The 72,089-nt window shown below is 48.1% G+C and overlaps 2 protein-coding genes across 2 annotated transcripts; both read right to left on the bottom strand.

Annotated features, from left to right (window-relative positions):
• Window positions 1-47,258: 47,258 nt before the first annotated feature.
• On the bottom strand, window positions 47,259-62,351 carry LOC149328823 (uncharacterized). The gene is made up of 2 exons (XM_089561841.1): window positions 61,363-62,351; window positions 47,259-47,695 (listed from the first exon to the last, which is right to left on the bottom strand). The coding sequence occupies exon 1, from the start codon at window positions 61,863-61,865 to the stop codon at window positions 61,383-61,385; it is 483 nt and encodes a 160-aa protein (XP_089417967.1). The 5' UTR covers window positions 61,866-62,351; the 3' UTR covers window positions 47,259-47,695; window positions 61,363-61,382.
• A 2,487-nt stretch (window positions 62,352-64,838) lies between these two features.
• On the bottom strand, window positions 64,839-71,868 carry LOC149328822 (uncharacterized). The gene is given in 3 exon segments (XM_089560779.1): window positions 64,839-64,937; window positions 64,939-64,989; window positions 71,581-71,868. Coding segments are annotated over 3 exon segments (438 nt in total).
• Window positions 71,869-72,089: the final 221 nt, after the last annotated feature.

The raw sequence follows: 72,089 nt of genomic DNA, 5'->3' as shown, positions 1-72,089 counted from the left end.
ACGAAATTGTAAAGAAAAAGGTTGTGTTCGGTTGCTGCAGGTTCAGGAGAAAACAAGCAAGGATAAACACGGGCTGTCTTTGACAGCAGAAAACGGGCATACTGTTCCGAGCTGTTTTTAGAAAAGGAATACTTGTACAGGGGCTAAAGTAAGTGCAACGGAACACCTTGAGAATGTGGCGCAGCTTGGTTGGTTGGTTGGCTGGCCTCAAATAAAATGGCGCATACCCACTGCAGGGAGTGGCCAAGACACAGGCGGTGAACTGCTGGAAAGAGGAACGAAGGACAGCAACTCTGGCGTTCGTCTTCCTGGTTCTCTAAGCCTATGGACGTCATATAATAATCGGCATGGTAACTCCAGCGCTCGCTCACCCTTTTTTATGTAGTGTTGTCGGAGCCACAACTATAAACAGTAATGAAGTGGCGTCAAGACGTAATGAAGTGACGTCAAGGCAACCGTGCGGCTCAAGAACGTGGCGGTCGAGCGAGCATGAGATGGCATCGCCTTGCCGACACATGAATGGGTTAATCCGGGCATCGCGAAAGTTCAATTCCAGCCACTGCACCTAGGCGTGGCAAAGGTGGTAAGGTTTCAGGGCTCACTCGAGTTCATGTCTTCTAGGAGTTAGAGTAGTGTAGAAGAAATAACTTCAACAGCTTACGGAAAGTAATATGCAGCGCAAAAAACAGGGACAGCAGAAAAGACACAAACAACAGGACTGGCGCTTCCTGAAGATGAGCCACCGACTAGCCCATACCAAAATTTTGATTAACTTCAACAGCCCCGTCGTCGACAACGCAATATTGGGCCACCAGCGGGGATGCCCTACTACTCTATCGTTGTGTGTTCAGAACCTGTCCGTACGCGAGCAGCTCGCGGTTACGGTTGTCTCTGCTTGAATGCCTCCCTCTTATTTTGAGCTTTTAGGGTCCACCCTCGCAGCAATGTGCAGCCTGCTGACATGCATGGTTGCCATCTAGGATTCTTCTGCTGCCTGTAAGGTCTATACAGTGATACCACAGAGACACAGTCTATACCACACAGTCTATACTGTGGTCTATACCACAGAGACAAATTAGTCTGTCATGGTCGGTTCTTTCGAAAAAGGCGTGAAAAGCATGTAATTTTTTTTAGCGTTAATTTTTAGTTTAGAGCTAACAGTAAGCATGCTGTGTCTAAACACTATCCTAGTTTACCGAAAAATAATTCGTCGTCATTCAGGCAGACGACTCTGAACCTTGTTCATTGTCATGCAAACTGAGAAGTACCAAAATTCAGCCTTTCGTCTTCGCTAAGGATTGATTCTGGTGACTATACAAGGCCAATTTTTATCCTTCTATGGACATATTGTTACGAAGAAGACGAAGCTGGCAGTGGCGCGAGACACACTGACCGATCCCCCGCCGTGGGTATGTGCCATTAAGCCTGAGACCATCGCCATCATCATCATCAGAGAGATCGCGCTAGGCCAGCGGCCATTAAATCATCTCTTGTCCATCGTTCATCACGCCTCATTCTTCGGCTGGCCGCCACGTTACATTTGGTGTGAGGTGCTGGGGTCCCTTCATCGCCATCCTGGTCCCGGAGCTTCGGTGTCGTGCGCCTGGCTTGGACGTCGGTCGTGAGTACCTGGTCTGCCCCGCCCGGCCGTGCCCCAGTCCGCCCGACCTGAACCGACCTAGCCGCTCACCCCAGCCCCGTCCCCCGCCCGGACCACAAGACACGACGAACTGACGACGTCGCCGCGACCAGAATGCCCGACCGACCCAAGACACTGCCCACACGTGAGGACACCGCTCCCCTGCCCCTGCCGTTCGGTGCGTCCAAGGACCTCGGCCGTCAGCTCCTGGCACCCTATGGCCCGGATGCTTCGTGGAACGGGAATCATTCGCCTATCATCTCATTCACCATGGCGGCCTGCACTTCACCACCTTGCCACTTCTTTGTCTATCACCGTATCGCGCATGATTTCATCGATGTCTTCTTGTTTTTACGATCGGGATGGTCACGCGGTAGCCCGGAGTAATGTTACGAAGAAGACGAAGCTGATAGTGGCACGGGACGGAGCGCTCGCGTTAGGCCAGTGGCCATTAAATCATTTCTTGTCCGTCGTTCATCACGCCTTATTCTTCTCCTGGCCGCCACGAAACAATATTCTCTCAAAGGCAAGGTTAAATTGCCAAAGAGAGTGCAACCTGTGAACTTCCATTTCGTTGGATGGTTTAGGTTGGTTTATTGTGATTTAACGTCACAAAGGGACTCAGGATATGAGAGAAGCTGTAGTGAAGGGCTTCGGAAATTTCGATCACCTGGGGCTATTTAACGTGCACTTACATCGCACAGTCACGGGCCTCTAGAATTCCGCCTTCATCGAAATTCAGCCGGCACAGCCGGGATCGAACCCGCGTCTTTCGGGTCAGCAGCCGTGAGCCGTAACCAATGAGCCACCCCGGCGGGGCCGTTTCGTTGGCGACGCAGATATTATCGCCATTACCCCGTGAATTGAAGCAAAAGATTTTCCTTAGGACACAATAAACTGAAGCTGACGGCTATATCATCTAGCCCCTAGAAACTGACAGGAAGACACAACATAAAAACAGCCTTGTGGCTATTATATTGTCATACAGATTCTGTTTTCTATCTTTGTTCTCAACTTTCTTTGCATTGCGTGCCTTTGACAGCCGAACAGCAGTCAGCGGCAACAGAAAAACTCATTTGTTCCTTCTATGCTACATGCGCGGGTCCCGGCCGTTCACACTTTAAAACGCAGAAATACGATTCACGCGATTCTGCCAGCGCGGAAAGATTGATAAATTCCGTTCACAGGGGCCGTACCCCGCTGCGCTCCTCGCGGGCAAGGCCGTGTTTCGAACGACCTTCGCAGCCTTGCATTCATGTGTTCTATCCTTGGGCGAAGAAGTGGTGGCCTTGTGGTAGAGCATCCGCCTCGCGTTCTGGAAGTGCTGGGTTCGAACCCTAGTGCCGCCGAGTACCCACCGATTTTTCTAATGGGTACAGGGTTTCCCCTGGCCTGGTGCTCGGCTCTTCTGGGGTGAAATGCTTAGAAAAAGGGTCTTGACCACTGTTGCGTTGACAGGCCAGTGATTCATTTCGCCGTAAAACAAACCTAAATCCGCCTTGTGCGGTAGAAGCCTAACTGTTGCCCTTTTATTTTATTACTGCTGCTGATGCTGCTGCCAGCAGATCAGTGCAGGGGTCAGAGTGGAGGCGCTCAGGGAGTTTTTCCCTGCGGAAGGGCTGCTTTGTCGTCACGTATGAGGAAAGGCCGTTGGGCTTGTCTGCTGGCATTCTAACAGCGTTGGTCGAAGGGGACAAGTTTTTTGCTTTGTCCCTGCGACGATTTGCCCACAGTGACGGGATTTGAAGGCGAAGGCTACATTCCCAAGCAGTGCAACCCTAGAAAGCCGAGCACCAGGCCGGGGCATAGCTTATACCAATTTTGAGAAAACCGGTGAATTCCCGGCCGGCGGCGGGAGTCGAACCCACCACCTCCCGAAGCCGAGGCGGGTGCTCTACCACGAGGCCACGGCTGCGGGTCCCTGAACAGCGCTGTGAGGGAGGGGAAGGAAGACGGCAAGGAACCGCTTTCAGGCTTTTGGCTGCGAGTGGTAGAAAGTTGATAGTGCAGGAAATGAGAAGTTCATGTTGAACATAACATACTCGGGCACTCGAGCTCGGTAGGTCGTGATGTGAGAAGTGTCCATAAGAGGAAATGAGATAAGACGCTAAGCAATCGATCTCTTTGTCAAAGTCTCATTTCTACGTTGTTAATTGCACGATGCTCCTTGTCTAAGAGAGTATGTGCGTCTAATTTCTGCGAGTGACTTGTTTCCTCTTTATCGGTTTTAGGCTACCTTTATTCATTGCCTGCACGATCCCTTCCATATCGTACCACTTTATGTCGCTTACCTTATGCTTATTGAAAACCTCTGTCAGCTCTGGCAGCTCTCTCCTATATATGGGGTTAGAGGCGTCTATGGTTTCGCGTTTTTTAATCAGGTCTGCGCTCTCCTGCGACAGCTGTGTGTTATCGTCCTGTGCAGTTACACTTGTTAATAATGCTACTGCGCTCTCCGTAATTATATTCGCGAGAATATCACTCACTTCCTTCACGCACATTTCCTCGTGCTTCGTTAACGCTGAATATCTGTTCTCCAGTGACATCCGGATTTCAACTACTTTAAGTTTTACGGCTTGCTCCTTGGCCTGGTCCTTCCTTACCAGATTTTTCTTTCTCTTTTCGAATCAGGGCTAACTTTAGATCTGATCGCACTATGGTCACTACGACCTCACCTTTCAGAGCACCTCCACTTGCTGCAACTATGTCAGCCTGTGCGCACTATATGAACTGTATTTTATTTTTAGTCTGTATTCCGGCTGTTTTATATCGACTTCCGGCTCTGCCGTTTACGAAAGTTCATAATCCCTAAACTATTTCATTTTGCGATATCTACTAAACGCTTCCCACTCTGTTGCTAGAAGTTAAGCTGTAGTCCCCCACTGCTGTGTCGCCTTTCTGCTTCGTTGAAGTCGCCCATCAGGACTGTGAATGGCGTTTTCAGTCTACTAATTGCCAGTTCCAAGTCTTCATAGAACCTTATGACTATCTCACCTCCATGACTGCATGTAGATGCGTGGGATCTAACGTCCCAACAGAACTCAGGCTACGAGGGACGCCGCAGTGGAAGGCACCGAATATTTTCGACCAAATCGTGTTCTTTAACGTGCACTGACATTGCACAACACACGTGGCTCTAGCATTTCGCCTCCATCTAAATGCGACCGCCGCGGCCGGGATCGAACCCACGTCTTTCAGGTCACCAGCTGAGCACAATAACCAGTCAGCCATCTTAACGGCGACCAGAAACTTTGAATACTGGAAAATTGTAAGGTGCTGTTATGAAAATATTAAAGGTAATAGTCCATTCCTCTGGTGTGTACTTATATATTTCTTTTAAAGTTTGTCCATGGCTACATCGAGCAGTTAATACTGCCATAAAAAAACAATGGGCAATGCTTTTGACGATAGCAAAAAAGTTAATAGCAAAAATGCAAGCCTGTTGACGAGAGATCCGCGGGTATGTTGATTGTAGTTGCGAAATCTTCATGTACGAAAAAAAATAGCCTTTATAAACTCTTTCGTGCAAAAATGCTTTTTTTTTCCAGAATTGTTGGGTACGATCCAGCTGACGCGAGCCTCCATGTTCACCACCATGACAGCGTGAAGCGCGCAGGCCATCTCATTTACGTGCCACATAAATCTAGCGGTTTCAGTGGCTGACAAGTGTCGCTGTGAAAAACATTTCAGCCTTAACTGTAATGAAAATACAGTGCCCTTTTCCAGCACAAGCCTAGATTACGATGCCATCAAAAACACATATCTGCTTGCGTAAATGACTAGAAAACTGCCCATACTGCTACTTTAAAACCTTCTTGCTTGAAATTGTATTATGTTATTCTAAAACGATATTAAGGCACACAATGATTTTTCCTTTTTATATCAAACCGAACAGCCTTCTGATGTAAAGCAGGGTCGGAGTAATCTGTTGCGTAAAAGTCTGCTCTCTCGTTGCCTTTTATTCAACGTAACCCGGGACCCAGCAGAGTTTAAAGTTTTGTTCTTGTGCTCTGGCTGCTATTATGTTGTCAATGATGTCCCCAATTATTGGAATAATTGCATTTCAGGAGTAGGGGTTGTAATTACGCTTAGGGGGTCTGTGTATCGGATACAATTTCTAAGGCTCTCGTTTACTACCTTTTCTACGGCAACGCAGACGGAGTAACATTAGGCCGTGAAAAGAGTTGCACGCTGTGGAAGTCTTACTATTTGTTTTGTTCGTGGGGTTTAACATCCCAAAGCGACTCAGGCTATGAGAAACGCCACAGTGAAAGACTCCAGATATTTCGACCACCTGGTGTTCTTTAACGTGAACCGACATCGCACAATCCTCTAGAATTTCGCCTACGTCGAAATTCCGCTGTCGTGGCCGGAATCGAGCCCGCGTCTTTTGGGTCAGCAGTCGAGCGCCATAACCACTGAGCCACCGCGGCGGCTGAAAGTCCCACTGTTTCCTCTCTTCCCAGATTCGTCTTACTAATGCATATTGAAGCATTTTCCCCGATACAAATACATTTTTTTAATCTTATAAGTGCCTCCACGATCGGTTCTGATAGCAGGCTAGCATTTCATAACGTATTTCGTCTGGGCCGGATGCAGTGTGTTTACCGGCGGATTTGCTGAAGAGTAATTGGGTTATTGTAAGGCTCGTTCGTACTTCAGTTTGTTAGGAGTCTGTTGTTCGGCTGCGTTCTTACACTTTAAGGATTGTATATGATGCGAGGAACTGTAAGCTGTAGAGAAATGATCTCCTAGTATGTCTGCCTCTCCACCAATACTTGTGTGGGTGCCACGGGGTGTCAAAAAGGGAATTGTGAATGGGGAGACGCTGCCATTGAGTTTACGAATTTGCTCCCTGAATTTTTTCGAAGTGATTGTACTATTTATTGACGATACATAGCTCTGCCAGGAACTTTTCTCTGCACCACGACGTATGTGTCGTGCTTTTGCTCTGGCTTTTATAAAACTGAAATGATTTTCTTGACTTGGGTATCGTCGAAGAATTCTCTATATTCTATTTTGCATTTTTTTGCTTCTCTTCATTCTTGTGTTTCAGAAACCTTGTGGCTTTGTCTTACCCCTCCCGAGAACTGAGGTATCGCTAGGTGCGCTGCAGCTATGATACAGGTTGTGAGTATTTCAGTGTGTTCCTCCATGCTAAGTATATCACAAAATATTTTATCCAGGCAGGCCCCTTCTTCAAACGAGTGACGAGTCGGTTATATGTGGCTTCCAATGGCGAGCTTTGCTTCGGATGATAAAATCTGAGGTTAGTATGCTCATAATGACCGGCAAATGGCAACTTCCACAAGGTTCTCCAAGACATCAGATTTAAAATTTGCAAAAACTTATGACGAGCTAAAAGGTAAATTAAAAAGGCTAGTTTTTCTAGTACATGGGGAGCTGTACATGTGTTTTCCTGTATTAAGTAGGCAGAAATTTCTGGACAGTATGAAATTTCCTGAAATGCGACGTATAGTGTCAGTTTTTTCATTTCCCGAAAAGGAGGAATGGGCATTGAAATATCAAACCAGAAGATAAAGCTTTGATTGTTGTTTTAAAAGTGCTTCCATGTCCTCAAGTGTTACTGTTATCTGTGTTTCAAGATAAATTGAACATACAGTGATGGTTTTAAAATGATAAACAATGACGGCAACAGCTTCATATCTATTGAGCAGTTTTACTTCGCGAGCTGTTATATCAGTGTGAAAAACGATACCATCACCTCCAGAGAGCCGACGTGCTTGTTGTCAGTCACAATGAAATACTTTATACTTTGTCAGAATGTTTTTGAGCAGCGCTCTTAAAGTAGTCTGTTTCAAACAAAAAACGACTCTGGTAAGTGAATTTAAAAGTCTCTTACATCACGGTAGCTTTTCATCAGTCCTCTACAGTTCCACTGGATTAAAAATTTAATTTTCGCTGTTTTTCTTTTGTTTTTAAGGCCAAGCAGAAAGTTAAGTTTCTGAGTTTTCGGGTCCCTTTGCTCTAGCCCTTCCTTTTCTTCGACGCTCGAGTAAGCTCTGCCGCCAGAGCGGGACAGGCGTGCAAGGGGTTACATCCATCACCTCGGACGAGGAGCTCGAAGCCCGCGATGAAACCGCGCGTGTGCATGTTTCAGGTCTCCCACGATGGGAAGTAGCCTGCTTGTCTGCCGTCTCGAAGCACGGTCAACCTTCTTGGGAGATGACAAGGCAGCATTCGCTGACCTCGCCTAGGGCACGGATGACCCGACCATAGGCTCGGTGGAAGTGGTCTCGGCAGGCGTCGGAGCGCTGTGTGGTGCTCCGCCCCGGCGCACCACATCAGCGAAGTTGGGTTTTGTTGTGAAGTAGAATGTGTTGGTGAGCGCAAAACGCTTTCTTGCTTCTTTAAATGAATTGTTTCGTTGCTCCTTATGGTGATTACATCTTTCACTTTCTTCCAGGATGGACTAGACCTGGAGTATTCAGCATGATCTCGTTCACAGATTGCGAAGCGCGGGGCAGCGTCGCATTCATTACGATGGTGATCCGCAGAAGAGCATTTTGCGCAAGTTTTGCGACCGCAGCAACTTTGTGAGCCACAGCCGAACCTTTGAGAACTGAAACATCTGCGAGGGTTTTGTATGTATGGTATTACATTAACTTTCAGATATCCCTTTTCGATTGTGTCGGGCAGTGTGCTGGTGTTGAACGTGAGGGTCAAGTGTTTTCTGTCTATTTCCTTGTAGTTCTTACGAACTTTCATCGGTGAACAATTATGGCGTCTTGGTCGCTGAGCCCTTCGAACATTTCTTTTCCGGCTATGAGGACAAAAACACTTTCAGATATTCTGCCTCGGACAGGATTCAGAGATAGATGGGAAGTCACGGAGACAGGAATGTCTCTACAGACACAATGTTTGCGAGTTTCGAGTACAGGACGATGTAGCCCAGTTCGAGCAGTAAATCACAGCTGGCCGTTTTTGTTACTTTCTAACCTATGGCCAAGGCTTCAGTACAAGGAAGAGGGGGAAGATACAAAGAAGATACAAGGATCCCTCATGTAATGCCCCACAACCGGGGCCTTTGAGCTAATAAATAAATAAATAAATAGGGAAAGAGGGATAGGATTTGTGCTTGCCTATCGAGCACTTTGCTATGAACGGCGTGCTATTTGGGAAAACATTTCTGTTTTGGAATGAAATCATCTCCATCGTTCCGCCCTCTCTTGAGAGAACGATCTTGTTTGGAAAGAGGAGGCGCCATATAAAATTTAGTTTTTCGGTCACGGTGCCAGCCACCCACTATGGAGCCCAACTAGGGTACGAGGCAGGAACTTGCAGGCAAGTCTAGCAGACACCAGCAGTACACCCCATATATAACAATATATGACGCAAATCAGAGTACTTTGCCTTACAACGTCAACCCTCACCACGCCGGAGGTGCCGTCTACAGAAACCTAGAGCCAAAATGGTGCGTTGCCTCCACCGAGAGGCTTCAAAGTTCCAAACGCTCGGCATCGGCTCGACCACCAGGATCCCCTTTTCCCTGGACACGGCGATGCCACGCGTTAGTGAGCGGGGTTGCTCGGGTCCGGGGTGGCGCACTCCTCACCATCATCGCCCTTCGGAGATGTCTCCAAGGATTCTCAGGAACCCGAGGTGTCGCAACTCACCAACATCTGCATGAATCAGTAGCCCCTGCGGGGTTCAGATGCCCCTGCGGAACTAAAATTTTACTCAGACGGATCTGTGTTGTCTACTTCTTAGTCTTTTTCCTGGGCCCTTTTTCCCGCTGTTTCTCTTTCAATATGGATTTATGGATAATTCCAGCATTAACATCAAAAAGTAGAAAAGAATAGTGTGTCTTTTACCTATGTAATCAGGTATAATTCGTAACTTAACACGGCAATTATGACGTCCTGCAGCAAAACTTGAAGCAAAATTCAGCAAAATTGTACTCACACCTGGGCGCAGGTTGCATCGCTTGAAATGTGACATTGCGTCCATCATATTAAAAAAAATGAACTTTCAGGCTTTTATTCAATATAACACATCAAGTCCAACACGCAACAAACGCAACGAAGGAGAGCACAAGTTCTATATATTTTAGTGTGTTACATCACAAAGCAAGCTCGATCTACCGAAATTTTTAGGCTTACCATCATCATCATCATCATCATTTTATTTCAACATCAACATTACAGATGCTGAGGACCGTGAACAAAAAGCCTCTAGCTGGGCTTGGCGGGGTTCACGGCGCCTAAAAATCATGGCATTCACAACAAAACTAGAATACAAACACAACGCATCAGACATGGGAGGATGTGGCACAAAATCAGGACATAAGCAAAACAATTACAGCATTAGTAGAGTGTTTAATGAAGTATACAATGTACGGTGCAATACAGAAAAAGGTAGAAAGTGGAATTATTGTGGCTATGATATATTTCCAAAAAGAAACAGTATTGGGGCTATGAAACAACTCGTTTGTTTAGAATCAACGGGAGCATATTACGTAGCATCTGGTATCCATAGTTAGCGCGTGCTCGAGGTATTTCCAACAGTTCAGTACTGCGGGTATTCCGTGTTTTTCGTTTAGGTGTGAGGTTTGCTCTGCCGCCTCAACTGTCTTTATTCTGTTTAATTCCGTTAGAATAACGCTTAAGGAGCATTGTTTTATAAATGCCAGGAAGTGTGATAATGTTTAGTGCCTTGAAGTGAGGTGCATTGTGAATATCGTATGCAGCGTTTGCAACTATACGAATTGCCTTTTTTGTAGGAGGTGAAGTTTAGTAATATTTGACAAAGTAGTTGTAGCCCACACTAGGTGACTGTAGTTAATATGTGAAGTAAAAAGGGCACTGAAAATAGGGCGTTAAATGCAAACAGGAAAAAAAATCGTAATTTGCACAGGATCTCTGTAATGCGACTAATTTTAGTTGCAACTGCATCTATTTCAGCATTCCAGGACACATTTTTTTTCCAACAGAACACCGAGACATTTAACTTGCGACGCTATCTGAATATTTGCAGTGCCGAGATGGAGTATGGCCTGCGTGTCTATGTTACGGTTTTTCGGCCTGAAAAAAAAAAAAAACAGCCTTTGTCTTACTGTTGTTTATGGCAAGCGAATTAACGATACTCCAGGAATGTAGTTTATTTAGAAGTACATTTGCGCGTGAGATAAAAAGCACGGCATCAGATTCTATTAAAAGTATGCTGGTATAATCAGAGTATATGATGAATTTTGCTGTGTTGTCAATGTTTACCAGATCATTGATGTAAAAAGAAAACAGCAGAAGCCCCAAAATACTTCCCTGAGGTACTCCTGCGTGAACTGCTCGTACATCAGACAAATGATTATTGATGACAACTTGCTGGCGGCGGTATTGAAGATAGGATTTTAGCAACTGAAGAAAAACGCCACGGAAGGCATAATGTTGCAACTTTAATAACAGGGTATCGTGGTTAATGATGTCGAAGGACCTAGAATAATTGATAAATATGCCTAATGCGCACATTTCTCGCTCGAAAGCGTCTAATATTATTTCCTTTTGTGTCAAAAGTGCCGTCGCAGTAGACAGCCCTTTCATAAACCAAAATTGCGCATCTGTGATTAGTTTATGTTTTGTTGCGAATGACATTACGCGAGAATGGATTATTTTTTTCAGACCTTTTGAAAAAACTGGTAAAATTTAAATAGGCCTGTTATTTGTGAGTTCGTTTTTGTCACCGACTATATGCGAAACTGTTATGATTTTCGTTGCTCGTAAAGAGCAAGATATTTCATTTGCACAGGGTAACAGCCCTCTGCTACGTCTGGCACCGCTTCAAAACGTGTGATCAATGAGTAATTACGGGCACTTTGTTACACAAGCGATTTGACGGAAAATGCTAGTGCTATAAGTTTTCATTCGAATGCAGATAGTTTTTTCGAAACAAGGTAATTTGTACGCAATGCCAAAAGCAGAGCGCGGAGCACACCTATGCGTGTCACCAGGAAGCGCAGGAATATTTCACTTACTCAGTGCTTGATATTAGAATGCTGCACAGAAAAAGGCCTAACATTGAAGAGAATCTCGACGTATCTGTGTCATCCGCCATTTTGTCCACTATTATTCTCTTCTTTGTGCAGCTCCTACAAAACTCCTGGAGCGCTACTACTTTTATTCGTCGCATAGCTGAATGGGGTCTCAAAGAACAGATCAACACTATACGAAAACTGCTAAAAATAAGCAAGTTTATTCGTGCTTATAGCTCTGGCTAAGCCGTGTTGAACTTTTTCTTTCTCAGAGCACACTCTTTCAGTCGGGGAGCTCAGTTACGCTGGATATTGATATCGGCAATAGACATGGCGCACTGCCTAGCACCACGGCACAAAAACTCCCATTATCAAGACCGGAGACTTCCTTGCCGCTAGCATTGTGCTACACGAACACCAGCAAGCCCCTCGTTTCCGGCTGAAAAAGGAGTCGGGTCCGCAAACAACCGGAGGCACGAAGGATGAAGCAATGATTTAGTGAAACGAAAGGGGAAGACATTGAGTCACCGACTCCTGGACGGCAAGAGCCTATGAGAGCCAAGGAGGTATAATGGTGGAAACCACGCTGTTGCAGCCAAAGGCAGCAGCATCATGAAACTCTCAAACATCAGTGATGTCCCTTAGCTCATGATAAAAGAAGTCTTTAATTGTCATGGGCTATCTTGAAAATTTCCTTAAAAAAGCGCCCGAAGAGCTCTTCAGCAATCTCAACAGAGTATGTTTGTTAAGCAGTGTTTCGCATGTAAAGCCCGCAAGAAAAACACTGCTGCCTAAGAACCGCTTCGTCGAGCAGGAAAAGCTAAGAAGCATGATGCAGTGACGATTGCCGGCGCTGATGCTCTTATTGCGATTGACGCTACGATTACTGCTTCAGGCTAGTACTTGAGTAAAGCTTGCAGGCATAGAAAACAAATTACACAAAGTGATGTCTCCTACCCTCCTAAAATTTATACCATTGAGCACCATAGCGTAGTGCACCACAATATAATGCAATGTCATTCAACCCGCCAAATTCCGTACATGACGCAAACCTGGATAGCGGTTGAATATTACTTTACTACTCGTAGATTTGAGCACATGAGACAAGACTTGATGAGAGCAAAATGCCATCATTTGCCTGAAGTCACGCAATAGAATGCTGCTTCACTCTCATCCCACAAGGCATTCATTAAGCCGTTCTCCATTTAAAATAAATACCTGGGTAATTCTTGGGCAGGTTTTAATTACCATTGCTATTGAGCTGAGCTGCGATATCATGTCCAACATTCTTTGAGAAATATTTTAAAGGGCGGTGAGGAGAGCTCTATTAATATTTTTTTTTACAGAAAATCCGATAGTTCGGCATTTCAAGGCTTTGTTGCCACTTGGCCGACAGCGAAAGATGCATTTATTTCTAATAAATTTGGATTCGAAGTTGAAAAGTTTTTCCCGCCGCACTCTTCTGATTCAAACTTGGGATTCTCTTATGACGACACAGGACTAAGTGACGTGAAACATGACGTGCACGTGACGTAACGCAGACTCCGTGATTTCTGGCGGCCAGCAGTGCGGCCTCGTAGCAGCCGGAAAGAAAGCTACCGCCAGCCGCACGTTGAAGGCATCTATCGGCTATTGCGGCCGTCGCTACCGTCGCTTCGTTTACGTTTGCACCGACTTTTTGCCAGCGTTACAATGGAACCCGTTCTCGAAGTCGTCAACGAAGTTCTAGCAAATAGACACCTTTAGCATACCGTGTACCTTGTTACAGTTAGCGGAATACCGGGAGCCCGCCTACCGCTGATGAGCAGGCGCTGATTGGTTCTGATGCTGCAGGCGCGCGCGTAGCTGCCGGGTACGTGGCGCCATCTGGCGATGTCAAAAAGATTTGCGCATGGATTGGCTGCGCCTCAGTGATTCGTGACTTTTTGTGTTCTAGGGTTGCTAGCCAATGGTTCTAGCAACACTGTTTTGTCCTATGACGTCACCGCGCTTGTACTTGCGAGTCTAGCCTGCGGCGGCGATACCTGTATTTTGATTCTTGCTCTTTTCTACGTTACAAGAGCTTTGTTTTCAGTATGACTGGTATTTTTGTAATCAGGAGCTGGTATTCTGTTGTTACAAGCCAACTTCAATTTCTCCTCAGTGTCCCTTTAAATATTCGAAAACTGTAAGGCACTGGCACCGAAATTTGAAGGTAATGTGCTACATTCTTCAAATGTGTATCAAAATCTTTCCTTTATACTGCTTCTGTAGCTCGCATGAAGCCAACTTCAATTTCTCCTCAGTGTCCCTCTAAATATTCGAAAACTGTAAGGCACTGGCACCGAAATTTGAAGGTAATGTGCTACATTCTTCAAATGTGTATCAAAATCTTTCCTTTATACTGCTTCTGTAGCTCGCATGAAGCAGTTAGAACTGCCTTTTAAAAATAAAAGGGAACGCTTTTGACGATAACGAAAACGTTAATAGCAAAAAAATTCAAGCCACCTGACGGGAGATCTGTGGGTATTTTGAGTGTAACAGTGAAATCTTGCAGTATATGAAAAAATTGTGCTCATAGACTATCTCGTTTAAAACTGGTAGAACTGTGGGGTATGAACCAATCTCAGGAAATCAATGACGCATGGCGTTTATCCTATCGCTGACAAAATGGTAAAATAGTTTTACTTGAGAAAGCCTTTTGGGTATCCATTCAAGCCTGCACACCATGCGTAAAACTTGTTACTTATTCTGCGCTTTAAAAAAACTCCTTCCTTGATCAGCCGGACGCCCAGCTATGATTGTTTGGCCAAAAGCAAGCTGATCATATCGGATAAGTGACCTGCGCTAATTCTTTCAGTCGTATCAAAATGGGCACTAAAAAAATTTTAGTAGTCTTCTGCTTGCTTAAATCACGTGCAGTATCCAAATCGCACTATAAGAAACACTGAGCTGTATACAAACAACTAAGTACTTCATGCCGAGAGGTCATCTGTGCTCATATTAGTGCATCCTTCTCTTCAACAGTCAGAGAGTATGGCTGAGCGGGAGGTTGTGTTCGTCTAGTGTTTTTTTGTTTCTAGAATAGCTTTGATCTGCTACTTATGCTGTTCATCTTATAAAGCAGCGGAGTGCAGAGACTAGCGGACATTGTGTGATCCCGAAAAGCGCGCTCACTACTAGTCTCCACGTTCACGCCGCAAATCGTTAAAGAAATAGTTAAAAGACTCAGAAGCGAGTGGCTTCCGTTTCAAAACAGAAAAAATGAGCTGTGCTTGGTGCGCCAAGCCGCATATGGACACAAGCATTTGAAGCTTACAAGAATTGACGTGCGGGCTAGTAGGTGAACCATGACTCCATCAAACAGCGCGAAAGAGTAGGGCCCAGAAAGATAAGACACAAGACACAGAAAGAAAAGACAGCGCTGTGTGCGTCTTTTCTTTCTGTGTCCTTGCCTTTCGCGCTGTTTGAAGGAAACAAGCGTTTGAAGTAAGAGCTGTGCAGTGCAGTTGTTCTCCTTGCGCTCCTTGACCTAACGGTGCCTATTCTCTAAGGTTTACCGTGCGCTTCGCAGCTAGAGGTAAGGGCTTCGCGTCAATTTCAACGCTAATGCGTAAAGAAACAAATCTGATAATGAATGGACACACGGCTAAATCTGCCCACAGGAACAGCGCAATGGCTTAGTTTTTCGCCCATCCGTCAAGTGGCGACACCAGCGTTGACGCGGGCAGCGAGGGCGACCGGCGAAGGGGCAGACGAGGCAGACCGAAGCCAGAAACCTGACTGCGCGGCGTCTTTGTCGCGCAGAAGGCATGTTTTTCCGCGCATCTTGGTCTTCGCCGCGGAACATGTGCAGTTTTTCCGACCATGGTAAGGTGAGGAATGTTTTTTTTTTTTTTTTTGCCCAACAACGCTGTTTTTCAAGCAGTTTAGCCGGAGCCCGCCGGCCGGTGCCTCCATTTGCGCAGTTGGCAAAGGGCGTTCCCACGTCTTGTTTCTCATGGTTGCGCGTTGAACTTTACGTGGACATGAAGATTTTTATGGCCCCCAACAATACGTAACTTCTTTTGAGTGGTATTCGTTGATGGTTGGGTAAAATGCGGTCAAGTTCAGAGAAATGGGTAAAACTGTCGAAAAAAACCGTTCTCGTGTGATTAGTACTCGTGCGTAATTTTCAAGGATGAAAAGATGAAAAACTATCAACTTGTGCTTCGAAAACTCACTCTTTTGTTCTGACAGCACGAGACTGAGCTTTTCAGAAGGACAGGGAAAGAAAAACTAATCTGGTAGGACTTTCGAAAAGCTTGCAATCCTGGAGCTGGTGGTGCACCGAAAATACTTTGCTACGATTCTAAAGACATGCATTGCACACGCGGATTTCTCTTCGGTGCTTCTAAATCACTGTCAGCAATTGGTTGAGAGCCCATGGTGTAGCCGTCACGGTGCCAAACATTTGTCCAACAAAGCAGCGAGTTGGCTGTGGAATAGAACCTACAGCTTCTAGAGGCAGATAATAACGTCGGGGATAGAGAAATGCTTGTTAATGACTGGGCGATATCATCTCCATCAATGTTTCGCATGAGAGGTTCGCAAAAGCATGTTGTCCTTGCTTGCGATTCCACAGCTTTCGCGCGTGTGGCCCCAATTCGCACAGCTTTTGTATAAGGTAAATAAGAATAACAACTGCTAGTAATTTACAATTTTCAGATTTTCAGACCATTGAGACCAATTTTCAGTCCATTGCTGTGAGCACAGTTGTAACAACGGACGCACAATAAGCGGGGAACGAGCTTGGTGCTGTGCAAAATGGTGACTTAAACTGTGTCGTATGTTTTTTTTTTATATGGAACAAAATAAAAGCTAATTTCACAAACCACCTTTTTTCTGGATTGGCACTGTTTGCTGAAGTCCGCAGCGCAGCAGCGTTCGTGGCCGGTATGTGATATTTCTGGTATGTGATTTCCCCGGAAGCTGCCGGAATGTGATTTTTCTGCACCGAAATTAAACAGACATCGATAACAGACCGTAGAGAAACGAAATATCGGTCCATGACGGCGCGGAACGTTGCAGCGCATGTTAGCTTTCAAGCTACGCGCTCCTAAAAAGAGAAATGAGATGTTTCTCACCCAGCCGCGTGGTGCGCTATCAAATGGGCCGCTCGGCCCCGTGGGATTATCTGCTCTTTGCCAATCACTTTCTCTACGGGTAATGCGCAGTTTAGAGGAACATTGCAAGATATACAGGTCGCCTTACCTCACGTGTTAACAAGACAGAAAAGAACACCGGCGACGCCTCATGATGACGCAATCAGCTGCGACAACATCGTAGAGTCTTTAGTGGTGTGCGGCCCATCCTGACCTGCAGTTTTTTTTTTTAAGCAAATGAAGCGACTGAGGGGCGCTTGTTCGGAGACAGAGAGGTCGCATACGATAGCGATCTGTTGTCCCTACCAAATCGCTGCATCCGCTCAGCAAATTACTCTCCTCCTTTCTGCTGGAACCGATTAAGCGGGGAGTTGACACAGCCGCATCTCCTTTCTAAAAACAAGCGGGTATCAAGTCTCGACTTTCGAAGACCACGCCGACAAAGGTCTTCCTCATTGCCAATAGCGGAGGCCAGGTTCTGCCACTTTAGTTTATTTGACAGGATCAGCTCTTTTCTGCACACACAAGTTCGCATGAAGCATTGCATTTTCAGCATTGGCTGGAAAATGGCTTCCTGAAATCGGCCGGATCACCTGCCTGGTTGGAAGCAATTTTGCGCACGTCCTTAATCTGGTTGGATTTCAGGCCTGGCTATCCTCTCCTATCCCACCTTGTTCAACGGAAACCTTTCTCAGAACCTATTTTAAGCGGGACAACGATGTGCACTGCGTACAACTTGCGGCCTTTGTAGATGCACCTGAGACAATTGCAGTCACTGTTTTCATTTTAACCCGTAAGTAGTAACAATCCCTTTCGGCAGAAAACCCGGCATCTGGGATACCTAGACTGGAAAACCATGATCCCTGTAAAGTTTAGTGACGTAGACCAGGAGTTTTGCTGAAAATAAAAGGTTGAAAAGTGCCATCGAACCGCTGTCTCTTGTATGTGGAGCCGGGCATGATACCTCTATGCCACTGAGGAACCTTGTTCAGTTCGATAAATTAAAGCCTTGTACGAGCACCTTAGACCTTATAGTAGGCTAAATATATTTGAGGAACAATTAGTTAATTAGGATCAATAATTACCGCCACAAAATATTATGGTCTAGGTTTTGTAATAAAGAAGTATGCTCAATGACCCTAGAGACCCTTAAGGGCTATTGCGTCTTAATGAAGTGAACTGTGAAAACTTTAATACATAAACAATGTTTGCTCGTCTGACGATGCGCCTTAGTCATCTCTGGCAAGATGGCAAGAAGCATATTGGATGAAAGGAAGAGCCTCCACTGGGTGAGCGAACATGACACTTCATTAAACACTGATGCGCTCCGCGACCCGGTTGTGCACGCAAGAGATAACCACCCCTTCTCGACTTGAATTCACCATATTAGTATTACAAGACAGAAAAGGTAAAGCGATGAATACGAGTTCAAGGTGTACCTGCACAGGACGAACGTGGAGATATTCATACCCGATGAATCTACCTTTTACTGCGGAAGAGCCATGTTTTTATCACCCGAGAATGAGCGCTGCATTAGCTCATTTCTCGTTCTTGAGCGCAGCAATGTAATTAGCAGGCGCGTGTGCACAAGAAGATTCATTTATTCGCACCGAAACGGGCGCAAATAGATCAACTCTGTGTGCATTTTAATGCCAGTCGCATTACTGGGTTCCCGTTGGTATGTTTTGGACATTCGAATTCACTTAGCTACCGCGACGCGGCGCTAATCTTGTGGAATGGCTGCATGAACTTACCTGAGCCGCCATCTTCCGTCGACCCGCATTTCGTCGTAGAGTGACACCAATGCAATTCTGTCCCTCGAAGCCTTGAAGCCGGCGCGAAGGCTAGCAACGAGGTAAAGTAAGAACGCAAGATAGAAGAGGTCCCCCATAACTCGGATGTGTGCGTGTGGCTGGCGTTGAAAAGCAGATGAGCTGTTGGACAAGTGCTCTGTCCGGCTCTGCGTCTTTTTTTTCCACAGCTCGCTACAATGGCACTGCTTTTGCTCGTAGGAAGCTTCAGGCCTTTGTTGAACGGCTTTTCCCGTGGCCACCTCTCCAAACGATGTTTGAAATAAATAAAACTTAAATGAGCGAAATGAACGAGTCTGAGCAATGAGCTCCGAGCCGCATGAGGCAGAACCTGCAGTGGCCCAGAAACAAATTCTTACTGGCGAATAGGGATGGAAGCAGCATTCGCACACAGCAAAGTCGAGGAAACATTATGTAGGCTCCGTTAACTTTTTTTTACTAAAACTTCTTTCCAGGAACATCTACATAAATCAATAAAACAGCAGTAAAATTTCATCCCGGCAAATAAAGTTGAACTATTTCTTGCACACAGTATGTTTCATGCATGTCAACACCAATTTCTTTTAAACCTGGACAGGATTCAGCATGCCTAAAAAATAGAGAAAGGAAATGAGCGTTTAGCTCACTAGACTTCGCGAAATCAGATCGTACGTCAGGAGAAGGCGGCCGTCTTTCATGAACCCGTCCCGCTCAAGCTCGTTGAAGAGAAAAGATGGCGGTAACCTGCGCAATTGGGGTTCATTCTGTAATATCTCCGGTCCCGAAACAATTTCGCTGGCAGGGTGTATCAGGCTATCCGCCCGCTCTATTCCCGTGTCCGGGTGTATGGCACTGAACTTGATAGCCATCCTCAAGGGCCATTCGAGAGATTCGTCGTATTCGCCCCTGTGCACAACAATCCAAGGATGCAACGAAACAGTTTCTCCGCGTTCCAGGAGGCGAACACCAGGTGACATAAAGTAGCCTCTTAGGTAAACACGGGGAGCTAGAAAATGGGACGACCCGTATCTGGTTGCCATGTCCCGCAGACGTCCGATTCTTACCACAGCGAATCGGTAAAGAGCCCTTTCAAGCGACGTTTGTGCTATCAGGGCCTCGAGGCGGTTAAGTGCTTCTTGACTGGCTTCAATCAATTCGCAGTGCATCATCATAATTTTCGCAGTGTTTCGCGATACGTCGCTACGAATTCGACCTACGGCTGTTTTCATTTCATGTCTGAGTGTTTCCTGTAGTTTGTGCATTCTCCCAGAGACTTCTTTGAGCTCTCCACCTGGTGGTTTTGAGGACTCGCTCACGTCTATTTCATCAGCTGCGGCGGGGTCAGCTGCACTTCTTACGGAACTTTCGCGCCTGTGTGATGACGCTTCGGCAAACGCTGTCCTTGTTCCTTCCTTGAGTGCTTCTACGCAGCTACGAACTTCGCCAAGTGTCTGGTTCTGGACCATGTGGTCGTAGAGTAATTGCTCCACACAATCTTTCATGTCAGCCGTGCGTTGGTCGAGCAGTTTTCTGAAACTTTCTAACTCCACCGGCTCACTCCTATTGTACGAGTCATGCTGATCCGAAGATGATGCGGACAGAACTGGGGCGCTGCAATCGCTCATTAGGTGTGCCCAGATGTCTTCGCAGAGAACAGGCGCCGAGCACTTTAAACATGTGGTCGAGTGATGGAGACATTCACTATGGAAATGCTTGCTCAGCTCGGAAGCAGCCATGACGGCTTCGCAGCCAGCTTGCTCGTTCCAGCATCTGACCTGCGCGGGAAACAAAACGCTACATTACATAAAGCGATGTGAGCATAACACATGTGATATAATATGAGCATCAGTGTCTTGTGGGCCACGTTCTCTCATCCAAATCAACATGAGCAAGGTTTCGTTAGTTACAATATGTATCTCGCAGTTCGAAGAGGCACCGACCTATTCTCACAATTAATGATATTTGTGGGAAATCATGAAATCAGACCACAGCCCCATACAGAGGCCAAAGATTTGTGCAGGGCACTTGCTACACTAAACAGATCCTTTGCCAAAAAAATTCCACACTCAGTCACACCTCGCGGGAAGAAGTGCCAATATTGCCTGTACCACATGCCATAATGAGAGCCCTATTTCCAAGCTACCCGACACGTCCCCAGAGATAACCTGTAGAGAGTTTATTCCCTCTGATATGGCCTTTTTGGCAGAAGGTCACCTAATAGCATTCTTAAAAAAAAAGGAACAAAGGTCGATTGGCAGCCTCACACTAATTGCCTACAGACTGAAGCTCCCCCTCTCCTGTGTGTTCATCTTGTGTTACCTTGTCAAGGATGCCACCTGAAAGTCTTCTATCTCTTTCGATTCGTACCAGCCTAGAAACCCACATGGAACTTTCGGCCACGACAAACTAGAATGGCTACGCTAGCGGTGTCTGTAACAGACGGCGAGACGTGCAGGTTACATTGTAAAAATTACATATGATGACACGCCGCACATACCTAACCTGATTTCCTAACTATAGCGCGCCGCCAGTTTATAGTTTTCAGGGCACAGTTTAGACTGTGAAAATTGCCAGAAGGCGAGGTTCATGTCCGATAAAAAACGGAGTCAAAAGTTTTCACGCCATTATATCAAAATTCCTGACTTCTCCACCGAAAATGAATCTTTGGTCACCGCGTGGAAGTGAAGCATAACGGGATAGAGAGAAAATTGACGGGAGGCCAGGACGGCTGCTCACGAAGGCAACAGAGCCTACTGGCGGCCTCGAGACAAGAGTGCTTCTTTGAGGCGGTTCCATGGCCACCACTGCCGCTAAATACAAAGGCACACGACCAATCGGACTAAGTGTAATTGCGTTCGGGTTGCGTAACACTAGAGTAAAAAGCAGTTGCTGCATAGTTAAACAGGAAAGCAAGAGAAGCCAGGGAAGACAATAGACCTAGTTAGGCGCACATTACCAACTGAAGGTTCTTTCTAGGCATGAGTACGAAGAAAATGAAAACGCAAAGGATAACGATAGCCTAACCACTTGATTACAAGATGTAAGTTAAAGTAATGCACGTTGTTTTCAGACACGCTTCGTCTTGTCTACTTTGAGGTGGTCAAGTACCACTCAGCACACTTTTTGGAATGTACAGTCGGGATAAATACATTAAAAGACCCAAAATATTGCGGGCGCAGTTCAGCATGGGGCACATAGAAAGTAACTTATAAAGCAAGCTGCCCAGCAATGAAACCTATTATCTGCTATGACTGCCCTGATTAAGCAGATGCATCTCGTTCTCTTTACTTGTAAATATATGTAGCGCCTGCCATTTAATCCGGTGAAACAAACTTTTTTTTCTTGGTTTTCGAAGGTAGAATCGTCAGCCAACGTGCAATGAATTACAAGGGACTTTTGGTTCGCCAAATGCGCATCCACAGGCCACTGTGAGAGACCAACCGCTTGAGCACACCTACCATTTCGCATGTGCTGTTGCTACCCTCGCAAACTAATCACTCTCGAGGAACACGTTCTGCTTGAAAGCTACGCATTTAGTCAGGCATACGCAGTGCCACAGAGGTAACGAATGCGCATGCGCTGAACGCTAGGTACCGGGCTCATCGCTGTCGACTGAAGGTTGTCAGCAGAAGGATATCAGCAGAGGTGTCATCCTTTTTCTAGTCAGACCAGAAAAAAAATTACCGACGATTACGTTACTTCCTAATGCGAAATTTGAGCGCAGCAAATAAGCTGTTTCACCTGTTCGATAGATTGAGGCAAAGAAATCGAGCAACACATGTATGCGCTATCACAGAATTTTTTTTTTAGCAGACGGAGGACTTCCATCGGTCGTCTCGCTCATGGCTCAGAAAGAACTGGCAGATAATTTCGCAGTGGCGAACGGCAGCGGCAATTTCGGCTCGGGCGGTGCACATATACAGATCCGCCGCCACCGATCTGGCTCTCTGATTGCCACCGCACAGGGCGAACGGCAGCGGCAATTTCGGCTCGGGCGGTGCACATATACAGATCCGCCGCCACCGATCTGGCTATCTGATTGCCACCGCACAGGGGTTGCATTGGAGGAGGAGCGAAGAAAGGAATTAAGTTCGAGCCGGCGCTTTGACAACCGGAGACTCGCAGGAAGAGGGGGGAGGGGGGCGGCGTGTGCACCCAGCGGCAAACGATGGGGGCAGAAGCGCGCGCAGCAAGAGGACAACACGATAAAGGGAGGAGGGAAGAGATAGCAGCGACTGACTGATGCCGCTGACGCCGATAGTGAGTCAACCCCAGCTGCGGATGAAAGGTGGGCGGAGCTGGTTACGAGGCCGACGCCGACGACAACGCCGACGACAACGCCGACGACAACGCCGACGACGACGCCGACGCGAAACCCAGGAACGGACGCCAAAGAGCTGCGCTCTAAAAATTTTTCTGCACGACTGGATGCGAACCACCACTCTTCCGTTCCGCAACCGAGCGTACTAATGGTTACGCTACTTTTTCCCAACGCATATGCAGTCCTCCTTGTCCAGGACTCTGGAGAGTGTTTGCAGATCCGGGAATCTCGGAAGCCGCCAACGGTTTAGCCCCAGGTTCACTCAACCGGGCACCGGTGGCCTCCGATTTATGGTTCTCGCGGGAGCGCATGCACTCATGCAGTAAAATGACGCAGGCCTGCAAAACTAAGCGTCGGCTCTACCCTTCACCCCATCCCTCCCTCCACAATTATCATCACACACTTTGTAGATGGGTCCACAAACGCACTTTACCCTGCCCTTATACGAGGTCTGTTAGTAAAGTATCCGGCTTTATTTTTTTTTCGAACACCTGATGGATATGAAACAAGCGCGCTTGCATCAGTTGACCTTGAACCTTCGTGCGCATGCACGAATTTTTTCCCGCCTGTCGATAGCGTCAGTCGCTGGGAAGCAGCGTTTGAGTGAGGCAGTGTGCAGTGCTCTCGTCGGTTTTTTATTGAAAGGAAAATGGTGGAGAGACAGGAGCAGCGCTACTACATCAAATCTTCCCAGAAACTGGGCGACACCCAAGTGGAAACCATTCGGAATATTCAGACGGCTTTCGGTGATGATGCTATGAGCAGCACACAGATTAAGCATTGGTACAACTGGTTTAAAGACGGCCGCACATCGGTGGAGATCGAGCCACGCTCCGGTCGGCCATCAACATGCCGAAATGATTAGGTCGTTGCCGAATTGAACGCTGTGGTGATGTGGGACCATCGTGTGACTATGCGAGAAATTGCGGAAGAGGTGGACATCAGCAATTTTTCTGCCCATTCCATTATCACCGACGATTTGACCATGGAGAGAGTTGCGGAGAAATTCGTGCCTAAGCTTTAACGGTGGAGCAAAAGCAGCTTCGTGATGAAGTCTAAAAGGACATGCTGGATTCCAGAAACAGTGACCCCGACTTCATCAACACCATAATCAATGGTGACGAGTCTTGGGTGTACGGGTACGACCCGCAAACCAAATCCCAGTCGTCACAGTGGAAGCATTCCACGTCACCAAGACCAAAGAAGGCCTGCCAAATGAGCAGCACCGTGAAAGTGATGCTGACTGTTTTCTTTGACTCTTGCTGTGTGGCACACCACGAGTACGCACCCCACAGGGTCAAACAATGACCAAAGAGTACTAGAGGGACGTCCTCCGCCGCCTACGTGACGCTGTGCAGGGCAAGAGACCGGAGTTGAGGTCAACAGGAAATTGGCGCATCCATCACGACAATGCTCCTGCACATTCCTCGCACTTGATTCAGACTTTCTTGGCGAAAAACCAGACTCCTGTACTTCAACAGACTCCTTACTCTCCTGATATGGCCCCCTGCGACTTCTGGCTGTTTCCCAAAAACAGAGGCCACTGAAAGGAGCGCGTTTCAGGTAAGAGAGGACATTATGGCTGCAACGACAGCTGAGCTAAACCCCATTCCGAAAGGGGCCTTTTTGGAATACTTCCAACAATGGCAGCACCGCTGGGAGAAGTTCGTGGAGTCCCAAGGAGACTTTTTTGAAGATTATTAGGTTTCCAACGCTCCAGTTATGCCGGTCTGTTTTCTTCGGCCAAAGGTCGGATACTTTTCTAACAGACCTCGTATACGCTCGCGATATCACGAAGTCCACACAAACCCCTTCTGTACCCTCTGGACCAGCCCAAAGCCACTCTCGACCATATTCTTTTCCTCTGCCGCGCGGATCCTCCCCCGCGGGGCCTGGAGCACCTTATCACTTGGGAGGCTTGGGAGACCGTACTGCGTTCTGAGGACCCGGCCAAGCAAGCCATCGCCGGGCTGCCAGCGTCATGAGCCTCCTGGACATGAACACTTGAGTGGAGTGGGGCCTCGCGGGGGCCCACTGGCCTGTGTGTCCCAAACTCCCCCGTTTTTTGAAATAAAGTTTTCACCACCACCTTTGCAGAAAAGCGTCGAATCAGACGGATCCTTCCCAAACACCCTCCAGTGTCTCAAGCATTTAAGATTCACAAAAAATTGCGTATTTAATTAACATCTTAACCACACGTCAGTGACACAAGCAGCAACGCCGCGCTAAAGGCTTTCGCCACACCGCACTTTTGGTGAACAAAGTGCACCCTTGATTTTTTTTTTTTCGCCGGCGTTGGAACGCTAGATACCATCTAGTGCGCATGTTACAGAGAATGTTATTCACTGCGCTGACACCATGGAGACCGGGTTCTCGACGACTTCAGACCAAACCCTGCTTTGCCTCTGCGTTCCTCAAGAACATAGCTCGCTTTAAACGGCTGCATCCGCTTTTATTTGACATTTCCAACCATGCATATTTGACTAACCAACAACCAGCACTATTTTCTCAGGTAAACTGCCAATTGCCAAACGGTCAAGCCTGACTACACATGATGTACACCCTTTCGTTTTGGTAACAATGTCAATCGAGTGTCCTCCTTTCGCTCCATCAGCGGCCTGTGACGGAACCAAATGGCACTCTCAAGGAGATTTATCGCACGCGCACAAACCACAGGCCATTTCGACCGTCATCAGCTTGACTGCCTCTAAAGTTAATCGGAGGCAAATTTTCGCTTTTTATTTTACCTAATTATTTGGCATGAGCGTCAGCAATGTTAAGGACAAGCCTCGTGGCACCAACTGCCAGCCGCATGCTCAGAGTTTCATTAAGTTATCTCGGAATCACCGCATCACTTCTTGTTTTAATGAACAGTTACGAGGCTCGTTATGCGTGGGTTAATCACATCCTAGTCGAACTCAAGGAGAAATGGGCACGAGCAGGGCACGCAATGCGAAGGGAAGATAACCGCTGGTTTTTAAGGGTAACGGAGTGGATTCCAAGAGACGACAAGCGCAACAGCGCTCGTCCTTGTCTGTTCCTTCTTCGTCCTTGTTGTCTTAGCGCTTGAAAAATGTCAAATCTGCACCAACTAGCCCGATCCGCTACCCTTCTGAGCAACAGGAGGCGACAGAAAGTGCGCTGGACAGATGATATTGAAAAATTTGAAGGGATGCGGTTGCCGCAGCTGGCAGAACAGGTTTAACTGCAGTTGAGTTGAAATGTTGGGCATTTGGTACGTATTCATAAAAAAACAGTCAAAAGACCGAATACAGATACATGAGCTGTTAAGAATCTGTCTTTCGCCCACCGCTCTTGATTTTAAGGATGCTGTGTACGTTCAGAAAAAAAAGAATCTGCATCTGGATAAGCATAGCACCAGTATTTTGCCAGATATTTTTAGCAGAGTTGGAAAACAGATTGCAAGGTGTTTTTTTTTTACAAACGTGTGGGCAGAATTTTTGGATGCGTTGTTTCCTGATTCTTTTGAATCTTTCATCGAGTAACTCATTGCAAGTGGTTGTAAACCAGATTTTGACAGCTTTTAAAGCATACTCGAGTGCCCTTTGTTTTACATATGAACTACCCACTAACCATTCGATTAGATGTTTAGAACATCAAATAACATTTCGGGACGATGACGCTATTGGCTGGTGCTTCACGTCTAGAACTGAGAAGTCCTTATCACCCTATTCATTGGCTCATTCAAAGATTGTCAAGATAAGGACAGCTACGAACTGCTTCCGTAATGCACTGTAAAATAGTTGCCACCATAGCATGAGGGCCAGTTTCGATAACCAGTTTGAACGCTTGGTGGCCGCCGGTTTCCGAATCAGCTTTCGATGGCTGTGGCAGCAACGGTGTTGCAAAAGATTTAGGTTGGAGACTTTAAAAGGGTTCACCCAAAGACAGTTTAAAAAAGGAAAACTGAAGTGATGCCTTACGTGCATAAAATATCCTACACCATCAAACACGTCGCTGGAAGGCAGAGCGACAATGTTGTGTTTTCCGCTCCCTGCATGCTTTCACGCCTGTGCTCATATGATGCACGAAGAAGACGATGATTAGTGGGCCGGCTGTCTGACACCGGTCCGTAATTTTCGGCTTTATTTTCTCACTTCAGAGGTTTTTCACTTTTTTGTGGCGTGTGTTCTCGACGAGCGACGACCTGGGGGTCCCTGGCCGCCGGCAAAATCACGTCAAGCGACCTCCTCGGCGCTGTGCGCCGTATCAACGCCGACACGGAACATAACCACCAGCTGAACTCCATGCTGCACTGATGGCAGCAGCGGCAGCGGCGGGTCCAGCGGCCCCTGTAGTTGCGGCTACTGTCCAGGGCCCGGCAAACAAAAGGCTGCGTGACGAACAAGCTAGCAACGAGCCTCTGACCGACCATCCAGAGGACATGGACCAAGCATCGTTCACAGTTGTCTCGTACAAGAAAAAGAGAGCTACCGGTGTTCCTGTAGTCTTCAGGCCCACCGAGGAAGGAGGAAGCCTATGGAAAGCCAACCCCAACACTGTGGCTTCGGCGGTTGTAGCATCGGCACAAGAAAAAGTCCTCAGCCATCGCATTCACAAGGATGGGAGCCTGATGGTTACAGTATCGACGCTGCCCGCCGCCAACCGTCTGCTCACGGTAACTAAGCTGGCTGGAGTGGCCGTAGAGGCCCGAGTCCCATACTCTTACATGGCAAGCTATGGCAAAATACAAGATGTACCTGTCACCTACACAGACGAAGATCTGAAGGAATATCTACGTGACCAAGGTGTCCTTTCAGTAAGGAGGCTAACCGCCTACACTCCTGAGGATGGTGGAGAGATCAAAGAGGTACGCCGTCGCGCAGTTATATTGGAATTCGCAAAAGATGCGCCGCTACCAATAAGAGTAACACTTGGGTTCTGCAGTTACCCTGTAACTGAATACGTCGGAGCAGCAACTCAGTGCTATAAATGTCAGAGGCATGGCCACATATCAAGATATTGTAACGGTCCCGTGCGCTGCAAAGTGTGTGCTGGCCCCCACTCGCACAAAGAATGCACTTCGAGAGCACAACCTAAATGCGCTAACTGCGGTGGCCCTCACCCTGCTTCCTATGGAGGGTGTTATAAAAAGAAAGCAGCCACAGTTGCTCGCACGGCAGAGCAAACACAAGGGAAACCCCCTAAGCGCCATGAACCACCACCTAACCCCGACGTGGTTTTCACGACTACGCAAGCTCTTTCCGAGAATCAATCAGCACAGCGTGGGAAAGCACCTGACAAGACCTACGCAGATGCAGTAAAAAAGAAGCGTGGGAAGTCCGTTGGTTCTTCTCCTTCATCAAAGCTGCTGCAGCGCACTGCACAAGACCCGACAAACAGCGTCGCTCGCTCTGAGCCTAAGGCGCCACAACATGACAGGAAGATCAGCGACAGGCAGCAAACCGGAAACTCTGAACAAGATATCACAAGCCTACTCATTCCGATGCTGTTTGCAGCCATCAAGGCTCTTATCCGTGCAAACCCCTCGTCAGGAGGACTCCCAGAAGTAGAAGCGGTCCTTGCAATGGAGCCGTTGGTGTCGGTCTCCTACGCTCCGCAGGGGTGTAATACCACACTTCAGTAATCATGGCTTCAACAGCGAGAACTTCGCCGCAGCTGACAATCCACAACATCTTTCGTACATGCACATTTTCCAGTGGAACGCTCGCGGGCTACGCTCTAAACTCTCAGATTTCCGACAGCTCGTGCGAGCGTACCGCTTCCCCTTCATAGTCATCTGTGAATCACGCGTCGAGGAAACTTTCCGACTCCACGGATACTATTTTCATCATTCACAACGACCAGATAACGTCAGCAGATTGCTGATAGGCTTTCGCAAGGATATCCCGGCCTCATCGGTTGATGTCCCGCCTCACAGCGACAATGAATACGTGTGCGCTGTTACAGTTATTGCCGGACAACAGTACACTCTGATTGGAGTATATCTTGAGCCAGGCACGCCATTTGATGCTATGAGACTTGATAACTTGATAGCAAGGACGCCCTCACCGCATATTATTTGCGGAGACTACAATGCTCATAATGAAATTTGGGGCAGCTCACATACATGTGCCCGAGGTGCCAAGCTTGCAAAACTTCTCACCAAGCATTCAGTTCAGCCATTAAATGATGGCAGCATCACCTACCTCCGAGGCCCGACGACTACCAGCAGCATTGACGTGACATTTGTCACAAGTTCATTCGCCCACAACTTTGGCTGGTGCACTGATTTGGAGACACGCGGAAGCGACCATTACCCAATCCTCATATCGGCTTTCCATGCGCAGAGGAACCCAAAGAAATTCCTTACAAAATCTACAGACTGGGACGCATACAAGGGCGCTGTAAGCAGAGGAATTACTGCGACAACTCGCAATGAGGAATTAGCATCAACAATGGCGTATTGCCTGAGAGCGAGTACACAAATTACAACTAAAAATGATAGCCTACCTTCAAATGATGACACATTTCAAAGGCTCTGTACGCAGGCGAGCTGAAAGGAAAGCTCTGCGCACAAAAAGCCTCGATGACCTACGTGCATGCCGACGGGCACAACGTCACATTCGACGCTATATGGATAAACTCAGTCGGCAAAAGTGGCGTTACTTTTGTTCTACGCTGGATCTGCGCCAACCAGTAACGAATATTTGGCGGATAGTTAAAGGTATGCGCACGCCGCCTCAACAACTCCACCCCTTCGCAGCACTCTCCCTTCACGAACAAAAATCTATAAAAGAAGTCTCAAAAGAATACTGCAGGCTACTGTCGGCAGGGTCAGGGCATTCGACACTCTCCGCAAATGGTCAATCAGGCATCCCAAAGGCGGCAGTGCCAGCGTTAGACCTGCCTTTCACAATGGAAGAACTATCCACAGCTATCGCGGAGACAAATAGACACACGTCTCCGGGTCATGATGAGGTGACCTATGAAGCCATTGCAAGGCTACCCCACACCTTCCGTCTTCGACTCCTGGAGTATTACAATTCTTCCTGGATGACTGGTAAGTCCCCACGGAATGGAAGCTGGCGAAAATTGTGCCTGCTTTGAAACCCTGTAAGCAGCCAACAAGCTACGCATCATTCCGGCCCATTGCCGTACTGAGCTGCGTAGGTAAGCTCATGGAGCGCATGATCTGCAAACGCATAACTTGGTTCCTAGAAAGCCGAAATGAGTTCCCCCAAGAAATGAACGGGTTCCGTCAAAACAGGTCTGCGACTGACAATATCATCTCCCTCGTCTCATCAATTGAGGAGTACCTTCATGCTGGGTACATCCCGACAGCCGTTTTCCTAGACATCAAGGCCGCCTTTGACTCTGTCTTTCATCATGCAATTCTCGCCGCCTTTGCCAATCTTGGCCTTGGAGGAAAGCTATACAAATGGATTGGGCATTATTTGAAAGAACGGCAAATTTTTATGACCACTCCAAACGGTCCAACGCGCTTTCACGCAGTAGAGAGGGGCGTACCACAGGGAGCGGTGCTCAGCCCTCTCCTGTTCAATATTGCCCTTATACACATAAGAAGAAACCTTCCGCGAGGGGTCCGTATAACAATTTATGCTGATGATATCTGCATCTGGACCGCATCACGCTCGCGCTATATCACCCAGCAACGTCTACAGAGAGCGCTATTGCACATTTCGATGTACCTGGCTTCCAGAGGTCTTCGTCTCTCGCCAGAAAAGAGTGTTGCAATGGCGTTTACAAGAAAAACGATGACCCGATATCCGCTGCTCCTAGGCGGACGATTGCTACCATATGTACGATCTCAGCGATTCCTGGGTGTTGTAATCGACTATAATCTGTCATGGACACCTCAGATCAAAAAACTCCGCGAGAGGATCACTGCAGCATCGCAAGTGTTTAGGTTCATGGCGGGAACAAGGTGGGGTAGCAACTGCCGATCAATGCTTCTGCTTGAAAAAGCCTACGTTGAAGGAACCTTGCGCTACTGTCTACCAGTGTTTCAAAGATTATCTACATCAAGGAATCATCTCTCGCTGCCGCACGGAACAACTGCCTGCGAATATGCCTTGGCCTCCCAAAGGGTTCCTCTGCATCAGGAACAGTAGCGGAGGCAGGATGTCTCCCACTAGAGGTGATTGCCGCCCAGGAAACTATGCGTACCCATCTCCGCCATGTTCTTCAAGGGAGGAAGCACTTCCTGCACCGTGTCCACCTAACTCACAGCAACTCTAGCTTTGGCCAGGCAGTGCAGCTCCTGCCCATCCCTACTATTAATCAGCCGCAGAAACTACTACCTTTGGCCTTTCCTCCATGGACACTCTCTCCTCTAAAGGTGAAGAAGTTTGTTCCAGGTGTGAATGCAAAGAGCCGCATGCCACAGGCAGCGCTTCTGCAAACTACTCTCGCCTACTTAACGCAGGAATATAGGCAGCACACCCATATCTTCACCGATGGTTCAACTACTAAAGAAACCTCTTCATGTGGGCTTTATGTGCCCTCAACAGGCCATGCCCTTTCTTACCGGCTGCAGCGGAGGACATCCTCTACGACAGCTGAGCTTCACGGCATTAAGGAAGCTGTTTCTTACATCCTGCGCCGAACCGCCGACCATTGGGTTATCTTCACCGATTCGAAAGCATCTCTCCAGATCCTGGCCAACCTGCTGAAGAAAACGAATCACCAGCCAGTTTCCCTGGACATCGGATATCTACATCATTTAGCTATTGCCGCAGGCCACTGCATAACATTTCAGTGGGTACCTGCTCACTGTGGCATTCAGGCTAATGAAAAAGCAGATGAAGCGGCCCGTAAGGGCCATGAACATCGGAGATATATTAGAACTTTTTTTTACGAAATCTGATGCGTCCCAGGTGGCCAAAAGTTTTGCTTCCGAAGAAATGTCTCGGCTTTGGAGTTTGCCGACATATCAGTACCAATTTCTTCACTCAATCGACCCACATCTTAGAACAAGACTCTCACCCAGAATTCCTCGACATCTGGAAACACTTTATCATCGACTTCGTCTTAATGCTGCATATACAAACGGCTTACGATACCGTTTTTGACAAATGGACAGTCCGCACTGTGACAACTGTGCCGCGATAGAAACTGTGGAGCATATCTTGCTTGAGTGCCTTGCATATGCTAACGAGCGTGCGTACTATGAACATTGCATGCTGTGAGGATCTGTGAGATTGCAGGTCTTATTTTAAACAAACACAAAAGTACAAACAATAAACGAAGAGGCTTTTATCGGAAAGGAAACCAATTTCAATATGAGAGTGAAAAAAGGAAAGGAACAAGAGAGCAAGGCAGCAACACACGGGAAAACACACGGGGGGACAGAACAAAGTGCTTACGAAAAATGCAGAAAAAAGAAAGTCAAAGAGGAAAGTCACACTACTTGTCTCTTATTCGAGCAACGAGCGGGGAGGACTGGCTGGGTGTCGGGCAGTCAGGGAGTCTCTGGGCGTTCCAATGTTGATGCAACGCTACCGCAGCGTCGGCGTCTGTGGGCTCCCAGCACGGTTCCCAGGTCTGGTATCCAGGAAAAGTCACGTAGGCGCCAGAAGCGGCCTGTGTGGAGCAGCTGACGGATGGACGGAGAAGAGTGGCGCCTGGGCCTGGTGGTTGAGGTCTCGACGATGGATGTCCAGGTCTGGTGGCCCGGACGTCTGCGACTGAGGCCCAAGCCCGGAACTCGGGGAGCCAGCAGAACTGGCCCACGTCCGTCGCCCACCGCGCTCTTCTCTTCTCTGCCACGTAATCCTCTTCGACCTGCCCCGCGTTCCCCTCCGCACGCGCTCCTCGTGCTTTGTCTTCTTCTCCTCACGAACGCCGCTGGGTGGCGCTATCTCCTTACAGAAGGCCCCCTCTTCGGAAGTTTTTTCCAAGGGAAAGAACTCGACTTCAGGAGAGCGACACCAGACGCGACACCAGACTACAGGAGATACGGAGAACAGGTTTCTCACCAGTGAGAACGCCAACACCACCACCACAAACTATAGAGAACCCACAAAACATGGGGGAGACCAACACGGCAGGGGAAGACCTAAAAACACTCATGCTGCAAATGCAACAACAAATGCAGCAACAAATGCAACAACTAAGCCAGAAGATAGCTTTGCAAGACCAGAGCTTCCGTAATTACGTTAAAAATCAAACAACACAGAGAACAGTAAACGACGCCAGAGACCGCCTCTTTAATGAGCGGAGGTTCGGTACAGAAACCCAAGGGAACAATAGTAGCTGCAACACAGCAACATGGCAGGAGGACAACAACTAGAGATTTGGCAATGGAACTGCAGGGGCTACAGGCGCAAGCAGGGGCTCCTGCAGCAATTCATTAGCACTAGGGGAACCCCACCAGACCTAATCTTATTACAAGAAACAAACTGTACCCCAACCCTAAGAGGCTACTCATGCCAGGAAAAAGGGAAAACAGCAACACTCATTAGCGACAAAATAACAGCAATAAATCACGGGGAAATAGCAGACACACAGCTAGAACACGTGATAACTGAAATAATTCCCAAAAGGAAAAGGAAAGCAAAAAGCACCTTTGTTATAAACATATATAGCCCACCTAAAAACAGGGGAGACTTCATCAAGCTTTTCGCGGAGGCAAAGAAAGTTGCAGGGCAGAACACCCTAGTTATAGCAGGAGACTTCAACGCGAAAAGCCCGCAATGGGGCAGCAAAAAAGAGGACATAAAAGGGCGGAGCATATGTACAGCAGCAGAAAACACAGGCTGCGAGCTACTTACGGATGAGAGCCAACCCACAAGGCAAGGCAACAGCGTAAGCGTAGACACGTGTCCCGACCTAACCTTTGTCAGAGGAGCTAAACAAGCAGAGTGGGAAAACACACAGGAGAACCTAGGCAGCGACCACTTTATAATCAGAGTGGCCATTGAAGCCGAAAGCATCAGAAGGAAAATAGGCAAGGCAAGACTGACAGACTGGGACGCTTTCCGCACCCACTGCAAAAGCATCAAAGGCGGCATCATGTCTTTAGAAGAATGGAGCCAACAACTTAAACAAATAAGAGATACATATACCAAAGAAGTTAACCGCACAGAACAGGCACCAGAGGTAGACAAACGACTCCTCGGCCTATGGGAGGCAAGGAAAAGCCTAACCAAACGCTGGAAGAAACAGAAGCTTAACAGGAAACTAAAAAAGAAGATAGCAGAAATCACCCAGCGAGCGGGAGAATACGCAACACAACTGGCTAGACAGGGATGGCAACAATTCAGCACAACACTGAATGGCACCCTAGGCACGGCCAGAACGTGGCAAATACTAAGGAAGCTCATGGACCCATCGAAGAACAAAGCAGAAAGTAACAAATCGATACAAAGACTGATCCACCAATACGAAGGGACGGAGGAGCAGCTAATCCAAGCAGTAAAAGAGAAATGCTACGGAAAAGAAGAGGTGAAAGCCTACCAAGGAGAATACCAAGGGAAAGAAAACCAGGACATGGACAAACCGATAACAAGAGAAGAAGTTATTCAAGCCATAAGGGCAACGACAAAGAACACGGCAGCGGGGGCGGACAAGATCCAGAACTCGTTCATAAGAAATCTCAGCGATGAAGCGGTAGAACAGCTCACAAAATACTTAAACAAACTCTGGGAAGAGGGAACGGTTCCGAAAGAGTGGAAACACGCGGAAGTCGTTATGATACCCAAACCAGGCAAAAAACTGCAGATAGAAAATCTCAGACCTATCTCGCTAACATCGTGTCTGGGCAAGCTTTTCGAAAAAATCATCACTAAAAGAATACAAAGACACCTAGAAAACGGAGGATGGTACCCCAACACCATGTTCGGCTTCAGGGAACATCTATCGACCCAAGACGTGCTGCTTCAGCTCAAAGAAGAAGTACTAGAAACAATGCCAAGCAAAGGGGAAAACGTAGTCATGGCCGTGGACATCAAAGGGGCCTTCGACAACGTATCCCACGCAGCAATCATGGAAGGCATCAACGCCACCAACTGCGGAAAGAAAACACACGACTACGTGAGAAGCTTCCTCACAAACAGAACTGCAACGGTGGGTTTGGGAGACCTACGAAGCGAGGTCTTTCAAACACCATGCAGGGGAACTCCACAGGGCTCAGTGATATCACCAGTGCTCTTCAACATATCAATGATCATCCTAGCCAAAGAGCTCAGCCAGATACAAGGAATCAGACACGCAATGTATGCGGATGACATCACCATATGGACCAGCGAAGGCTCGCTAGGAAGCAAAGAAGAAAGTCTACAAGCGGCAGCCACCTGCATTGAAGGATACATGAAGAAGAGGGGACTAAGGTGTTCCACCGAAAAGTCCGAACTTCTCAGAGTAGGAAGGCACCCTACAGAGGCTAACCTCGAGGTGAAACTAGAAGGGCAGGACATACCGGAACAAAGAATGATAAGAATACTCGGTATGTGGCTGCAAGGTAGCAGGAAATGCAGCCCACACTCAGCCTGCTACGCAAAGCGGCGGAGCAAGTAGGCCGAATGATAAATAGAGTAGCCAGCAAAAGGCATGGCATGAAGGAAGAAGACACAATCAGACTGGTGAACAGCCTGATAGTCAGTCGAATAACATACTCACTACCATACCACGTAACCATCAAAGCTGAAAGAGAGCAAGCAGAAGCTATCCTTCGCAAAGCGTACAAGATAGCCTTACATCTACCAAGGAACACGTCCAACGAGAAGCTAATGCAACTAGGGCTAAACAACACTTTTGAAGAGCTGAGTGAATGCCAAATAAAGGCACAACTTCAAAGACTCAGCGACACAAGAACCGGACGAGCACTTCTGACTAGGTTGGGTCGGGAGACGGAGAACCATCACAACAACAAGGCAAACATACCAGACGCACTAAGAAGAAACATAAGCGTACAACCCATCCCCCGCAACATGGACCCAAACCTCCATGCCAGCAGGAGGAGAGCCAGAGCAGAATACTATGAAAAAACAATAGGGCACAGGGACAGCACGGTATACACCGACGCTTCCTCGTACTATGGTGAACGAGGAAATAAAATGGTGGCGGTAGTCGTCAACCACCAGGGAGAACACATAACGAGCCTCACGGCCAGGGCATCAAATGTAGCAGAGGCGGAGGAGATAGCGATAGCCCTAGCAATGAGGGAGGGGGATAGAAAGGGGAGACCCTTGAATATTTTAACAGACTCACAAGAAGCGTGTCGAAACTACACAAAAGGAAGGGTAGGCAAAACGACACTCAGGATCCTCAGCGAGGGGACACCCTCGGGGAGGAGAGAGAAACATAACATAATTTGGATACCAGGCCACGCGGGGGTCTGGGGCAACGAAAGGGCGGACGAACTAGCTCGAGGGCTTACTATCCGAGCTGGGGGGTCACAAGCCTCGGAGGAGCTCTGGACTAGCCTAGGGGCTGGGTACTCTGAAACACTAAGTTTATACAGGGGGCTAAGATACAAATACCCCCCACCACACGAAGAGCTAAGCAAGGAAGAAGCCGCAAAATGGCGGAAGCTACAGACAGGCTCCTTCCCCAACTTATATATACTAAGCAAGATGTTCCCGACACAATACCGCGCCACATGCCCTTGGTGCGAAGCGAGGCCAACACTATACCACATAACATGGGAATGCGACAGAAACATATCGTTCCACAAACACGACACACCAAGTGCGGAGCAATGGGAGAGCCGGCTCACCAGCTGCGAGCTAGAGGCCCAAAGGGCACTCATAGCACACGCAAGCGAGGTGGCCAGACTCAGTGGAGCCCTGGACTAGGGGACCACCCAAAGCTAGGAGGCAACCTCAAGACTTGAAGAGAAGACTTGAAGAAGACCTCCACCGCAGGCTAAATCTTATAAATCAATAAAGTTTCTACTCACTCACTCAAGGGAAAGAACTCAACTTCAGGAGAGCGACACCAGACGTGTTCGACGATCGCAACACAGAACACCGCACCACAGCGCGCACACTACACACCACACACAATACGACGGTCGTCAATGTTCGAAGCGTTCACAGACATTCGCACACATAGCACAGAGAGCACATGGAAAGTCAACGTGAAGCGTCCATAGAGGGCGAAGAAACACGGAAAGCATAAAAAGTAAGTAGCCGACACCCAAAAACAAACATGAACAAACACAGACAATGCCAACAAGAACAGGTGTGGGCTACATTCTTCCGTATTCCATTCTTTACATCAAACCATTTCACCGTCGCGAGAACTCTTTCAACTAGTACTTCCGTTTTCCTTTGTGAAACCGTTTTCTCCAAACCGACCTCGGTTTCCACCATGATTTTACATGTTCCCGTCCTACGATGTTATTCACTCTGTTCTCCCTTGCCTTTGACACTGTCCGTTGACACATATCACACGATCTGACATAATTCTTAATGTCAGCCTGTACACCGGGCCAGTAAAACTCACTAAGCACCCTAGCTATTGTTTGCCGTATTCCTTGATGGCCGGATAATGCAATCTTATGCGCCAACTTAAGAACTTGCGTGCGTAAGCCCTTCGGTACCACCGCTTGCTCAACGACTCGGCCAGGACACACTTGGTACGTTCGGAAAAGAACACCGTCATCTGTGTCAAAAGAGTGGGCGGTCTGTCCCTTGCCACGAAATATTTGCCCCAACTTCCTGCGACACACCTCTAAGGTCGGGTTTTCTTCCTGTTTGAGGCGAAACTCCGGCCGTGACAAGTGGAGTGTGTTCAGAGTGGGGCTTTTACTACTCTCTGAAACCTTTGCTGTCACCGTAAGGGAAGGAACATCGACCGCACGCGTCATGGCAAGGGAAACTGCCTAATCAGTTAGAACTGGCGGGTCAACCGAGAATGGAGGTTTAGCGCCAGGGACATTGCCTATTATGATGTCGTATAGGGGTGTAGACAAGCACCGCGCGAAGGCCTTACCCGAAAAGTATGGTGAGGAAATCACCGCCTCCGCTTCCGGAACTTCTACACGGGTCCCATTGGCCAAGAATAATGTAGCCTGCTTCCCTGTAAGTGCCGCTGCCGGTACAAGGGACTCACGCACAACAATGCCGGTGCTGCCCGTATCCCGTAATACCGAACCAGGCTGGCCGAACACCTCACCGTGCACCACGGGCATAGCAGTTTCCACCGGGTTGGAAGGACAGACCATCTCCCCCAACTGGCCCTCTACGCGCGTTACCACTCCAGTGCTATCGGGATGTGAATATCGAGGTGTCATGCAACAGGCGGACTCCTCACGATCTCCTGGTCTCTTAGCTTTGCATGACTGGGCATCATGTCCTACCTCGCGGCACCAGGTGCAATACAATTGCTTCGGCTTTGTCCGACAATCCGACGCCTTGTGCCCAGTCTTGTCACAAAGAAAACACCGAAGGCGAGACTGTGGACCTGAAATCTCATCTCTGGCTTTACCTATCGTGTGCTCCCCCTTTTCTTTAAAGACCAACAAGTTATTTTGCCGTTGTGCTTCGAGAAAATGATCGGCAGCCTCCGCCAGCTTGCAGACTGTCTTGCCCTCCCGTTCACGTAAGAAGAGAGCTAAACGGGAATGACAGTTGTTCAGGAACTGCTCGCTCACGACCATTTCACGAACCACCTCAAAAGTGCGGCCTTCTCCCCGCATCTCGACCCAATGGTCAAAGAAACTAAACAACCTGGCAGCATATTGCGAGGCCGTTTCTCCATCCTGGGGCTTGCTCTGGCGAAACTTCTCTCGGTACCCTTCCGCGGTGAACCTAAACCTCTGAAGCAAGGCAAGCTTCGCTTTGTCATAATCCACGGAATCCTCAGGCGAGAGCCGACCGAAGACCCTAAGTGCTTCGCCGCCAAGGCACAAGCTCAACGCCGTTGCCCACTTTTCTTTTGGCCAACCCTGCCCCGTGGCCACATGCTCAAACCTTTTTAAGTAGTCATTGAGGTCATCCCGCGCTTCATTGAACTGTGGTATGAGACTGTGCGGGTTAATGGAGCTGGTCGATGAGACGCTACGCTCTCCACGGTCACTCGGAGGATTTGCGCCACCCTCCATGAGCCTTATTTGTAGCTGCAAGTTCCGCTCCTCTAACTCCAAGCGTTCCTTCGCAGCCTCTCGCTCCGTCTCTAAATTCCGTGCCTCTAAATCCAATTTCTGCTTCGCAGCTTCACGCTCAGCGGCTCTCTCTTCCCGTGCCTTACGAAGCTCGTCCTCCACCCACGCTCGCAACTCCGCGCCGCACAAGCCCATGCGCTCGCCTAAAGCAAGCAAATCTGAAGCGCTCATCCTTTTCCTAAATTAACACAACAGGCAAAGAAATCAAACACCGACCTCGTCCTGTCGTAGTGGACGCCAAATTTGTGAGGATCTGTGAGATTGCAGGTCTTATTTTAAACAAACACAAAAGTACAAACAATAAACGAGATGGCTTTTATCGGAAAGGAAACCAATTTCAATATGAGAGTGAAAAAAGGAAAGAAACAAGAGAGCAAGGCAGCAACGCACGGGAAAAACACACGGGGGAACAGAACAAAGTGCTTACGAAAAATACAGGAAAAAGAAAGTCAAAGAGGAAAGTCACACTACTTGTCTCTTATTCGACTGGCTGGGTGTCGGGCAGTCAGGGAGTCTCTGGGCGTTCCAATGTTGATGCAACGCTACCGCAGCGTCGGCGTCTGTGGGCTCCCAGCACGGTTCCCAGGTCTGGTATCCCGGAAAAGTCACGTAGGCGCCAGAAGCGGCCTGTGTGGAGCAGCTGACGGATGGACGGAGAAGAGTGGCGCCTGGGCCTGGTGGTTGAGGTCTCGACGATGGATGTCCAGGTCTGGTGGCCCGGACGTCTGCGGCTGAGGCCCAAGCCCGGAATTCGGGGAGCCAGCAGAACTCGTCCACGTCCGTCGCCCACCGCGCTCTTCTCTTCTCTGCCACTTAATCCTCTTCGACCTGCCCCGCGTTCCCCTCCGCACGCGCTCCTCGTGCTTTGTCTTCTTCTCCTCACGAACGCCGCTGGGTGGCGCTATCTCCTTACACATGCAGAAGCTCTGCTCAGTGCCCCTTACAATGGACAAAGTTTTAGGTCCCTCAGCCTGCCTTAGGCAACAGAGACTTGCAATGACTTTTCTATTCACATATTTAAAAGACATTGGACATCTCGATAAGCTTTAAATTCACTTGCACGTCACCTTCATGCATTCTTCATGCAGTGAACTTCGTCAGCCCATTTGACGGACTATGCACTCCATCACTCCATAGGTTACATCAATACTCGCCATTGCATCCTTAGTACCCATTTCATGGCCGCATTTTATCTTCGTTTTTTTTTTACCTCTTCCACTCTGCTCTCCTTCTGTCTTTATCTCCCAAATTCCCCTCATTACGCAGAGTAGCATGCCAGCGATTTTTAAACGCCTGCTAAATTCTCTGCTCTTCATTAAAGTCTCTCTTTCTCTCTGTTGCACGGGGCAGCACTTATCATCCGCTCTGTTCGACGCAGCATGAAAACCGCTACGTTACTTGTGCCACAGGTGTGGCATATATAAAGGATTTTCCTGACCTGCGAAAAAGTTTAGCTTTAGGTTTATTTGGGTTTAACGTCCAAAAGCAACTCAGGCTATGAGGGACGCCATAGTGAAGGGCTCCGGAAATTTCGACCACCTGGGGTTCTTTAACATGCACTGACATCGCACAGTACACGGGCCTCTACAATTTCGCCTCCACCATAATTCAGCCGCCGCGGCCGGAATGAAACCCGCGTCTTTCATTCCAGGAGCCGAGCGCCGTAACCACTGAGCCACGCCGGCGGGTCGACCTAGGAAAAAGTGTACCTAGGCCAAAAAAGCTGGTGTATTAATGAAAGACTGAAAGAGCACCGCAACTCTGTTTCCTACGGACGGTGCTAACTTGCCTCGACATTGCCGGGAACGCGCTTGCTACCCGGTGCTTTCTGATCTCAGCACTGTTGGCAGAGTTAAGGGAAAAGTCGAGCGCGAAATCCTCGAGGCGTTCCTCATTAGTATGCAAGGAGATGATAGCATCAGCAATCCTATCTCCCTTATGAAGGAGGAACTAAGCTTCCCTTCTCAACGGCGCTGGAGCAAGGCATATCTCTAGAACGCGGATTTTTGATGACTAAGCTGCGCATGCTGTGCCACCTTTTCCTGTGCGACTGTGTCCTTCAATAAAGTGCAGTGGATAGTCCAGTCGTGTGTGTGCCTCGTCTCTTCGCCATGTTCCGTCTTTTGACTGCCTTTTTCCTTAAAAAGTTTAATTAGAGGGATATGGGAGAGGCCTTCGCCCTGCAGTGGCCGTGGTCAGGCTAATGATGCTGAGCCTTGTTGACAATAGAGAGCAAAAAGAGGCTCGAAGAAAATCAGCTTGCGATCACCCATCTGAACAGGTAGGATTCTTTTGCTCCGCTTAGTTTTTCCAACACATGCATGATAATGCTTGTCAGGTTCTGAAAAGCCAAAAAAAAAATTACCGACGATTACGTTACTTCCTAATGCGAAATTTGAGCGCAGCAAATAAGCTGTTTCACCTTTTCGATAGATTGAGGCAAAGAAATCGAGCAACACATGTATGCGCTATCACAGAATTTTTTTGCAGGAAGAGGGGGGAGGGGGGCGGCGTGTACACCCAGCGGCAAACGATGGGGGCAGAAGCGCGCGCAGCAAGCGGACAACACGATAAAGGGAGGAGGGAAGAGATAGCAGCGACTGACTGATGCCGCTGACGCCGATAGTGAGTCAACCCCAGCTGCGGTGTTGGTTTCAGGGACAACGCCGCCGATGCCGACACAAACAATATGATACCCTCGCTTCCGCAGCGCTGAGAACCAGGTCTACCCGTGGGAAGGTGGTCACGTATTCGTCGACGTGCCGGGGCCTACGTGAAATAACCGGCGCGTCGGCAACTGAAGAGCACCCTATCAGCCACACAAGAACAAGGGGGGGGGGACCCTTTCCTCTTTCTGCATGGCGGCGACGGTGTTCTATGCAGTAACGTTATCTTGACTATCTAGCGGCGTCAGCGGCATCCAGCGGTATCAGTCGGTCGCTGCTAGCGCTGGGGGGATGAAAGGGGGGCGGAGCTGGTTACGAGGCCGACGACAACGCCGACGACGACGCGAAACCCAGGAACGGACGTCAAAGAGCTGCGCTCTAAAACACATTGCTGAGACTCGATCGTGGAATACTGAGCCTGATGACATCTGCCAGTTTCAATTGCCCTCTTCGATCGTAGGGGACAGGAACGATAAGCACTGCAATAGCAACGAACTATCCGGGAGCCTTCGCTTTGCTTTGGAAAAAGCTAGTGGACGACGGTTGCTCTGTGGTGTGCCTTGTGCGCATGCAGCAGCTCTCGCCGAATTTGCCGGTACGCTGCCTTTTAAAGCATTCATCGAGCAAAACGTTTACGTTCGCGTGGTACTGTTAAAACCTTGGAAGGCTACTGGACGTGCTTGCTGGGCGGTTGCTGGACGAACGCTTGGACGTGGGTCATCGACTGACATTATCACCGCTGAGTGTTTCTCCGTTGGACCGAGGCCATTTTAGGGTGCCTGCAAGGTACCAGCTATCAACAACTGCGGCAAACACAAAAATACGCCATGATCCTGGACCTAGTGGCCAACGCTCAGCGGGGATAATATCAGCCCAAGCAACGCATTCAAGCGTTTGCTTTAAGGCTGCTCGTGGCGGTAGATTGTCGCAAACGGTGTCAGCCGAATCATTTCTGCGGATTTGTCACCTTAGACATCTTCTATTTTCATAGCTTTACTCCTTGAGAAAGCTTAGGCTAGCAATGCACTCATCACTCATGAATATTTGCTGGATAAAAGCGTCCACCCAGCTTTGATATGCCTAGCTTCCCAGCCGATAGAAGTAACCAAGCCTTTAAAAAAAGACGGATTGTTCTAGCCAATTGAAACCAATTTAGTAGTGTTGACAGCCTCGAGGCGAAGTCTGCCGCATTTGCTTCGTTCATGAGAGGCAATAAATGAGCATTATTTTTTTAATTATTCAAACATTAGGCACTGTAATACCTTTGCGACCTCTCTACAACGTTTTACTATGCTTTGAAAGCCAAGCCTGAATTAAAATTTGAAAGCTTCGCCCTTGCTTACCTGACTTTTGAGCAGCTCGTTGGCAGCAATCTCTTGAATGTCGACTTCTTCCTCCCGGAACTGCAGGCAGTCAAGGGGACAAACGCGTGCATGGCCGCCCAGGTTGGACAGCTCGTAACAGAACTCGCACAGAACGTGCTGGCAGGGAAAACGGGCTGTCACACACCGTACGAGTCCGCAGGCTCCGCATATTATGCTAGATGGAGCTTGCTCCAGGAAGCGTACAGGCCTCCAGTCCAGAGCCTCCGAAAAACCGACGAGTGTGTACCGCGTACCAGAGACAGCCATAGATTTCCGCCCTACGCTCGCTGCCACTCGGCGCTTTACGAAATCCCCTCTTCGGATGCCAATGCGCCCCGATTGATATGTTATCTCTTTCCTTTTCACATCACAGCTATTATCACGATGCCTTCGTTATCGGCTTAAAGGTATCGGATGTTGTGCTAGTTTTACGTTCTTGAACTGCCTGGAAATGATAAGAGCGAGAACCAGAAAACGTTTTTGGCTTCCACCTAACTCTCGCGTTACTCACTGCGTTTGCGCACTTTCTATTTTTTTTTTGTAATTTATGGAGAGGCGTCGAATGAATAGCTTATTTACTCCTTTAAATTTATTTTCCGCTACGATAAAAGCATGTAGTATCCTCTTCATGTCCTTTATTACTTCTCTAACCAGGCATTTCCCGTGTAAGGCATGTGTTGTTATCGCTGCTCTACTCAAGGGTACGAACAACACCGGACGAAAAACCGCGCATAAAGAGAGATTGCAACACGCGTTTTTGTTGATCCGCCGTTTCGACGGTGGTTGTCAAGCGTGCTGGTCTCGGAGCGTCTTCCGAGGAAAATTAATGCGGGGATTCCCTAGCGTTGCGGCAGTTAAACTGCCGGTCCTACAGGAGACAACAATGGTCTTGTGTACCAGTGCGAAGTTTCGATTATCAAGAGCGCTGGCCATCCACTGAGCTTTGTTCGCAATCTGCCGTCATGCTGTTCCGGGAAAGCGCTTGGGAAAACGGTAACGTTATCTTAATTCATAAGAAGACGTCAAGGACCTGAAAAGTTACACTGCAGTTAGCTTACCGTCCGTTTGGCAAAAGGGTATTTAATAAGGTAATCGCTAATATATTCAGGTCAACCTCAGACTTCAATCAACTAAATAATCAGGAGATCTTTCGTGAAAGATACAGTACAGTAGACCGCATTCAGATCATAAGGCAGGTGATTGATAAATACGCAGATTACACCCCACCGCCATATGTATATATACTTCATTGATTTTGAAAAAATATTTCACTCTGTGCAAACCTCAGCAGACATAGGGGCATTGCGCAATCATGGTGTAGAAAAGTCTTAGGTGAAAATTCTTGGAGATATATTTATAAATGCAAAACTATAATAGTTTTTTCAATGTCAGTAATAAATTCTGGATAAGGAGCGGTATTAGGCAGGTAGACACGATGCCACCAATCGTATTCACCGCCTTTTTACCGGTGGTGTTCTGACGGGTGCATTAACAACCATTTTTGATTGCAGTTAGTGGCGAATACCTGAGTAATTTGTGATCCGCTAATGATATTGATTTGATAAGTCAATTAGGAGATGAGCTGCAATGCATGATCAGTGAGTTTGAGAAGATGATCAGATCGATAGGGCAAAATTTGACATTCAGAAAACCAACATAATGTTCAACACTTGCAAACACTTGCACTTGCAGTTCACAATCGGTAGCGAGGTGTTGGAAATGGCAAGGAAATACGCTTACTTAGGGAAGGCAGTGACCACTGATTCGCATAATGAGAGGCAAAATAACAAGAAGAATAAGAATAGGGCGGAGCAGATATGTCTGGTTCTCTCAGATCACGAATGATAACTTACCAATATCCCTCAAGAGAAAAGTACACAACAGCTTCACCTTACCAGTCCTCACCTATGGGACAGAACCACTAGGACGGCATAACTGCTGGTGCTTAAGGGTAACGTACTGGATTTCAAGAGAAGGCAAGCGTAGCAGTGGCCGGGAGAAAGTTGGGTGGGCGAATGAGATTAAGATATTTGCGGGAATACGGTGGCCACAGCTGGCAACGGACAGGATTAATTGGAGAGACATGGGAAAGGTCTTTGTCCTTCACAAGGTGTAGTCAGGCTGATAATGATGATGATGATGACCTCAATTCAACTCCAGTTAGAAATCAGGGTTACCGACGTAACAATAATGTTTAACTCAACAACCGCTGCGTTTTTGTGAAAACCGCACCAAGAGTTCTCACAAAAAAATAACAAATTTCATTACGTACTTCACACAGTATAAGCAAAGGGTTCCTATTCCATCGACTACATGTAGTAATTTTAAAAAATTCATTTGATTCCTGGCTAAGATATGTAACATTACAATACTAAGGAACGCCTGAAGCAAGGTTACTGTATCTTATAAAAAAATGTTACAAAAAATAGGCCACTGTATCGAATGTGAGCTGGCGTTACACTGAGTTCTCGAGGGAGTGTTCTAAGACGTAAGCCTTTCTTAGCTCATAATTGCGCATGAAAGTTGCAGACGAAAGTTTGTGTACGGAAACTGTCCGCACGAACTGTCAATCATAACTTTATACTAAACAAAATAAAATGTAAAAGTTTAATAACCAACATTTAATAAGCAACATTTATGAAATAAAATTAAAAATGAAGAATAAAAGCAAGAAAATATTGAAATAAAAAGCAAAGAAATGAAGGAATGAAACTAGAAAATAGAAAAAAGCACTAAGCAGCGAAAAAAAGGAAAATAATAAACAATAAAATTGGATACAGAAAGAGAGGAGAGGTTATGTCTTTCGCAATTCTACTCTTAAGCAGACGTAAGTGCAATTCTGTAAATTTTTTTAAACCTGTCAACTAAACGGCTGTACACCTTCGTATTATTTGGATTGTTCCTTACTTTCGCTCTCAAAGGGTTGGTTATAATGCTCTCGCTCACTTTTGCCAGTGCTATGTTTGCCAGCTTTTAAAGGGCACCTAGTAGGTATATCTTCTATTTTTGCAATTTTCTGAGCTCGGAAATCACGCGATCCAGAGTGCGCGGATTAAACTTCGTGAAGACGACGCCACCCAAATTCTCCCATCCACTCGTTGCCTTTCCGCTCCCATCTTCCGCTCCCTCGAGCTGCCCTCTGAAAGTGAAAGGGGGGATACATCTCCACTTTGCAACGTTCAGTCATATGATAAAAACGGGCGGAGGACCGCAGTGGCTTGTTTTTCTAACATCGGGGTGATCATGCTACCCTATAAAAAATAATGTTTCAAAATGGAGGTCTGCTTATAGGAAAGTTGGCTGCTAAACTTTATCGCTCTCAATAACAAAACACAAAATTATGGAAATTCCAGCAGCGGCTCTTGGGGCTTTCACAACTAGAATTTCGCCTTGATAGAAATTCGACCACCACGGCTGGCATCGAATCCGCGTCTTTCCGGTTAGCAGCCTAGCGCCATACCCACTGAGCCACCACGGGGGCAAATGCCAGGTTGAATAATGTCAAGAACTCTGACAATAATCAAGTTTAAAATTACCAGGGTCAATTTTTATCCATCTCCGGAACCCAATTTGTCCATGGAGCCGGTGCTTTCCAATTTAGCTTCTGTTTGGGATACTGTTGTCGTTTTCTAGGGATCAATGGCACAGAAGCAACTAAGGCCTTCATGCACCAAACGCAAGGTTTCTGTGTTTCTACTGAGGGGAGGAACTAAAGTGATTTAATTTATTCATGATTACTTCTGAAGCTCTGCTTCCTTTTGAATTGTAAAACGTTGGAAATTTACACACAAGTGCTTTTTCCCCCACGTGTAACCTAGGGTGCTGAGAAACGTGCTCATAAAGTTGTTGGAAATGCTTTCTTCATGGTCGTTCGAGCATGGTTTCTTTTACCGCTCCTTCCTAAAATTCCTAAAATTTCCTAAAATGCGACGTATGGTGTCAGTTTGTTCACTTTCAGAAAAGGACGACTGGGCATTGAAATATCCGACCAGAAGATAAGGATTTCGTTTTTGTTTTAAAAGTGCTTCCATGTCCTCAAGTGTTACTGTTATCTGTGTATCAAGATAGATTGAACCTACTGTGATGGCTTAAAAATGAAAAACAGTGACTGCAACAGGTTAATATTTATTCGTCAGTTTTACATCGCGGCTGTTATATGACTCTAAATAACAATACCATCATGTGTAGCACTCCTAAAGTAATCTCCTCGAAACAAAAAACGACCAGGGAAAGTAAATTTAAAAAATCGGTTAAGTCACTGTAGCTTTTCATCAGTCCTCAACAGTTCCCTGGATTAAGCATTTCATTTTAGCTGTTTTTCTTCTTTTTTCAAGGCCGACCAAAAACTTAAGTTCCTGGCTTAGCAGGTCCCTTTACTCTAGCCCTTCCTTTGCTGCGAGGCTCGAGTAAGCTCTGCCGCCCGAGCGGGACGAGCGTGCTAGGGGTTACATCCATCACATCGGACAAGGTGCTCGAAGCCCGCGATCAAAACCGCGGGTGCGCGCGTTTCAGGTCTCTAATGAAAGGAAGTAGCCTGCTTGTCCGCTGCCTTGAGGGACGGCCGACCTTCTTGGGAGATGACAGGGCAGCATTCACTGACCTCGCCTGGGGCGTGGATGACCCTGCCATAGGCTCGGTGGAAGTGGCCTCGGCAGGCGCCGGAGTGCTGTGTGGTGCTCCGTCCCAGTGCACCACATCACCGAAGATGTTTTTGCTGTGAAAGAGAATGTGTTGGTGAGCGCAAAACGCTTTCTCGCTTCCTTCATTGAAATGTTTCCTTGCGCTCTATGGTGATAATCTCTTCTACTTTCTTCCAGTATGGACAAGCCCTGGAGTATGCAGTTTTGTCTTGTTCGCGGTTTGCGAAGCGCGAGGCAGGGTCCCATTAATAAGAATAGTGATCCTTAGAAGCGCATTTTGAGCAATTTTTGCGACCTCAGCTACTTTGTGAGCCACGGGCGAACCTTTGACAACTAAAACATCTGCGAGGGTTGGGTATGATTGGTATTACATTAACTTGCAGATATCCTACTTCGATTAGGTCGGGAAGTGTGCTGGCGTTGGAGGTGAGGATAGAGTATTTTCTGTCTATTTCCATGTTTTCATTCCGGAACTTAATCGGCAAACATCTATGCCGTCTTTGTCGCTCAGCCCTTCGAACCTTTCTTTTTCGGTTATGGGGACAAAACAAGTTTCAGGTATTGCGCCTCGGACATTGTTCAGAGATCGGACGCAATGTTTGCGATTTCGAGTACTGGACGATGTCGCACAGTTCGAGCAATAAGTCACAGCCTATGCCCAACGCTTCAGTCAAGCACATTGATACAAGAAAGAGGTATAGTACTCGTGCTTGTTTGTCTCGTACTCTTCTTTGGATGGCGTGCTATTTGGGAAAACTTTTCTGTTTTGGAAAAAGTCATCTGCATCGTTCCAAACTCTCCTGAGAGAGCGATCCTTTCGGAAAAAAGGCACCAATAAAAAAATTGGGTTTTTATGTCATGGTGCCAAACACCCACCACAAAGCCCAACTTGGGGACGGGACAAGACCTTGCAGGCAAATCCTGCAGACACCATCTGTACGTCCCAACTATAACTATATCTGACGCAAATCAGAGTAGTTGGCCCCACAAGGTTAAATCTCGCCAAGCCGGAGGTGCCGTCTACAGGAAGCTGCAGCCAAAGTGGTGTTTTTGCCTCCACCGAGGGGCCTCAAAGTTCCAGACGCTCGGCATCGGCTCAACCACCAGGATTCCCTTTTACCCGAACACGGCGACGCCACGCACGGCTGAGCGCGGGTGCTCGAGTCCGTGGTGAGGCACTGATCACCATCATCGCCCTGCGGCGATGTCGCCACGGATGCCCCGGTACCCGAGGTGTCGCAACTCACCAATATCTGCATGTAGCAGAAGCCCCTGCTGGGTGTTCTTCGGAATATGAAGCTTGGATCGATGAGGTGGGATAAAATGGGAAAGTTTATATTCACTAAATACCATAAAACAACAAAAGAAGTTTCACCGCCATGTACAACTTTCCTGCAACTATTTTTTTTTGCTGTTTCCCTCTAGCCCTGGTCGACCGTATCATGTAACATTTAGAAACCTAACCTAAGTCAAAAGCATTATTGTACCAATTGAAGCTCTTTAAAGGTTTCCATTTACAAATAGAAAATGGAATTCTATTTCCACAGCTCGCTGGCGTTGATGTAGGGTATTGGGAAAGGACAGAACCAACTCATGATAATTTTCTAGATGAGCATTGAAGGGTGAGCTAGTTGGGTGACGTTTAGTTGGAAGAGAAAAAAACAAACTCGAACAAGAACGCAGGATGAGAAATGAGAACTACAGAACGCTGCCGCTGTCTCGGAAATGAAATTTTATTCTGAAGCGACCAACATATATAACCTTCATTCTTCCAACAATCTATGTTCTATCAAGCGATCACTTGAGAGAACAGGCGCGTTCCTTGGGGGAGGCGGGGGGTTCGAATCTGCCTGTTCATTGCCGCAAGTGTCGGGGTTGTTGCCCTCAGTTCAACCAGACCCAGATTGTTGGAAGAAGGAAGGGGCAGCTAGAGAGAGAGATTGTAGAGGCTATTGCCATCTTGCGCTCGCAACGGGATGAATGCGTTAGTTTGCCTTCGGTTTCCATCCTCCAAAAAGAACTGGGTTTCCTTGACAGGTAACAGGTTGGGTTGCTTCCTTTTCACGTTCTTTTTCTTCCTTTGTTTTGTGGTTTTCATGCTTCCACATGCGGTCGACGGTTTTTAACACTTATGATATCTGTAGATTGAGGCTCGCATGATGAGCATTGCATAACGTTTTAAAGTCTGTTTTCTGTACATTGTGACTCGCATATCTTTCCTGTGCATTCTTGTCAGTTAGGTCTTGTTATCTGTTGCTTTTCATTCATCTTTTTTTACCTTATTGTAAGATCACACGTTGTAAGGAGATAGCGCCACCCAGCGGCGTTCGTGAGGAGAAGAAGACAAAGCACGAGGAGCGCGTGCGGAGGGGTACGCCGGGACAGGTCGGAGAGGATTACGGGGAGAGAAGAGAAGAGCGCGGTGGGCGACGGACGTGGACGAGTTCTGCTGGCTCCCCGAGTTCCGGGCTTGGGCCTTAGCCGCAGACGTCCGGGCCACCAGACCTGGACTTCCATCGTCGAGAGCCTCAACCACCAGGCTCAGGCGCTACTCTTCTCCGTCCATCCGTCAGCTGCTCCACACAGGCCGCTTCTGGCGCCTACGTGACTTTTCCGGGATACCAGACCTGGAAACCGTGCCGGGAGCCCACGGACGCCGACGCTGCGGTAGCGTTGCATCAACATTGTATCGCCCAGAGACTCCCTGACTGCCCGACACCCAGCCAGTCCTCCCCGCTCGTTGCTCGAATAAGAGACAAGTAGTGTGACTTTCCTCTTTGACTTTCTTTTTTCTGCATTTTTCGTAAGCACTTTGTTCTGTTCCCCCGTGTGTTTTCCCGTGTGTTGCTGCCTTGCTTTCTGTTTCCTTTCCTTTTTTCTCGCTCATATTGAAATTGGTTTCCTTTCCGATAAAAGCCGCCTCGTTTATTGTTTGTACTTTTGGGTTTGTTTAAAATAAGACCTGCAATCTCACAGATCCTCACAAATTTGGCGCCCACTACGACAGGACGAGGTCGGTTTTTATTTATTTGCCTGTTGTGTTAATTTAGGAACAATATGAGCGCTTCAGATTTGGTTGCTTTAGGCGAGCGCATGGGCTTGTGCGGCGCGGAGTTACGAGCGTGGGTGGAGGACGAGCTTCGTAAGGCACGGGAAGAGAGAGCCGCTGAGCGTGAAGCTGCGAAGCAGAAGCTGGAGTTAGAGGCACGGAATTTGGAGTTAGAGGCACGGAATTTAGAGACGGAGCGTGAAGCTGCGAAGCAGAGATTGGATTTAGAGGCACGGAATTTAGAGACGGAGCGAGAGGCTGCGAAAGAACGCTTGGAGTTAGAGGCGCAGAACGCAGCTACAAATAAGGCTCAAGGAGGGTGGCGCAAATCCTCCGAGTGACCGTGGAGAGCGTAGCGTCTCATCGACCAGCTCCATTAACCCGCACAGCCTCATACCACAGTTCAATGAAGCGCGGGATGACCTCGATGCCTACTTAAAGAGGTTTGAGCATGTGGCCACGGGGCAGGGTTGGCCAAAAGAAAAGTGGGCAACGGCGTTGAGCTTGTGCCTTGGCGGCGAAGCACTTAGGGTCTTCGGTCGGCTCTCGCCTGAGGATTCCGTGGATTATGACAAAGCGAAGCTTGCCTTGCTTCAGAGGTTTGGGTTCACCGCGGAAGGGTACCGAGAGAAGTTTCGCCAGAGCAAGCCCCAGGATGGAGAAACGGCCTCGCAATATGCTGCCAGGTTGTTTAGTTTCTTTGACCGTTGGGTCGAGATGCGGGGAGAAGGCCGCACTTTTGAGGTGGTTCGCGAGATGGTCGTGAGCGAGCAATTTCTGAACAACTGTCATTCTCGTTTAGCCCTTTTCTTACGTGAGCGGGAGGGCAAGACGGTTTCCAAGCTGGCGGAGGCTGCCGATCATTTTCTCGAAGCACAGCGGCAAAATAACTTGTTGTTCTTTAAAGAGGAGGGTGAGCACACGATAGTTAAAGCCAAGGACGAGGTTTCACGTTCACAATCCCGCCTTCGATGTTTTCTTTGCGAGAAGACTGGGCACAAGGCGTCGGATTGTCGGACAAAGCCGAAGCAATTGTATTGCACCTGCTGCCGGGAGGTAGGACATGATGCCCAGTCATGCAAAGCTAAGAGACCAGGAGACCGTGAGGAGTCCGCCTGTTGCATGACACCTCGATATTCACATCCCGATAACCCTGCAGAGGTAACGCGCGTAGAGGGCCAGTTAGGGGAGATGGTCTGTCCTTCCAACCCGGTGGAAACTGCTATGCCCGTGGGGCACGGTGAGGTGTTCGGCCAGCCTGGTTCGGTATTACGGGATACGGGCAGCACCGGCATTGTTGTGCGTGAGTCCCTTGTACCGGCAGCGGCGCTTACAGGGAAACAGGCTACATTATTCTTGGCCAATGGGACCCGTGTAGAAGTTCCGGAAGCGGAGGTGGTGGTTTCCTCACCATACTTTTCGGGTAAGGCCATCGCGCGGTGCTTGTCTACACCCCTGTACGACATCATAATAGGCAATGTCCCTGGCGCTAAACCTCCATTCTCGGTTGACCCGCCAGTTCTAACTGATCAGGCAGTTTCCCTTGCCATGACGAGTTCGGTCGATGTTCCTTCCCTTACGGTGACAGCAAAGATTTCAGAGAGTAGTAAAAGCCCCACTCTGAACGCACTCCACTTGTCACGGCCGGAGTTTCGCCTCAAACAGGAAGAAGACCCGACCTTAGAGGTGTGTCGCAGGAAGTTGGGGCAAATATTTCGTGGCAAGGGACAGACCGCCCACTCTTTTGATAGAGATGAAGGTGTTCTCTTCCGGACATACCAAGTGTGTCCCGGCCGAGTCGTTGAGCAAGCGGTGGTACCGAAGGGCTTACGCACGCAAGTCCTTAAGTTGGCGCATAAGAGTGCATTATCCGGCCATCAAGGAATACGGCAAACAATAGCAAGGGTGCTCAGTGAGTTTTACTGGCCCGGTGTACAGGCTGACATTAAGAGTTATGTCAGATCGTGTGATAAGTGTCAACGGACTGTGTCGAAGGAAAGGGAGAACAAAGTAAATGACGCCGTTGTTCCATCGGTGAGGGCGGACAACGACCGGCACATAGTGTATAACATCGTAGGACGGGGACATTTAAAACCATGGTGGAGACCGAGGTCGGTTTGGAGAAACCGGTTTCACAAAGGAAAACGGAAGTACTAGTTGAAAGAGTTCTCGCGACGGTGAAGTGGTTTGATGTGAAGAATAGAATACGGAAGAATGTAACCCACACCTGTTCTTGTTGGCATTGTCTGTGTTTGTTCATGTTTGTTTTTGGGTGTCGGCTACTTACTTTTTATGCTTTCCGTGTTTCTTCGCCCTCTATGGACGCTTCACGTTGACTTTCCATGTGCTCTCTTTGCTGTGTGTGCGAATGTCTGTGAACGCTTCGAACATTGACGACCGTCGTTTTGTGTGTGGTGTGTAGGGTGCGCGCTGTGGTGCGGTGTTCTGTGTTGCGATCGTCGAACGCGTCTGGTGTCGCTCTCCTGAAGTTGAGTTCTTTCCCTTGGAAAAAACTTCCGAAGAGGGGGCCTTCTGTAAGGAGATAGCGCCACCCAGCGGCGTTCGTGAGGAGAAGAAGACAAAGCACGAGGAGCGCGTGCGGAGGGGTACGCCGGGACAGGTCGGAGAGGATTACGGGGAGAGAAGAGAAGAGCGCGGTGGGCGACGGACGTGGACGAGTTCTGCTGGCTCCCCGAGTTCCGGGCTTGGGCGTTAGCCGCAGACGTCCGGGCCACCAGACCTGGACTTCCATCGTCGAGAGCCTCAACCACCAGGCTCAGGCGCTACTCTTCTCCGTCCATCCGTCAGCTGCTCCACACAGGCCGCTTCTGGCGCCTACGTGACTTTTCCGGGATACCAGACCTGGAAACCGTGCCGGGAGCCCACGGACGCCGACGCTGCGGTAGCGTTGCATCAACATTGAAACGCCCAGAGACTCCCTGACTGCCCGACACCCAGCCAGTCCTCCCCGCTCGTTGCTCGAATAAGAGACAAGTAGTGTGACTTTCCTCTTTGACTTTCTTTTTTCTGCATTTTTCGTAAGCACTTTGTTCTGTTCCCCCGTGTGTTTTTCCCGTGTGTTGCTGCCTTGCTCTCTTGTTCCTTTCCTTTTTTCTCGCTCATATTGAAATTGGTTTCCTTTCCGATAAAAGCCGCCTCGTTTATTGTTTGTACTTTTGGGTTTGTTTAAAATAAGACCTGCAATCTCACAGATCCTCACACACGTGCCTCTGTCTTTATAAAGCCATGAAGTTTCAAATAAAATTTTAGTTTCAAGTACCGCCCTGTGTCGTCTTCTTTCTCTGTCCCGTGTCCGCTGCGGTGTCTAGCTCCTTCATGCCCCTATTTAAAATGAGTACCTGGGTAGTTCTTGGGCAGCTTTTAATTAACATTGCTATTGAGCTAAGGTGCGACATCGTGTCCAACATTGTTGGTCAAATATTTTAAATATTCAAAAAGTGTAAGGCAGTGGCGCCGAAATGTTGAAGGCAATGGTGTATTCTTCCAATATGCAGCAAAACCTTTATTTTAGAGTGCTTATATAGCTCGCATCGAGCAGTTTACTTTGCCATAGGAAACCAATGAGGAACATTCTTGACGATAGCAAAAACGCTAGCAGCAAAAAAATGCAAGCCCTCCGACGAGAGATCGGAGGATATATTGATTGTAACAGTGAAAGCTTGCAGTATATGAAAAAATTGTGCTGATAAATTATCACGTTCATAACTGCTTTTGCCAGAATCTTTGGATGTGAACCGGTCTGAAGAAAGCAATGACACTTTGGGTTATTTCTATCGCTAACAGATGCAAAATATTTAATTTAAAAAAGCCTTTTGTGTATACATTCAAGCCAGCACATCATGCGTAAAGCATGTTAGTTATTATTCGCCTTCAAAAAACTCTCTTTCCTGATCAGCCGGATGCCCAGCTGTGAGTGTTTGGTCAAAAGTAAGCCAATCATATCGGATAAGAGGCCGGCGCTAGTTCTTTCACTCGTATTGAAATGCGCATTAAAATGTTTTAGTACTCTTCTGTTTGCTTACATGACATACAGTATCCAAATCATACTATAAGAAACACTGAGCTGTATACAAACAAATAAGTAGTTCCAGCCGAGAGTTCATCGTTGCTCATATTAGTACATCCTTCTCTTGAACAGCCATAGCGTATGGCTGAACGAGAAGTTTTATTCGTCATGTGTTTTTCGTTTCTAGGATAGCTTTGATCCGCTACTTATGGGGATCATCTTAGAAAGCAGTGGACTGCAGAGAGTAGCGTACATAGTGTGATCCCGAAAAGCGCGCTATCAGACAGCAGATGCATGCCTCAAACCGCTAAAGAGATAGTTAAAGACTTATAAGCGAATGGATTCCGTTTCAAAAGAGAAAAACGAGCTGTGCTGATTGCGCTTTGCCGGATAGGGACACAAGCATTTGAAGTTTACAAGCGTAGACGTGCAGGCAAATAGGCGAACCAAGATTTCTTCAAACAGCGCGAATGACAAGTATACAGAAAGCAAGGACACAAGACACAGAAAGGAAAGACAGCGCTGTGCGCGTCTGTTCTTTCTGTATCCTTGTTTATCGCTCTGTTTGAAGGAATCAAGCATTTGAAATAAGGGCTGTGTAGTGCAGTTGTGCTTCTGGTCCTAACCGCCTTTATTTCTCTGAGGTTAACCGTGCGCTCCCTGCTAGAGGTATGGGCTTAATACATATTTCAACGCAAATGCATACAGAAATAAATTTGACAAAGAACGGACACTCGTCTAAATCTGGCCCCAGGGACTTCGTAATGGCTTAGCTTTCGCCTGTCCGTCAAGTGGCGCCACCGGCGTTGACGCGGGCAGCGAGGGCGACCGGCGAAGGGGCAGACGAGGCAGACCGAAGCCCGGATACGGTCGTCTGCGCGGCTGCTGCTTTGACTGCGCGTTGTATTTGTTAGCGAGCAGACGCTATGTTTTTACGCCTCTACTGGTCTTTGACGAGGAACCTGTGCTGTTTTTCTGACCACGGCAAGGTGACTAATGCTTTTCTTGGCTCAAGTACTCTGCTTTTCAAGCGATTTAGCCGGAGTCCGCCGGCCGGCGCCTTCATTTACGCAGTTAGCAAAGGGTGTGCCCACTTCTTGTTTCTCATGGTGGCTCGTTGTGCTTTATGGGGACGTGAAGTTTTATATGGCTATCAACAATACGCAACTTCTTTTGAGTGACAGTCGTTGATTGTTGGGTAAAATGTGGTCAACTTGGGAAAAATGGGCAAACCTTTGAAAACAACTGTTCTCGCGTGATTTGTACGCGAGTGTAATTTTCAAAGCTGCCGGGAAAAAAGGTAACTCATGAAAAGATCAGAAACTAGAAACTTGTGCGTAGAACACTCCATCATCTGTTCTGACAGCACCGAATATCACTTTTCAGAAGGACAGGAAAACAAAAACTAAACTGAAGAACTTTCAAAAAGCTTGAAAACCTGGAGGTGGTGGTGCATCGGAAATTCTCTTCTACGCTTCTGAATTCCACGCGCTTATTTCTCTTCTGTACTCCTAAAACGCAGTCAGCGATTGGTTGAGAGCCCGTGTTGTAGCCGTCACGGTGCCAAACATTTGTCGACCAAAGCGCAGAGTTCACCATGGAATAAAACTAACAGTTTTTAGAGGCAGAGAATAACGTTGGGGATTGGAGCAATGCTCGTAAATCACTGAGAGATGTCACCTTTTATGTGGTGCATCAATGTTCCGCATGCGAGGCTCGCAAAAGCATGTTGTCCTTGTTCAAAATTTCACAGCTTTTGCCCGTGTGGCCTGTTCACATAGCTTTTTTATAAGGTTCATCAGAATGACACCTGCTCGTAATATATACTCTTCAGATGATGCTGCTCGGGGAGAAAGATAACCACTGCTCTGAGCAGTGTTGCAGAAACAATGGACGTACAAGAAGCGGGGAACGTGCTGAGTGCTGTGCCAAATAGCGACGGAAACTGTGCCGTTTGTGTTTCTGTTTATATGGAGCAAAAGAGAAGTTCATTTCACAAAGCACATGTTGTCTTGTATGGATTGGCACTCTTTGTCAAAAGCTGTGGCGCAGCAGTGTTGATGGCCGTTCAAAGAGCGCCCGAATGGTAATTTTTCTCCTCCGACATAAATATCCAACCAAAGCAGACCATACAGACCCGAAATATTGCTTCTTGAGGGGGCGGAACGCCGCAGCTCATGTCGCAGCGCTTGTGTGTGTGTTTCCTCTCTTTTTTGTCCGTGTCTTTGTTTGCGCTATAATATTTCTAGCTCATGTTAGCATTCCAAATTGCGCGCTCCTATAAAAAATTATGGCTGAGGCTTAGCTAAGGTTAAGCCTAGTCAGATGCGAAGCATATTGGTGGCTAGGCTTGGTAATACATGGATTTCCTTGGTTGCATACTTGGTCATTTTAACACAACCACTAGAAGCCTTCGTCGTGGGGGAAGACAACAGCATGGCTACAGCGGAACGCCGACTAACCCCGAGACGCGCGTTCGGTGAGCGCCTGGATTGCCACGGAAGCCCTGTCTGCCTGCCCTGTGGAGCGAGCGTTTCACCTACACCGAGTGTGAACGCGCGTACGAAATGCGCGGGAATGCCGCTCGAGGTCATTTCGGCGTCTGTGCGATGGCATCGTCACGACGACGTCACGGTGTCACGTGGCGTGACGGCTAGGGGTCCCACGGCGACGGCACGAGGTGGAGGCCGCCTCTCTCATCCGATGTCACGTGGCGTGACGTCTAGGGGTCCCACGCCGACGGCGTGAGTGGTAGCTCTAGCAATATGCTTCGCATAAAAGAAATCGGAAGTTTCTCATTCAGCCGCTTGGTGCGCTAGTAAAACAGGCCGCTGTGCCATATGGGAGTTGTCTGATCTTTGCCAATGAATTTCTCTACGGGTAATGCTCAGTTTCGAGGAACATTGGACGCCATGCAGATCGCGCTACCTCACTAGTCAATAATACTGAATGAGACAATGACGACCACTCGTGGTACAGCGATCAGCTGCGACAACTTTGTAAAGTCTTATTGGTGTGAGGGCCGTCCTAACAGGCAATTTTTATAAACATGTGAAACGACTGCTGGGGCGCCTGTTCGGACACCGACAAGTCGCATACGATAGCAAAACATCGTCCGGAAAAAAACGCCGCATCCGCTCAGGCAATTAGTTTCCTCCTTTCTGCTGTAACCCATTAAGCAGGAAGTTGACAGGGTCGCAAGTCCCTTCTAGAGACAAGCAGGCATTAAGATTCGACCTACGAAGACCACGCTGACGAAGGTCTTCCTGACAGCCGGTAGCAGAGGCTAGTTTCTGCCCCTTTTCGTTATTCGGCGCGACCACCTCTTTCCTACACGCACAAGTTCTCATGAGGGTGGTTTTGGCTGAAAAATAGCTTCCTGAAATCTACCAGAGCACCTGCATGGCTGGGAGCCATTTCGCGCACGTCCTCACCTGGATGGATTCCAGGCCTTGGCCATCCTATACCATCTGCTTCGAAAGAACCCTTTCTGTGCCACTATTTTAACAAGAAAAAAGGTGTGCACTGTGACAACTTGCGGCCTTTCGAGATCAATCTAGCACATTTGGAGTCGCTATCTTCATTTTAAGGCGTAAGTAGCAACGGTATTCCTTTCGGCAGAAAACCCGACGTCCGCGTTGTCAAGCTGGAAAATTATGATTCGTCGGAAGGTTAGTGACGTAGAAAACAAGTTTCGGTGAAAAGAAAAGGTGGAAAGGGCAATGGAACCGCTGTCTCCTGGGTCAGGAGCCGGTGTCACGAAGTGGGAGCACGCCTCCAATAGGCTCCACACACTCTGTTACCAATTCTAGGGGAGGAGAGAAACACCTCCACCCAGGTGCCAGATCTTAAGCAGGACCGAGTGGCTAACAGGCGATAAGGCCACGTTTGACCAGCCGCTGACCAGAGGCACGACACAGGAGTCCGGAATGACAGTGAATAGACTTTAATTAACACAGAGAACCACACTTTCACCAATTCATCAAGAATAGCACAGCGTAAACACAGGACAGACGGAAGAAATTTTAGATTTGACACAGTATCAAATATGACAGGCGAGAGGAAATACAAATGCAAGGAAAGAGTTTAGGGTATAGTTCGTAAAGGTGGGAGTGGCGGGGGCTTAGCTGTTCGGGTGTTTGAGGTTCGGTCCGAGATAGGCGTCGGACTGTCGATGTGGGGTCCCCGGAGTCGCTACTTGTTGGCCAGACACTTCGCGACGACCCGACCACCTCTCGGCTGACACTTCACACACACGCGCTGTTAGCCAGCACACCGCCACATCCAAGATCTCCACCTCGACTGCTCTCAGCTACATTCCGCAGTCCCCCCCCCCCGCCCCCCCCCGTAGTGCCCCCTCTCTCCCTCACCATCCGCAGACAGCCCGGGGCCCGGCTCCGAAGAATCAGAGGTGGCGACGAATCGTAAACTATCGCGCCGAAACGGCCCGCGCCGAGCCACGGCTGGCCCCGCTGACGCCCGAGCCGGAATTCCGCGTACAAGAGGTCCCTGGCCAGACAACTGATTTCTCACCGTCGGAGACAAGACAGCGAGAAGTGTGTGCGTGAGGGGGGGGGGGGGGGGGGGGTCCGCGTATTGATGCTTAGGACGGACTCCCCGCCGCCGGGCTCAACCGCCGCTGGGGAAAATTGCAACTGGCGCGAATTCTGTTTCAGCCGGGCACGACACCTCTGCTCCAATGAGGGAGCTCGTTCAGTTCGATAAATTGAGGCCTCGTGCGAGCACCTTACAGCGCACAGTAGGCAAAAAAAAAATTGAGGAACAATTAGTTAATTAGGTAAAATTATTACCGTCACAAAATAATATGGACTACGTTGTGTAATAAAGCATAAGCGACGGCAACAAGCGTGTCGGTGGCTGCAAAAGGGTGCGCCAGGTCACACTCAAACGAACCTAGCGACCCTTTAAGGCATTGCGTAATACGGGAGTGAACTGTGAATACTTTAATACACAAACGAATTTTGTGGTTCGTCTAACGATACGCCTATGTGGTCTCATCGTCTTCGATCGCTGGCACCGTGCTTTTTTTTTCTTTATTGCCTGGATTTTGCAAAGAAAATTGGACAAAACAACCAATCAACAAAACACAATAAACGCTATGTACATACGACTCGTGGTCAGCCAGCATGAATATGGCTTCGTCTAATTAAAATTCACGCAATGTACAGAGCGGCTCTAGTTTTGAGAGCCACCCGTTCCTGGGTTTCGCATCGTCGTCGGCGTTGTCGTCGGCCTCGTAACCAGCTCCGCCCCCTTTTCATCCCCCCAGCGCTAGCAGCGACCGACTGATACCGCTGGATGCCGCTGACGCCGCTAGAGAGTCAAGAGAACGTGACTGCATAGAACACCGTCGCCGCCATGCAGAAAGAGGAGGAAAGGGTCCCCCCCCCCCTGTTCTTGTGTGGCGGATAGGGTGCTCTTCAGTTGCCGACGCGCCGGTTATTTCACGTAGGCCCCGGCACGTCGACGAATACGTGACCACCTTCCCACGGCTAGACCTGGTTCTTAGCGCTGCGGAAGCGAGGGTATCATATCGTTTGTGTCGGCATCGGCGGCGTTGTCCCTGAAACCAACTCCGCAGCTGGGGTTGACTCACTATCGAAAAGGTGAAACAGCTTATTTGCTGCGCTCAAATTTCGCATTAGGAAGTATCGTAATCGTCGGTAATTTTTTCCTCATGACGTATACAGGCGGCTCTTTCTATCGCTTTTAATTTTAAAGTTTCTTTAGTGAGCTCCCACTGCTGCCAAATCCTCATGTTGCTACTTGGTTCTATTTTTGCTATTTCTTCCCTTACAGCTCGGTTATAAAATTCGTCCTGAAGTAGCTTGTCGTCTAACTTCCACATTTCCTACGAAAAACCATTCCCCTTCTTAACGATTCCTATGCAGCATTGAACCAAACAGTGGTCAGAAAAAGAAACCGGCAGTGCTACATAACTATTGCATTTAGGTACAGTATCCGCGGATGCATAAATGCGGTCTAGCCGTGCGTGACTTGAGCCTTCCAATCGTGTGTACTTTACAGCACGCGCTCCTTCAAGACAATCGGCCACATGCTCGAGGTTGCAGTTAACAATCATTCGTAACAACACTTGAGTGCTCTTATCTCGGAAACTTCGGACGCTTGACCTGTCGCGCGCACTAAGGACACAGTTGTATTTGCCCATAACAATGAGCTGTCTGTCCGTGCGAAGCCGTTCTTCGACACTTTCAAAAAACGCGGCTCGGCCATCAACCGCATTAGGTGCGTACAGGCAAACAATGCGCCAGTCAGTGTTGCACAGCGAAAAATCTATCGACACGTATCGACCCGACAAGCACGAATGATGACCGTGTACCACTAGCCCCGGCAACTTCTTAACAAACAGAATACAACCAGCCGATGTGCCCACCGCATGGCTAACAACAGCAAAATATCTACGTGAAACGTCGCACCATGCTCCCGGTCTCTTCCTCACCGTCGACTTTAGTCTCCTGCACTGCCAGTATATCAATATCTTGCTCCGTTATAAGTCGGTACAGTTGGCTTTGTTTTTGTTTTCTTTTACCTGCCAGGCTTCTGACGTTTAGGGTGGCGACTTTAAACGGAGTCGCAGAAGCCATTTTAACTTATGAAGAAGAGACCGAAAGCATGGTGCTTACCTCCCGCGCCTAGCATGTCGCTAGACGATGCCGTCGCCACCGGTGTCATCTGGCGCGAGCACGTGCTCCTGGTCAGGAGGCGCCTTGTCGCCGCCACACTTCTCAGCCGGAACCTTTGGCCGCGGCCGCCGACTGGCCCGTCGTGCTTGCGGCGTCTTTGCAGGCGGTTCCTCGACGCTGGGCTCTGCTTCCTTTTCCCCGTCGGCCTTGGTCTCGGCGTGCGGACGCTTAGCAGGGGTAGTCACGCCGGTGTTCATGCGGGCGTGGGCCTTCTCGTCGTGGTTATTGCTGGCCGCCTTTGTTTCCGCGTCCACGTGCGCTGGCGGGCTTGCTCCAACTTCGGGCGTCTCCACAGGCGTCGAAGATGCGTCTGTAGTTGGCGACCCGCTGTCCTGTGCGCCGGCAGCGTCGGTGGTGCTGCTCGAAACAGCAGGCTCAACCCCCGCCGTTCTGCCCGTGTCATCGATGCCGCTGGCTGCTTCCTCCGCTTCGACGACGTCCATGAGCTCTGCGGAGTCGCTCGCCGCTACACGCCCGGTAGCCGACGCGTAGGTGTGCACGCAGTCAGCCTCGGAGTGTCCATAGCGTCGGCACTTCGAGCACCTTGCAATCACGGCGCACGTGCCCCTTGCCGCCGCAGCGCAGGCACTGCATCGGCCACCCGGGCACCACCACTAGAGCCAACTCGCCAGCGATACGAACCTGGTGGGGCAGGTCGTCCACCTTCATGCCAGGCTTCATCTTTAGCAGCACGGTCCTTGTGGTGGACCCCTTCTTCATGCCGGCGACGCGCCAACGCTCCCGGGTGACCTCGGTCACGTTGCCGAACGCCGCGAAAGCTGTCCGGATGTCCTCGTCGGCGACGCCGTGTAGCACCCAGTGCAGGCGCAGCTTCACCTGGTGGTCTTCTGGGTCGAAGACGATGCAGCGGCGTCCGTTGACTTCCAGGTCTTTCATGGCGGCCAGTTTCTTTGCGGCGTCAGCGCTGCTGAAGGTCACCGCCCACACGTGGTTTATCTGGTACGCCCCCAACGCCACGACGTCGGGGAGCGCACCAACGTTTGTGAGGGCGTCTCTGAAGTCTTCGACCCGGTAGGGTCGCACACGCACGTCACCGTGCAGGAAAACATTGTTTAAAACAACACGTATGGTGGGCAGGGTAGGCAGAACGATCTCGTAGTCCTTATCAGCGTCGCTGGCAAACCTGTTTCCGCGGCCGGCAACGGCCGCTATCGCCGCTCCATGGTTCTGCGACCGTCCGCTATCGCGTCCGCAAGTAGAATCATTGCTGGCACCGTGCCGAAATTATCACGCGCCCTAAACGCGATCGTGAATGGCAAGATGTATATGGGTATATTGGGCGAAAGCAGGAGCCTTTACCACGTGAACGAACATGACGCATTCTTAAAATCGTCTGCGCGCAGCAAGCTTGAATTAACCGTACCAGTAATATAAGCCAGAAAATGTGATGGGGTTAACACGAGTTCAAGGTGTACCTGAACAGGACAAATGCAGATATTCGTACCCGATGAGTTTATATTTCGGTGCGAAAGAGCTATGTTTCCATCGCCCGAGATTCAGCGATTCATTCAGCTATTTCTTTGTCTTGAGGGCAGCAATATTATTGGCATGCGCGTGTACAAAAGAAGATGCTTTTATTCGAACAGAATGCGGTGCAAGTAGATAAACTCTGTGTGCGCGCGTGTATTTCTTTATAATACCAGCTGCATCACTGGCTTCCAGTTGGGAGGCTATGGACAGTCGAATTGAGTTAGCCGCCGCGACGCAGTACTAGTCTTGTGGAATGGCTGCTTGAACTAACCTGACCGGCATCTTGTGTTGTGCCGCATTTCATCGTAGAGTGACACCAATACAATTCTATCCCTCGAGGCCTTGTAGCCGGCGCGAAGGCCAGCAACGAGGTGAAGTACGAAAGCAAGATAGCAGACGGCCCCGATCAGTCGGATGTGTGCGTGTGGCTGGCGTTGAAAAAACAAAGGAGCTGTTGGAGAATTGCTTTGTCCGGCACTATGTTTTTCCACTGCTCGCTGCAATGGCACTTTTGCTCGTAAGAAGCTTCAGACCTTTGTTGAACGGCTTTTTCCGTGGCCACCACTCCAAACGATGCTTGAAATGAATCAAACTTAAATGAGCTAAATGAATGAGCTTCCTTAGCAAAGTGCTTTGAGCAGCGTAAGATAGAACGTGCAGTGTCCCAGAAACAGTCTTACAGGCGGATAGGGCTGAAAGCAGCATTCGCACAGAGCAAAGTGGATGCAGCATTATGCAAGCGTCGTTAACTTTTTTTTTACTAAAACATCTTTCTTGGGACATCTATACAAAGCAATACAACATAAGTAAAAATTTCTGCCCGGCGAATAAAGTTGAACTATTTCTTGCACACAGTATGTTCCGTGCATGTCAAGACGAATTTCTTTTAAACCTGGAAAGGACTGAACATTGCTAAATAACAGAGAAAGGAAGTGAACGTTTAGCTCACTCGTCTTTACGAAGTCAGATCATACTTCAGAAGAATACGGTCGCCTTTCACGAACCCGTCCCGCTCAAGATCGCTCAAGAGGAAAGCTGGCGGTAACGTGCGCAATTGAGGTTCATTGTATGTTATCGGAAATCCCGAAACAATTTCGCTTGCAAAGTGTATCAGGCCATCCGCCCGCTCTATTCTCGTGTCCGGGTGTATGGCACTGAAATTGATAGCCATCGTCAAGGGCCATTGGAGAGATTCGTCGGGATTGCCTTTGTGCACAAGAATCCACGGATTCAACGACACGGTTTCCCCGTGTCCCAGGAGGCGAACACCAGGTGACATAAAGTAGCCTCGCAGGTAAAGACGGTGGGCGAGAAAGTGGGACGACCCGTGTCTGGTTGCCTCGTCTCGCAGACGTCCGATTCCTTCCACAGAGAATGAGTAAAGATCCCTTTCAAGCGGTGGTTGTGCTATCACGGCCTCGAGGCGGGACAGTGATCCTAACTGGCTTCTATCAATTTAGAGTGCATCATCATACTTTTTGCACCGTTTTGCGCTACGTCGCTACAAATTCGGTGCACGGCTGATTTCATTTCATGTCTAAGTGTTTCCTGTAGATTGTGCATCGTCCCAGAAACTTCCTTGAGCTCTCCACTGGGTGGGTTTGAGGGCTCGCCCACGTCCATTTCAACAGCACCGGCGGGGTAAGCTGCACTTCTTACGGAACTGTCGCGCCTGTGTGATGACGTTTCGATGATCGCTCTCCTTGTTTCTTGGTTGAGTGCTTCTATGCAGCTTCGGACTTCACCAAGTGTCTGGTTCTGGACAATGTGATAATTGAGTGTTTGCTGCACACCAGCTTTTATGTCAGCAGTGCATTGGTGGAGCAGCTCTCTGAAACCTTTTAACTCCATCGGCTCATTTCTGTTGTACGAGTCATGGTGATCCGAAGATGATGCGGTCAGGACATGGTCGCTGCAATCGCTCATTAGGTGCTCCCAGATGGCGGCGCAGAGAACAGACGCCGAGCACTTGGAACATGAGGTCGAGTGATGGCAACAGTCACCGTGAAAATGTTTGCTCAGGTCTGAAGCAGCCATGACGGCTTTGCAGCCAGCTTGCGCGTTCCAGCATCTGGCCTGCGCAGGAAACAGCATTACATTGCATAAAGCGATGTGAATATAACAGATGTGATATAATATGAGCATCGGTGTCTTGTGGGACACGTTCTCTCATCCAACCTAAACATAAACAACGTTTGGCTTGTTACAAAACGTATCCCACAGTTCGAGGAGACACCGACCTATCCTCACAATTAATGATATTTGTGGGCAATCATGAAATCAGAGCAGAGCGCCACATAGAGGCCAATGGTTTGTGCAGGGCAATTGCTACACTAAACACATCCTTTGCCGGCCTAATTCCACACTGAGTCACATTTCGCGGGAAGAAGCGCCAATATTGCCTTTACCAGATGCCATCAAAATGAGAACCCTGTTTCAAAGCTAGCCTTCACGTCCCCAGAAATAGTCTGTAGAGAGTTTATTCTCTCTTTTATGGCTTTTTTGGCAGAAGGTAACCTAATAATATAGTGAAAAGAAATCAAAAAGAAAAAAGGTCGAGAGGCAGCCTCACACTAATACCTGCAGACTGAAGCTCACCCTCCCCTCATTGTTCGTCGTGTGTTACGTTGTCAAGAATGCCACCTGAAGGTCTTCGGTCTATTTCGATTCTTACCAGCCTACAAACGCACATGGAACTTTCCGCTACAGCGAACTACAAGGGCTACGTTAGCAGTGTTTACAACAGACGGCGAGATGTGCTCATTTCATTGTAAAAATTACGTATGACGACGCGCAGCACTTTCGTGGTATGATTTCCTGAGTATAGCGCCCCACCAGTTTATAGTTTTCAAGGCTCAGTTTTGACTGCAAAAAATGTCAGAAGGCGAATTGTGCGTCGACGCATGCAGAATTATGTGCAAGCGTTCATTGTGTTATATGTTAAATTAACATGCATAACAATATCCGTCAACGTCATTCTTTATTAATCGCTATTCGCGAAGAAGTGAACGTCCTTATTTATTCGCTTATGGTCGACTTCTTTGCTGCTCTATCGTTTGACTTCAGCTGCGCGCATGCAATATCCAAGTGACGTTCCGCTTACCAACATCTTGCTTTATTTCCCTGTCAACAGCACGAGCACAAGCGATAAAGTTTGAAACTGAGATAAAGCGAGTTAGCCCGTTGGTACAACGGAAGCGTAGGCCAAGAATGAAATTGAGAACAATATCCTGTTGGTATACACGTGTACCCGTTGGTATACACGTGTACAATATTTGGGTTACAAAAAAAAAATACTACATACTACGATTTATTAGATAATTCGCAATTAGAAAATTTAAACATATTTACTTCTCGCACTGCAAAGTGAAAATCACGAAATGTGCCTCAGGAATTCCTAATTTTATTAAATCAGAAGCCCAGGAAATTTCACCCTATTTTTGTTCCGCGTTAAAATCGACCTTGGCGTTTCTGCATGTGTTTACACCTTTGTAGCAGTAAAATACGCATTGTTCCCTATAAAAAAGGTGTTAAATATTTTCACACCACTATATCAACATTTCTGTCTTCATCACCGAAAATTGATCTGTGGTCTTCGGTTTAAAATCAGGGCTAGCGTTGCACGCCCTGTGAGATTCGGCAAAAAGTTAAAAAAAACTGCTGACGCTGTGTAGTTTACTTGCGAACTGCGTGTGACGGTGAAAGCTATTCATCTTTCACAGCTATTTTGTAGTTTATAAAAACCTCGTTTAAGGTACTAAATTTGTTTTAGACAGTATATAGACTTCCAGACAATTTAGCCTGAAAACGCTATAAACTTCCTGTGGAAAAATGGACTTGTCCATAAAAAATGCAAACCCTAAAGACACTCGGTAGACAAACTCGGTTTATGGCCATACACTTTTAGTACTTTTTTACACGTGGTCTACAGACTATGAATAAAAGATAGTAAATGCCTACACGAAGGTTGTACAGTCTCTGGATTTATGGTCATACACTTTTATTACTCTTTCTGCACACATCCTGCAGAGTATGACTAAAAGTAAGAAACAGCCTACAGGAAGGTAACATAGTCGTGAGAAGTACACAGAAAATCTATAGACCCTTTTTAAGAGAGTGGTGTTTTTATAGCCAAAATGCTGTAATCGGTAGACACAGGCAAAGTTCACTTTCTGATTAGTGGCCCTTGTCGATGAGGAAATTGAATAAATGGGGCAAGGACGAGGATAACTAACGACAGTGCACAGTCAAAGAAATTGAAAGCGTCCACTAGCCTTGACAGCCAGCAAGCAGGCTTCCGCAGACTTGTAAGCTGACATGCAGTGCACTAACAGGAAAAGCAGTATTTCCTCGTTACGCCAGGCCTTTTCTAGATAATTGGAAATTGCACATGGGCATCCTTTATTTTAAAGTTGTAGTTGTGTCATCAAGCCTGTCGCCGAGCTCAAAGTCGTGGTGTCGTAAGGCAGTTGCGGCGCCTGTGACAACCGAAAACCGACCTTCCGCCGGTCTTTACGTGAGTCTCGCGCCGACGGCGAGTTGGCCTGCTCACGCTGTCGATTGTAAGGCATGTCGTACATGCAAGCCGCGGATCTTGGATCCTGAAACCATTGAAGCGATCAGTTGGGACAAGAGGCCGTTAGAAATCTCCTATGCGCGTTTCTGTAGGAGATATAATTATAGAGAAAGCCAGTCTTCCATGCGTGAACTACGGAACTATGGAATGAGTGATAGGGGCAAAGCTTCAAGAACTAAACAAGCTTGCGATTTCCGAGACCTAGTTTCGCGGCTAACGCAGCATTGACGTCTTTTTTAGATGCTTCGCAGAGTAGAGGAAAAACCAGCATCTTTCCACTCGCTACAGAGCATTTTCTTGCTTACTTTTTATACTGTCTCACCAACATGGGATGTAACAAAGCGCAACTGACTAGATGCAAAAAAAAAAAAGACGGGTGGCAAAGACGGCTGCTGAAGAAGGCAACAAAACCTACGGACGGGCTCCAGATACGTGTGGTTCTCTCTGGGCGGTTTCATGGTCACGTCTGTCGCAAAACACAAAGCCACACGAGCAATAGAACTAAGTGTAATCTGCGTTAGGGATAGTTGGTTATTTAACAACAGAGTAAAGTGCAGGTGCTGCATAGCTATACATGGAAACAAGAAAAGCCAGGGAGGGCAATCGCCATGGTTAGGCGCACACTACCAACTGAAGGTTTACTGTTGTCGTGAATAGCAGCGACTGACTGATGCCGCTGACGCCGATACCGCTGGGGGGATGAAAGGGGGGCGGAGCTGGTTACGAGGCCGACGCCGACGACGACGCGAATCCCAGGAACGGACGCCAAAGAGCTGCGCTCTAAAATAAAACGCAAAGGATAACGAATGAAGAATCCCTTTATTACAAAAGGGAAGTTAAAGTACCTGAGGTTGTATTCGGAAACGCTTCGTCTGGTCCACTTTGAGACCGTCAAGCACACTTTATCGAATGCATAGTCGTGATAGAAACATTAAATCGCCAAAATATGTCGCCGCAGTTCATGTTGGGGCACGTGTACAGTAACTTATCGAGCATGCTGCTCAGCAATCAAACCTATCGTCTGGTCTTACATCGCAGATTAAGCCGATGCATCTGCTTGTTCTCTTTTCTTGTAAAACTATGAAGCGCCTGCATTTTACTCCAGTGAAGCAAACTTTCTATTGGCTTTCGGAGGGTGAACCATCAGCCATCATATATTGAATTACAAGGCAGTTTTAGTATTTTTTTAGTGAGTTTAGTGAGTTTTGTACGCCAAAATGAACAGAATGACGCTATGCGAGGACACAATAAATAAAGAAAGAACAGTGTGTTATCCTCTATCACGCCACGCGTCCTCGAGGCGCCAACAGCGCATGCCAGGCGAACTGTGAGAGACCCAGTGCAAGAGCACACGTACCTTTCCGAAAGTGCTGCTGGTACCCTCGGAAACGAATCACGCTCGAGCAACACGCCATGCTTAAAAGCAACGCATTTTGTCAGGCATACGCAGTGCCACTGAAGTAACGAATGCGCATACGCGGAACGCTAGTTGTCAGTTTTCTGCCGGCATTGGAACGCTAGACACCATTATGCGCGCACGTTAAGGAGAACGTTAATGGTTGCGTTGGCAACATGGCAACGCGGCGCCCGCTGCTTCCGTCCAAACGCTGCGCCGCCACTGCGTTCGTCAGGAAGATAGCCTGCTTTTAATGACTACATTTTCTTTTACGTCGCACAGTATGAGCTACACATAAATGTCTAACCGACAAACAGCCCTTGTGTTTCAGATAAACAGCCAATTTTCAGAACGGTCACCTCTGTCTACTTGCGGTGTACGCCCTTTCATTTTCGTAAATATGTGACCCGAGTGTTCGTCTTTTGCTTCATCAGTGGCCGGTGGCGGAACCAAATGGCACACTGGGCGGATTTGCTGCGCACGTGCAAAACACAGACCACTTCGACAGTAATCAGCTTGGCTGCTTCTAATGCTATTCGCAGCCAGATTTTTGTTTTTCTGCTGTCTCATTCCTTGGCATAAACGTCAACGATCTTCAGGGCAAGCCGCATGGCAACAACTGCCAGCGGCATGCTCACAGTTACATTAAGTTCTCTCGCAATCACCACATCACATCTTGTTTTAGTAAACAGATATAAGACTGGATATGAGCGGATTAATGACATCCTAGTTGAAATCAAGAAGAAGAAATGGGCATATAGCAGGACATGTATTGCGAATGGAAGATAACAGGTGGTTCTTAATGGGAAAGTAGTGGATTCCAAGAGATGGCAAGCGCAGGAGAGGGCGGCAGAAAGTTTGGTGGACGGATGAAATTAACAAGTTAACGGGGTCACGGTGGCCGTAGCTGGCAAAGAACAGGTTTAATTGGAGAGACATGGGAGATGTCTTTGCCCTGCAGTGGGCTCGGCCAGGCTTATGGTGATGAGCCTCGTTAGCAATAGATTGAGAAAAAAAGATCGAGGAAAACCAGCTTGTGATTGCCCATTTGGAAAGGTCCGATTTTTTTGCAGCGCTCAGTTTATTCCCTTGCAAGCATAACAGCACTTGTCAACTTTTACACCGACGAAAAGCCAAACACATTGGGTCTCGATCGCGGATTACCGAGCTTGGTGATATTTGACAGGTTCACTGGCTCTCTTCGGTTGTCGGGGCGGGCATAATAGGGACCGCAATAACGGTGACAGACTACGGGGCCCTCGCGCCACTTTAGGAAAGGACGATGGTCGCTTTGGTGTGTGCCTTATGCACATGCGTCCACTATCACCGGATTTTCAGGTTCGCTCCTTGGTAAAACCTTCATCGAGCAAAATGTTTACATTGATCTCATACTTTTGTAACATTTTAAGGCTGTACTCCCGCCCAAAGACCAGAAGTCTACACCCGAATGCTCGGACGTGGGTCATCTACTGACATCGCCGCTGAGCGTTCGTCCTTCGGACCGAGACCATTTCAGGGCGGCTTCAAGCTACCAGAAAACAACAGCTGCGGCGAACACACCTTGCGCCGTGATCTCTGACCTAGCGGCCAATGCTCAGAGTTGTTAATATTAGCCCAAGGGAGGCGCTCAAGCGCTTGCTTTATGGCTGCTGGCAGTGGTATATTGTCACAAACGGCGTCAGCCGAATCATTCTGCAGCTTCGTCACAATAGGAATCTTCTATTTTCATAGCTCTACTCTCTGAGAAAGCTTAGGCTAGTCATGCACTCATCAATATTTGCTGAATAAATGCGTCGGCCCAGCTCCGGTATGCCAGGCATCTCAGCCAATACTAGTGAGCAAGTTTTTAAGCAAAGACGGATTGTTCTATCCAAGTGAAACCAATTTAGTGCTGTTGACAGCCTATGGGCGTATTTTGCAGAATTTGCGTTGTTCCTGACACGTAATCAATTCATGACAGGTAATTTCGGCTTTCGCACTTCTGCTTTTCAATCATGATTGCGTAAATGGCAGCTCCGTGCAAACATTTCACCCCGGTGTTTTCATTTTTGAAACGTTGTAACTTCTACACTGGCATTTTATTCCTGGCAAAAAAAAATGAAAAGTTAGCTTATTAATTTCTGCTAATGATCTATGCTTCCGGAAAGAACAAGTACTGCTTACTAGGCCGTAGCACTATTAACACTACTAAATTTGTTTCACTCGTCTAGTACCCTCGTTTTTTAAAATCTTGGTTGCAATCAGATGGGACACATGGTATTCTGAAATATCGTCGCTACATTCGCCAATACGTGCGCGTCACTTGATGGACGATGCACAGTGGCCAACTAAACGAGTCCTTGTTGCACTGTTCTCAGTTCGCAACGCCACGGGTGCAGCGCATGCAAGCTTGCTCCGCACGTGCAACTAAAGCTGTCTAATGGAAGCCGATTTCAGTGCGCGGTTAGCAAAGGCCACAATAAAAGTTCTGCTCGATTTAAACGGCGAACTCTACGGATTTATGGGGTTTTCGCGAAACAAAGCAACCAGGCAACTAACTCGTCAGGCTTCCTGTATTGCTCAACACACGTTGGAATAGTAGCAGTTTTTATTCAAACATTAGGCACTGCAATACATTTGGGACCTGTCTACAATGTTTTATTATGATTTCAAAGCGAAGCCTGAGTTAAAAATTGAAAGCTTCTCCTGCGCTTACCTCCATTTTGAGAAGCTCGTCGGCAGCAGTCACTTGAATGACGACATTCTCCTCTGGATACTTCTCGCAGTGAAGGGGACAGACGCGAACATGATCGCCCAGGTTGGACAGCTCGTAACAGGACCCGCACAGGACGTGCTGGCAGGGAAAACGGGCGGTCACAGGCCGTATGAGTCCGCAGGCCCCGCATATTATGCTAGATGGAGCTTGCTGCACGAAAAGTAGAGGCCTCCAGTCCAGAGCCTCCGAAAAACCGACGAGTGTGCATCGCGTACCGGACACAGCCATAGTTCTCCGCCCTACGCTCGCTGCCACTCGGCGCTCAAGGAAATACCCTCTGGGGCTGCCAATGTGTCCCATTTTATATGTTATCTATTTTCTTGTCACATCACCGCGATTATCACGATCCCTTCCTTATCGGCTTAAAAGTATGGGATGTTGGCCTGGTTTGGCCTTCTTGAAACTCTCTGGAAATGAAAAGAGCGAGAACCAGAAAACGTTTTTGGCTT

This window comes from Amblyomma mixtum, chromosome 9, assembly GCF_055824585.1.
Source record: "Amblyomma mixtum isolate Tamu chromosome 9, ASM5582458v1, whole genome shotgun sequence".
NCBI lineage: Eukaryota > Metazoa > Arthropoda > Arachnida > Ixodida > Ixodidae > Amblyomma > Amblyomma mixtum.
The sequence above is the reverse complement of the archived record's forward strand: the minus strand, read 5'-3'. Positions and strand labels throughout refer to the sequence as shown.

Excerpts from the sequence above, each read along its gene's own strand:
- LOC149328823 (XM_089561841.1), bottom strand. The coding sequence starts at position 61,865 with ATGGACGTCGTCGAAGCGGAGGAAGCAGCCAGCGGCATCGATGACACG.